Source organism: Atractosteus spatula, chromosome 3 (genome assembly GCF_055471065.1).
Source record: "Atractosteus spatula isolate fAtrSpa1 chromosome 3, fAtrSpa1.hap1, whole genome shotgun sequence".
Taxonomy (NCBI): domain Eukaryota; kingdom Metazoa; phylum Chordata; class Actinopteri; order Semionotiformes; family Lepisosteidae; genus Atractosteus; species Atractosteus spatula.
Genome location: NC_142708.1, coordinates 13557430 through 13629518, shown reverse-complemented (window position 1 = coordinate 13629518; position 72089 = coordinate 13557430). Strand labels below are relative to the sequence as shown.

Genomic DNA, 72089 nt, shown 5'->3' with positions numbered 1-72089 from the left:
ACTAAAGAACGAAACTAAGAGCTGAGGTACAGCGGGCGATATCTAAAAGGTCAGATTGTGTTTATGTTGCTCAAGGAAAGGTGTCAGGAGCATTTCAAACAGACAGAGATGCTTGAGAAGATGTGAGTATCCACGGGTAGAAAAGAGAGGGAGATTTAAACTTCATAAACATAGCAATGATCAGAAGGGATAAGAATATGCAAGAAGGGGGAACAGAAAGAGAACAACAGAGGACCCAGGAAAGACTCCTGTATCACATGAGTGGAGAGAGAGTGAGCCTTGCCGAAGATCTGATACAGTATGTGCCGTCAGTGAGGTAAATAATCAATGTGAGCAGTACCAGAAAATCTAAGGTCAGCTAGTGCTGACTGAAGAATAGTATTTAAGGTGACGCTGAGAAACATTAGGACAGAGGACAGAGAGGTAGCTCAACCAGAATAAAGAGAATTTGTAAAAGAGGAGGAGTGCAGTCTTATTGAGAGCGAGTGTTATGAGAAGAAAATCGACAGTGTAGACTTTATCAATCCTTAGAATACAAACAATTGAATGATTTTATAATGGCATCAAAACTACATACAGTGCATTTGCAAAAAACTACAGGTGGGCAACTGATGCTTTTTTTACTCTCAGAAACTGAAACACACTAGTTTTAGGAAAGCGACTTCTAGAGATGAGTTTTTAATGACAAATGAAGTAGACCCATGTAACTTCTATGTTTTTTTCATAACCAGGAAAAGAGGTCAAGAAGAGTGTTTATTACAATGACTCTTGATGTGTGTTTTTGTGTGTAAATATAGCTACACACATTTATAGTAATTATTAATGATATATGCACACACTGCAAATGTGTTCCTGTATCTTTTTTTTTCTCTTGCATTAGGAGTCACATACTATAGATTACAGCTTGGGTTTCTTTAAATAAGACCTTGGCTTTGAGGCTTTTGACATCTCTGTGCCTATACCACTTTTCAGTTGTGGCTCAATCATCACTCTGCAGGCTGCACTGACCAGATCAAGTTTGACATTTTCTGGAATAATGGATGATAGAAATGAAAATAAAAGGGAGATCATGGTACATCAAGTGCTTTCAGGAAATGTTCATTGCGAGCTCAGACTAAATTCCAGCGAGACTAGTGTGGCACTCCACCAATTTAATTTGCACTAGCAAGCGAGCTCGGCACAGGCCCACAGCACTTGAGAAGCTGAGAGCCAGTGCCAATTAGCTAAGCCCAGTCCTGTCAATCTGCATAAAGCATGAAATAGCATCTTCACTTTGCAGCACTGCAACTGTTGAAATTCAACCAAATAATGCTATCACTGTTTCCCCCTCCCCTTTGTATTTAATGTCATCAAAAACATACACAGGTCAGATTTATACCAAGGGCACAAATGTGCTGTGACAGAAACTGCATAGTTCCACTATGATTGAGATTCCTAATTGAGTCTGTCCAGATGCCTTTCATACATGGGCACAAGTAAAAATGTAAATAATATAAATAATATTTAATTGTCATGAGATACATCACTGTGACCCACAATGGATGAAGGCAAGAAAAAAATTAAGACGCCAAATCAGCTTCTAAATGATGACTTCTCTGTTTCCCAAGACTACTGCTTGTACGCAATGGCAGCTTGTCATCATATACAGTACAGGGTTTAATCTGCTGTGTTCAGGTGGGTCAATATTACAGTATGTTCAGTGCTGGGAAGTAATCATTAATGATACATTTTGTTTTATAATATAGTTACAGTGGTCCAAAAAAGTGTCCTGTGTTTGTATAACTGTTTTCCAGTAGCTTTTAATATAACTGTTAAAGTGCTTATGAGCCTGCATTTTGCATTATAATTGTTATGATGAAATTATTCTGTTGTCAGGTCTTAAGATGAGTCAGTGTTTTAATATGTAAAACTGTGAAGAACAGCTCTTCATACAAACGCATGAAAATACTGGATAGTTCAAAAGTTATCTGACCTGCATTTTTAAACAGTTCATAGAAGTGATCTACTCTGAAACACACAGATTTTTTACTGGCACAATATTTTATTATACTGTATATTAACTTTTGGTAAATAAATACTAAAATGATATTTTTATGTGACCAAACCCTAGTTATCATGTAAAAGGCTAAAAGCCTCCTCAGTGATGGACCTGGCCATAACAAGCTGGCCAGGTGGGTTGGAGCCAACAGGAATTTACTGTATAAGTATTGTTATAGTACTAGAGCAATAATTTATCAAATGTGTGATCACGTTTAAAAATATGTCTAAGTAAAAAAAAATCATTAATGAAATTTAAAAGATTAAAATTTATATCTACACATCTGTCTGCTATCTGGATTATGAAATCATCATCTAAAATCATCTTGATCATCAATCATCACATCAGAGATACACTGCATAACAATATACTACTGCCACTATGGACCATAATAATAACTTAATTTCCTGTGGAAAATAAGGAGAACCAACAGAAACATTAAGTCTCAGCAGACAGAGACAGTACTAAAGATCAAGCCTAAGATTAAGATAAATTTACGGCACTAGGCATTTACAGGGATTTTTTAAGATACAGACAATTTAGAGTTAAAATCTAATGTCTGGCACTTTTTTTCAGACACAGTTACAGAATTCTATACATGCACTCTAAATCCATCCACCCATTCTCTAACCACTTCATCCAAATCAGGATCGTTGGGGGGGATGCATGGGGCAGCGCCTATCCCAGCAAGCAACAGGCACAAGGTAGGATACACCCTGGACAGGACACCAGTCCTTAACAGGGTAGACACATGCATATATTTCATATCTGAGCCAATTTGTCCAGAAGCCAATTAATCTACCAGTATATTTCTGGGCTGTGGGAGGTAACCAGAGCACCCAGAGGAAACCTACCCAAACACAGGGAGCAAAAACAAACTCCACACACCTCTGTGAGGTACTGTAGCTAACCAAAGCACCATCATATCACTCATACATCTTATCAATCCTTTAATATATAGAGTTGAGGGATCTGGCTCCCTGTGACCTGTATTAGATAATAGTTACAGCAAAAAATGGATGGATGGAACAATATGTATTGCTCATCCTATTTTCATATTATTATGTACTTTACATTAATATACTGTAAGGAAAGTGTACTGTGCTGGACTAATGTGTCAATTTACATTACACATTTCACAGTCACTATCTAGAGGATATATAGTTGTTTTTTTTTACAAAATACAACATTGTTTTTATGTGATGGAAGCTATTGATGGTTTTAATAAATTGAATAATACAGAATGCTCTGATAACTCCCCATTTATTAATGTATGTTGGGTGCATAAATGCAATAAGAATGCAGGAAATTTTAGGAAAAAAGAAAACTTGGCATAAGTGTAATATGCAGCTGCACTTGTTGTACCCCATTAGTTCACAGATTACAATGCTTTAATTTAGTATTTGGAATCAGTGGCAGTCCTGCCTCAGCTTAGCTTTCTCTTCAATTAATCATCAATGTTGTGCTGTCTTTTTCACGAGCCTTGTAACCAACGTCTGATACTGGAGTAAAAGCTTACCTCCGGCTAGCAAATGTGTGCAACAATGTTCTTACAGCACATTAATCATTTTGGAACAGCATACTGAGACAAAACACCATGTAGTATTACAAAACAATAGCTGAGATGTAGAGACATATACCCTTTGTTGGAAAGGTTACCAGAAACACTTCATTGATGGGATACACTTTCTGTCTCCATCCTACACTGGTCAAGCATATACCTTTGTTTTCTCCAATCCATTATTTATTAAATCCTCACTTTTCTGAAGATCACAAGTGTAACTTCCAGAACAGAACAGCACCTGATGTAGCACTGGAGGGTAAATGATTAAGTGCCAGTGGGATTCATCTTTCCAAGCTCTGCTGCCATGGACCTCTCAAGTGTGACAGGCTGTTGTAAATTGTTGGGGTCTGTCATCTCACGGTGCACCGAGCACTCAATGATACAAATCCATCAGTTATTATACAGAGTATCCACACTTTCACAATAGGACATTTTTTATTAAAAAGGGTTGTTCATTAGGCCTTGTTATAGAACATTTGCTTCCATGTTAGTAACTCTGACCAGAATCCATTTTCCAGAATCCAGTCACAAGTGTACATTGTTGCATACCTTCATAACTTCATTGTAAACTTTACATCATGTTATAGTGAAGATATTGTTTGATTTTAATATCACTGAAAAATGGCAAACTGGGAGTTGCTGATGTGGTTTATAAATTGGATTATTCTATCATAAAATGCCAATTCTACCATGACATACAGATTTTCCAATGCACAATTATATTAAAAAAGCTTTAGAAATTAATCATATTTGTTTTAAATACATGCCAAGGAATTTTTAACAGATTAACATGTATGCCATTGTAGGTCATTTATTCTTGTTTAAATGACCTAGGGTGTCCTACATTTTATATTCCCTATATGTCCTACAGATTCCATTAAATGTTACAATTGAATAAAAAAGAATAACATGTCACATTAAAGGTGGGGGTGCATTTGCAATTTGGATCCTGAGATTACATGATTTTCTGTAGAAACTCTAATAATGATTTTGCCTTTGCCTATTAAATGATTTTTAATAAGGTCTGTTGAATTCTACCATCAGTTAAACAGACTTACAGTGCTGAACATCTTTATTTTGAAAGATCAAAAGTATTGGAGCAATTGACTGGTGTCTCTTGTTGATCAGGTGTACTTTCCGGGATAATATATTACATAAAATATTAATCACATAAAACATGAACATCTAATCAACCTGTTTGGCTTTGAGTTTGGTGTTTGGAGTACTCAAAAGTCCAAATGAAAACTAAAGTATTTTCAATTAAAGAAAAGAGGCAATTTTGAAAGAAACTGAAAGAAATGAAAACCTTAATCAGAACAATAACACAGAAAAAAGCATACCAAAAATAAAGAATTTAAGAATATAGTTAAACAATGAAACCAATAAACAAATCTTTAGAAAAGTATTTGGAAAATATTTAAAAAGAACTTTATGCAGTTCTTGCCTCAAAGATATTGTATACTGTATGTAACCAAATGCCAACTTTAACATTATGCAATTTTTCTTTGTGTGAATGAGTCCCAATACTTATGGCCACCTGAAATCACCACTGGAAATCACTAATATAATGAAATTTACGTACAGAATTATACATATTATTTACACTGTAATCGTCATTCATACTCATCTGATTATCAAAAATACAAATTGCTTGACTGTAAATAGAAAATAAAGAGTTTTGAAGCTGCTGTTTCAATACTTTTGGAGGGTACTGTATTTATTATGGGTTACTAATATATACCAAGACAAACAGAAATCTATAGAAATCTATATATCTCATTTACAACCACATTAGACAATCTTGAAAATACAGAAGAGGCACATATTAACGGTGCTAACTGAAAGCAGATGACCAAAGTAAATATTTGGAAAAGGGGGAATTAATTCAACCATAGTATAGTTAGGAATTCAACTTCATTGTTGTTATATTCCCTTTAACAGCAAGATAATTCATCAAGATTTTTAATGTTAAAGTCACGACTTGCAGCAATTATATTAATGTATCTCATTAACAGATAACAGCTGCTGTAGCTTAAGGCTCACCTTCATGCTACACAAGATCAAGTTCCAATGCCGTTTGTTGTTAAATTCCAGTTCCTAGTACATCTGTTTCAATAATGTTAGAACATAATATGATTTGCACTACAAATTATCTGAGAAATGATGTGGAAATCACATGTCAAATTAAAACCAGACATCATGATTTCTGTGACAGTCCACATTTCCTCAAGTTACTTTTTTGCCAATGGCGAGACAGACATATTTACCCATTCAATTAAAATTCTAAGTTTTGGATTTTTTAAAACACAAAGACATTTATGACACTGCTATAATTTCTAATATTTCTAATATTTTCTTAGATGTTATTTCTCATGCTCAAGATTAAACTAAATCAATGTGTCAGCATCCTGCAATCCATGTTACAGTAATGATTTCCTAGATATAAATACATTACATGTTCTACTTGCTTGCTGAGCTGTAATAAATCTTTATTACTTTTAAGAGGGGTCAGGGCTGAAGCAAGTTAATAGCATGGGTACCTGTTCCTGAAAATCTTCCTGAGGGAATTGTTTTTTTTACTTCCATGATTATTAATGGATACTTATAAATTAGATCATCACAGATGATATACTGTATTTTCACAAACGTATGAAACTATACAGATATATTATTTTCAAATATGTATAATTTTTCATTAACATTGTCTTTCACCACAAATTTGAATTCACATAAAGTACTGTATATACTGTACCTGTGAGGTTAAAAGTATCACAGTTACACAAAGGAATCAACACAGCATGGTGCACATATTTTCTAGAACTTAATTTTCTGGTAATACTTCAGTAGCAATTATTTAATTTACTTATATGTTAATATTTTATTTAATCTTGATTGGATCCTGAGTCAATGGAATTATCTCATGACCAAGACTATTCAAAACCTCTATATTTTCTGCAGTATGTTATTAAATTTAATCATTTGTTAGGGAAATATAAAATTAAGCAGAAATAAGTATTTTAAAGTCAGTTGTGCCTTTTCATGGTTGCTAGATTTCTCATCAAAATTATTGAGCAGGTGTAAGGTGAAGTCTGTTCAGTTTTCTTCTGCTCAAAGGCCATGTCTGGTACAAAGCCATCATTGAAATTTATTTTTTTTACATCTGGCAAGCAAATATATTCAAAATTATACAGTAATTAAAAAAAGGATTGTAGTGATAATGACAATTTAGAAGACTGGCTTCATTTTATGTGCTCTGAGTGGAATAAAAGTATCATTTAAAGACACAATCACTGCTTTTTAAAAACATTTCATATTGAAAAACAGCCAGGAAAAAAGAGTGAGGCATGAAAATATTTCCAAAGCTGACAATGCATTGCAGGTTTTATATCACTGGCCACCTGAACAATTTTAAAAGGTTATCATTATATCAATTATATCACATTACATAGTGTAAATACCTTTGTACAGTACAGTATGGACTACATACTGTACAGAACGATTTAGAATCCTTTATACTGCATTGGAAGTACAGTACATTAACTCAAAACACTGGATCAGGAGAATGGTGAGAATTGCAACACATTCAAATGACTTGCCTTTCTACAGTAGATGTTATTCGGTGCGTGGACATCAAGAAGCCATAATTAGTCATGTTCAAGCTGCACCATACCTCTTTTATAAGTACATTATGACTTTTTTTGTGTGTTAGTGTGTTGCCATACCCAAAAAGGTAGATTCAGTTTTCACTACATACACGCATATGTACACTAATAAAGTAGTTTTTGCAGCCATCCATTTTTAAAAAGTGTCTAATTCCAATACATTCCAACCCACCTTACAATGGGAACAAAGTACAATTCAAAGTTGCCAACCAACCAAGACGTCTTTTGCCTGTGGAAGGAAATGAGGTACCCTGGCAAAAACCCACACGACCACATAGAAAATATGCAAAATCCAAACAGAAAGCACCCCATGCCAAAAACAAACCCAGAATCCAAAAGATGCGGAGCAGCAATGCTTCTGTCACATCACTTTGCAGCCTGTAGAGGTTGTTAAATAGATAGTCTAATTATTATCTTTCTTGCCTGAAATTAAAAATTTAAATTTGCAAAGGAGAATAGAAAGCAAAATAATTTCCATCAATATCAGTTTAAAGCGAGTTGTGTGATTAATAGCCAGTGGGCAAATTTTGGCATGTACAGTAACTTGGACACCAAATGCATCAGTGATTTAGAAATAAATGTGTAAAAGACAAAGATAGAAAGCACATAACAGGCAGCTATGAGGCTCTGATTAATGTAATAGAGAGAATAGTGCTTGATGTTTCTCAGCCTCTCTGTTTACCATCTGTCTAAAATGGCAAGTCAAATTTATATGATGGATCTGCCAAGGGGCCTACTCTGAATTCTTTCCCACTAACTGGATTCTCTGGTTAAGAAGACGAATTTGATCATTAAGCCAATATTATGTTAACAAAATCACAAGAAGGATAAAAAATTCAACAGCAACACATCCAGGGTAAACACTATCAGGATTTCTGAATTATATATAGACAATAATATAAAATAATATTATCATGAATAAATTTGTTACTGTAATGCAGTGTAGCACTGGATCTGAATTTGTATACTAATGCATATTTTAACTAAAAGAAATATCTGGTAAGTCATCAATTCCACAACACAGTACATTTGTCACATCTGCCTTAATCAGATGGTCTTTAAATAACAATTCACTGTCCAAATATTATGTCATCAGAAACTTTTCAATAATAATTAACCAAAAAAACATAATAACACCAAGAGTTTTCTTTTACATGGCCTGCTACTAGTATTTATATATGGAGAGACACACAAAATGTTTGAAAATAAAAATAAATTATATTTTATTTTTGATTGTTTATTTTTTAAAAATAAACATAGATAGGAAAACATGAGAACATCTGTACATGCAAACGAACTTTGACACTTTGAAATGTTTTTTTTTAAAGGCAGCGTATAAAATTTTATTGCTGACAAAAAAACGTTCTTCCCCATTCCAGATCTCAAATCCTTTTTTTCCCTTTTCACGGTCAATGAAAGGCTTTCAGCCGTGAGCCTGTTAGTGTGCGTGTGGGCCCTTGATAGATTGACCTGGGATCTGTCTGCCAGCATTACAACTGTCTGTCTCAGCTGGTTGCTGGAAACTGCTCCTGTCACAACACCAGGACCAATTCCAAATGTTGTGACATTTTATTAGTTTGCGCTTCACTGGATATCAAAAGGAAGGCTGTTCGGTTTTAGCAAAAGAAAAAAACAGCCAGAGAATTAACAATCTAGTGAAGCCAACATATTTTGACATTTCTCAACTAAACTTGAACTCTCAGAACCAACATGTATCAAAGCTAATGCCCTGGTGTCATGAGGACATGAATTAGATGGGAGGACTTTTTTGTTCTCACTTTCCTCTCCAGACATACATACAAAACACCGAGAAGCGTTTTGTATCAAACTTGCCAGGGCTCAGAGTTTTTTAAATTGCAAGACAGTATTTTCTAAACAGACACTCAGCGTCTTTGAGAAACATCCACTCATATAATTGCAAACAGCAAAGAAAAGGATTTCTTATGAAATGAAAAGCTGTAAGGTTTTAATGTCCAAGTAAGGTTGTCAGGTACTTGTGCTTCACACCATCTTTTTATTTATATTGTCTTAAGCGACTATTGTGGGAGGTTAGCAAAAGCATACAAGATAATCAAAAATGAAACCCATAATCAACTACAATGGATAGGAATATGGTGCATAGAATTATAACATTAAGGTGGTCCTTGGAAGGTTTCTATGACGGGTAATAAAAATTGCCTTGGGTAAAGCTGTTATTTTGGATTCCTTGTCTTTTTATTATTCTTGGAAATATTGTATAAAGAAGTATTTTGGAGATTGACCCACATGATTCAATTGGTTTTAAATTCAGCTCATGTTATTGTAGAATGTTATTGAGAAATGCAGGTCATAAATATTGCAATGAAATGCAAGAATACAGAAAAAAGTAAATGAAATGCTTTACGTAATTTTGATCATATTTTCTTTTCTTTTTCCTCATTCATTGTTTTCCAATATGCTATTAATCATTTTACCAATTATGCCATTATTCTATGTCAAATAATAAGATTCAACATAACTGGAAGATCTTAAGCTCAAAGCTCCCAATATTTCTTATTTCTAGTATAGAAATTAACTTTCAATTGTCTTAATAAGTGGTCTAAATCAGGGACTCAGAACTAAGCTCAAAAGCACTAATATGCTTTGAGAGTGGCCAGATAATATCTTTATCTAAAACATCTTCTTAACTTAAATGTAAGCTGCATCTGTATTTGATGCATTTGTATTTGATGATCATCCTCGCACTTTTTCCACAGAATGAAGAAGAACAGCAATTTTCACACAAGAGATCTAATCAAGTCTACTGAAAACAGGCTAGTCTGACCATCAGACGGAGATAATTCCTGTATTCCTTCAGAAGAAAACAAAACACACATCAATCAGAATAATGAAGTATCATTTAAAAGTGTGCAGCCGTGAAGAAAGAAGTGCTTCTGAAACAATACTGAAATTAAGCTTAGGCATTTAAGTATGGGTCGCTGACTGGTTATTTCATATACTGTATGAATGTTCCAGTGACAAACACACGGATACAATTATAGTATGTTTGCATTTCCTTTTTCACTTTCATTCAGAAGTGAAAAAATTGTTATGAAGTGACATACTGTAAGTAACATCTTACATGATGAGTAAGATGTAAGTAACATCTTACATGATGACATCTTCATCTCTATATTGAATTTTCAGGCTCCCATCCTGAATGTAATGCAGCAAAAGCTATTATTCTGTGCCTAAAACATAGGTAAACAGAGTACATACTCCTCCTATATTAAAAGAAGGATTCCAGTGTAACACTAATTTCACATGTTTTAGAACAGAAGAACATAAGAAATGTCACAAATGAGAGGAGACCATCCGGCCCATCTGCCCCATTTGGTAGTTATTAGCTTTTTGCTATTATTATTATCCTGCATTATGCACCAGAGCAATCTAATAGATATGACAGCGTTTGCCTATGTTCCATTATGTGCTTTGTTTTTTTCACAGTTGTGATGGTTTTTGGACTTAAAATATTTTTACCACCAAAATTGATTATTCAACCAAAGCTTGAATTAACTGTGGTGCTAAGACCTTGAGAAAAGTTTGCCCTGCAGACAAACGTAACAAAAGATAACTGTGTGTCCACAAATAGAAACTGTTGTCCACACATGAAAGAACAAAACCTTAGTGTAATATATTTTCATTTCAGCCATACTCTACTGACATACTGCTGAACCAGTATCAACCTTTCAAACTCATCTCTCAGAGGAAACACTCTGTCACTCTTCATACTGTATGCCTTGCAAATTTATACTGAGGAAAATATTTAAATCCAGACCATAATGAAAATGTAAGCTACAAAGCTGCTTTTCTACTAAAAAAGGCTAGGATAAGTGGAAGATACAGAAAAGGCCTAATAAAAAGCTCCTCAAAGGCTTCCGACAGACCAAACTGTAAGATTTCCTGTCATTGAGGTCAAAGTTGCCAGCATGACAAACACATCTGAACTGTGATTTCAATTAGTCCTTCTTTCCTTAAAAGCTACGGGAAAATGCCATCCTTCAGTACAATCAAACTATAAAAACACCAGGCTGTTGCTATGTTCTTTTATGTTCACTTTATGCAACTGTGGTTTGATTTTGATTACAATGTCTAGATTCCTGCATGACTCATCCTCAGAACAGCAGAGTGTCAGACTCATTACTCGAATGAAAGTTCTTGGGTGTGGGAGAGAGAAGATACTCAATGCAGTGAGATCATACATGGAGTAAGGTTAAACAAAATATGTTTCGACAGATAGTAAAGTCATCGAAGGACAGGGTAGTGAATCTAAATGTATCTCTGAAAATACAAGGGGGATACACAAGGAATATAGTTAAAAGGAGATTCTAAGAAAAAAGAAATTATCAAAGGACTACATAATTGTGTATTTCTAAAACCCAGGAGTATCAGGAACAAAATGTAAGAGACTGAAGCTGCTACTTTAGTGTGTGATTATGATGTAATTACAATCACTGGAACATGCCAAACAGAAAGCAATAGTAACAAAAATGAGATTATTGTTTTTGAGAACTGGAAACATGGATGATGAGCACTACAATACATCAAAAATTGCAGAATCAGGCACTGGAACAAAATTTGGATGTCAATTATAATACAGACTTAGGTTATACAGTACTGTATATACTGTGAATCTAACAGAGGCAGTAGTAGCTAAAACTGAAATTGTACAAATTGCTAATGATTATTTGTCATATCACCTACCATACGAAAACCCTTACCTTATGTTTAAAGTGCTTTATAGTTAAATACAAGTTAAATACAAATAGTAAGACTACAAGACGTATATAAGACTATAAGACTTAAGACTTATTTCAGAAGAGAAGACTATAAAGTATCAGAGTATCAGTAGATAACAGATGGCAATAATTTAAAAATATTTAGCATGAAACTCAGAATTGATCAATTTAAAAAATTGGTAAATCAAAGTCAAACAAGTAGTAGCACAAATTGATTAACATATCATTTATGAAAAATGTAAGGAGAAAGAAAGTACTCAAAAAATGACTGAAAAACAGGATTCAGTTGTAACAGGAAAAGTTACAGAATGAATTGTTAGTACATGCAATAAGACATTGTACAAAGGCCAAGAGAGACAAATTGAATAATATTGCAAAGGAAGCAAAATAAATAGTAATATTTCTATGTATAAAGTAATTAGCAAAGTAAATGAAGTATTATCAAATATTGTCCTTTAATAAAGAATTTGTGTAGTAATACATCAGCAAAAATCTACCAATGGGAAGAAGAAAATCTCAAAGATAAAAACAGGAAATATTTAGATGATAATACGATAAGGCTGATGTATTAAATGAATATTGCATTCAGGCGTTTATTAGGTAAAAAACAACAACATACCTCAGGTTTAGAAAAGGCAAAATCATTTCTTTACTGGCATTTGCATAGAAGATGAAGAAGTGCTGTACTTATTAGAATATTTTAACAAATCTCAAGGGCTTGATGGTATTCTACCAACTATACTTAAGAAAACAAGAGATCTTATTCATAAACTGTTAAAAAACTACTCCAGCCATTTCTTAAGACAGGGGTAATATTCAGTACAATTAATTTGCAATGTATAGCATTGCAGATTTACTAGTGTAGCACCCAAAGGACAAAAAAGCTGGACAATGTAATTATAGCAGTCTTACTTCTATTACTTGTACGGAACCAATAATTAAAACCAAGCTAGAGAACCTACAGTGTATGGCAATAGAATTAAAGGAGCATGAGATTATAAAATGTAGGTCTTTCTTAAATTTCATAAAGATTTTTCAACATACATCAAAGAAATTGATACATTATGTATAAAGAAGACAACATGGCACATTTAGACTTTCAGAGGGTATTTAAAGAGGCCCAATTGTCTCATAAAAAGTTACTTCAATGTAATGAACATCTTTGAATTGTGTATTCGTTAACCAATAGCAGACATAAGATGACATAGAAAAGGTGAATATTCAAACTGGAGTAGTGAAATTATCAAAACTCAAAAGAGATACTGTATGTAAGACAATTGGTCTTTCTAATTTAAATTCTGGTTTAGTTAGTCAAGTTCACATGTGAAAGCAAAAAAATAGGATTAACAAACACATAGAACAGCAATTTAAAATTAAGTAAAATAAACAAATTAAGCTGTCTACTTTGACACATCATTTGCATTTTCTAAACAATGTGTAGATAAAGGAATACAAAAGGTAAACAGAATGTTAGGTTTGACAGCTACTAATAAATTAAGGGATGTTATGCTAGAATTATACAATAAATTAGTAACATCTCATAAAAATATTGTTTATAATTTTGGTTACCAAATTGCAAAAATATTGCTGCTCTGAAATCAGCCCAGAAAAAAAAAACAACCAGACAAACAAATATCCTACTTTGATAGGCTAAAAGAAATAGTTTTTGGCTTGAAAACAGAGGTCTATATTGCCACCAGCTTCAAGTATTCAGAATGCACAAAATCAACTGAATAGACCTCTTCAGAAAAAACAGTGAAACATACAAGTGAAAGAGCACTGAAAACTGTGACCACTGGGCATTTTTTTTACACAAAGGCTTGTGGGAGGCTGGAACAAGCTGCCCAGCCATATTGTCAAAATAGATAATCTGGCTGCTTTCAAGGCTGGATGAAATCCTTCCATCAATAAGCTACTAGCAAACAAACAACTCAAGAGATACAAGTGGAAGCTACATAGAACAGCATTTAAAACCGTGAACAGAAGGCACATTTTTACACAAAGATATGTGGGAGTTTGGGACAAGCTGCCAAAGCAAGTATTTGAAACTGATACTCTGGCTTCCTTCCAGAAATGACTTTATGAGATAATTCCCAAACAGACCAAATGGTTTGAATAGTCTCCTCTCATTTGCAACATTTCATACGCTCTATTTATGTTCTTAAGCAAGCTAAATGGGCTGAACGGCCTTCACTTGTATTTAACCTGTATCATACACTTTTGTTTAAAATTAAAGACTTTATACAGTATATAGTATGCCATAATCAGAGTTTTCAAAAGGACAATGATAATAGTATGAGGCTAATTACATCTGTAGGTGTATCTGGATAGTAATCTATCTTTCAGGAGAATTTGTCTGACAAATGATGGACAATGGTTACATTATGCATGTCTCATTTCAATATAGTAAGATATACTAGATTAAACAGGTTAAAATTATAACAACTTCCTTTTATCTGATTTTAGGGATGTTTAGACTTAAAGAAAAACAAAGGTATGTACATTAGCAAATCCTCTGGTCAGGTGACATATTTCGGAAGACCTATACAAAGTACATTTTGGAGTGTAGGTCAGACTAATTTGTTACTATTTACCCTATTCAGGCATTCTACATTTGGTTATTTCTCTTTCTCTATTTCAATCTAATTCGTAGTAAATTCCCAGCAGATTCTGTTTGGCTGAAGATCTAGATTTAACCTTTGTTTATACACTCTTGGACATTGCAGTCATTTGGGTTGTATAATTTTCCTGTCTGCGTTTACCAGACTCTATGGAAAAAAAATTGTATAACTTGCCTGAGATTTTTCTTGTCGTATTAATCATTGCAAATATCAGAAAATCCAGTTTGGCCCAGGGCTGGAACTAAATTGAGTCTCTAGACAGATCAGACACAGCAACTGCTGGTGTATTTTAGTTCCCAAGTTCTTATAGCAAACGAGTCATTTTTTTTGCAATAGATGCTATTGTATCTCATCCAGGACTTTAACGTTCTAATTTCCTGGGAGCTGACTCCTTAAGAAAGAGCTCTCTTTCTCTTTCGGTTCTCTTTTATATTGAGAGAAATCAGTTCACTGCACGTGGCAGTGAATTCTCAAACTACCTTCATTGGTATGAGTTCCAGATATCTCTTCTGCATCAGTACCGATAGAGAATAAGGACTGGCTTTAGTGATTTACAAGAAAATAAAGAGAGAATTAAGCTATGAAGCTAATTGGCTTCATAACATGTGAAAGAACCTTAAAAATGAATAACTTCACTTAACTTATGTATTGCACAAAAAGTGATCCTATTTACAACGGCAAAACAATCATAAATAAAACAAAGCTGTATTTAGTTGAGCATAACTGAAATGACTCAATGGAACAGACTCCACTGCCTTCAGTTTCATATTGTGACAGTGCCCTAACTCTAGGTCACTGACAGGACTGCTGTATGTTACAATATAGTACTTGCCCTAAGCACTAGAAAGAAAAACTATTCAAATACAGTGAATGTAAGAATGAGACTCAGACTTGTAACTTTGTAACTCCTGTGCCCGAGTTTGCTAACTTAAGTAAATGTTTGTTTTGTCCTAAAAATTATTAACTACAGTATAGCACTGTGCTGGACACATAAAACAAAGGTTCTGAGGTACTGTAGTTATTGAAGAATTACAGTATACTTATAGGATTATGTTTTGCATTATATTTCTAAACAGGTTTTCTGAAGAAGGAATGCTTTTGCTATTTCCACTACTGCAGTATATCAAACCTTATTTTGTCTCTTTCATTTCTTTCTTAATAAAAATTATTTTAATGTCACATTATGAGTGATGTTTGTGATGTGGAAGTAGCTGCTATATTTTTAAACAGGGTTCAGAGGGATAATTGTCTAGACGAGTGATGCACACTTAGGGTGCAAGTAGCTGTCTGAGACACTCCTAAACAGTAAAGCTGCTAACACTAGCAAGACTGCAGATCAGCAGACAATTTGATCCCAGTATCTACCTATTTGGGCCTAAAATATTATAACAAAAATACAGTACTTATATTTAACAAGTGAAGTGCAGAAAGTTACAGTATATTAAGCACTGAAGCAAAAACAACAGTATCTCAACAACAACTCTTACAGTCATGACCAGTACCGAAAAAAAACGTTTTAGACTGACCTTGACAGGTGCCATTCAATTCTTCATATCCTGCTTGACATATGCACTTTCCAATGGGCACCAGCCATTCCCCTTCAGCACTGCAATGCATCCTGGGAAGCTCTTCAGCTACAGAGTTGTTGACACAGGTTCCTGCAACCTCCAATAGTTGGGAAGAGTCAGCCCCAGTAATGGTATCCGGGAAGACAGCCAGGTTTTTGATAACAGTGGGGCACTTTTTGTAATAAACACGCACTGACACCAGGGCAATGCATGCACCTACATCCTGAAAAGCCAGGAAAAAGCCCTTCTTAGATAAAGGCCCAACATCTCTCACCTCCGTGTTTAGCTTCATCACCCTGTCTCCCAGGTCAAGTTCTGTGAAGCTCTCATCAGCAGCAATAGTATCAATCTTGTTATACTGGCTTTCTCGGACATTCCTGCCTTCTTCATCATCTGATTCAAAATAATACATGTTGAAAGTCTCCTTACAGGTTCCAAGCCCTCCTGGCAAACTGTTACAGTCCCGCAATGTGAACTTGAGCTCAATAAAAACCCTCTGGGCACCTTCACTGAAGATCCAGTTAGTTTGGAGCCAATTATTCTGGTTGTGTTCCATTACCTTGCAGACTTGGTAAGTATGGATTGGAGCATAGTTTTCATCAACTTCCCCTATCTCTTCCCACTGTGGAAAAGTAAAAAAAAACAACAACATAAGAAACATGAATCTGTACTATGCATCCTATAAATTCCCTTATTTAAATTGTGGTTACCACAGGGTATTTTTTTCTAAATCTCTTAGATATTGATACAATTTCTATTTTGTAGTATTAAAATAAATAAAACAAACTCATCTTATTATCATAAACATTTTTAAGGCAAACCTAAATCAATTTAGGTGCACAAATTACCTTAACGAGTCACACATTTGTTGAATGGCCTCTGTATGTGTGCAATAATATTAGTTCTAATAGTATAAATGCACCTGTCTCTGTAAGGTCTCTCAGCAAGGTGGTGCATAAAAAAAAATGACACTTGAAGACAAAAGGCTTTCAGAGCAAATCAGGAATAAAACTGTATAAACACACAGAGCAGAAGGGTATAGAAACATTTCAAAGACCCTTATTATCTCTTACATCATGGTGAAATTGATCATTAAGAAACTGAAAACACCTAGACATTACCTACATAAAGCCTAGATCAGATGCAAACTGAATAGCTGGTCAGAGGGGAAACTGGGAAACCACCCATGGGAAAATATTCATAGAACAACAACGTCCTGAACACTCCACATGGAGATTGCATGGAACTTAAAAAATATTGCGTAAGGTGGCAAAAGATTTTGTGATCAAATTTTTGTCTAAATGCAAAGTGTTACATCAGTCTCAAACCCGACAGAGTGCGTCACTCAGTCAGCATAATCCCAACTGTCATAATGCTGTTGGTGGTGGAAGCATTAGGATATAGTTCTACTTCTCATCAGCACGTCTTGGAAAGCTTGTCAAGACTGCTGGGAATATAGATGGAACAAAGTACTGGAATATCTTCGACAAAAATCTGCTTTAGACCTAAAACTGGGACAAAAACCTGTCTTTCAGCTGAACAATGATCCAAAGCAATAGGAAAAGAAAACACTGGAGAGGCTTAAGATGAAGAGGATGAGCGTCCTTGAGTGGCCCAGTTAAAGACCTGACTTTATGTATATCCTATTGAGAATAACATACTGTATTATGTTTTTAAAAATGTGTATGCATTATTTTGAAATTTCACACAATGTGACACCCTAGAATGTGTCTGAATATTTTTGCATGGTCTTTGTATATTCTAACATATATAATTCTAATGTGGTGGATCATGACCAAGGGTGTTATAAAGCTAAAAAAGTGAGTAATAAATATATGCAGATATATTTAGATATAAACACTGAGGATAAGAAAGCAAAAGAAAAGATTTCACATTCAGAATATTCTGGACGAATACTTACAGTATGCATTATTTATTATTTTAATTAGGAAATTAGAATTAGGAAACTTTCAGTTCATTTTATTAAACCTTCGGCTTTAAATCCTTTAAAAATATAACATTCACAATAATTGATATTTTAATATATAGGTAATTAAAGGAATAATTATTTATTAAATACCGTTTTCATAAAGACATGTTTTTTTACTAAAGTAGGTTCCTAAAATATGTTTATGAAAACAATAATTTTATCACTGATTGTATGACATTTACTACAAGAATTATGGTTTCAAACACCATAATTAATTTTAAACTACTGGTCTATGCTTTAAGATTTATAATAAACATAAATTAAATATAGTGAGATAACTTCTTGACTGTCTTTCTTAAACTGTTTTTACAATAGCTACTTTGATATATAATTTAAAATATCGGTTCATTATAGTCTCTCACAGTTTTGTCGACAGTACATACTACTGTTGGCTGTATAAGAACAGCATAATAAATGAGCCATGGTTTATTCTGTCTTTGTATACAGGTACTGCACAGTTAAACATACTTTTAACTTTTTAACTATAACTTTTAACTTTTAACTATGTTAAAAAATGTGCAGAAATATGGTTTAACTTACATTGCAAAGTTACACAATTTTCTCCTAACATGATAATTACTGCATAAGAAATAGTTGATATTTATTGTTTAAATACAATATTGTTCTCAGGTTTGAAATACATACTGTACTGTATACAAGTATATAGAAATGTATGTGATTCCATACTTTTAAATAATGTTTCCAGACAAATATTATCTATTAACCTAGTGTGAGATCTGTACTTTGGTTTTTGATATTCAAATGAAGAAACTTTAAAAACATCAGCAGTAGCTCATGGAAGTTAAATTGAAGTTAAAAAACGGTGCAGTTCAAGACACACTGTTTTTAAATCCTCTGAAAGATTCAGTGTCATTATTTTTAATGATGAGATAGAAGACAGGAACTTGTTAAAGACACAAAAACACTGCCTGAGAAAACATGGAGAGTATCCATTTGGGGAACTGAGGGCTGCATCTCTGCTGTTTGCAGATAATATTGTCCTCTTTGCCTCATCTGACTGCGATTTCTGGTGCGCACAGGAAACGTTTGCAGCCGCGTGTGATGCAGTCTGGATGGGGGTCAGCACCTTCAAGTCTAAGGTCATGGTTCTCTCTAGGAAAACAATTACTTGCTTTCTTCAGGTGAGGTGGTCACAGCTTCCCCAGGAGGAGGAGTTTAAGCACCTTGGGGTCTTGCTCACGAGTAAGGGTAGAGGGGATTGAACAATGGATTGATGATTTGTATGCAGTACTGTATCAAACCATGGTGGTGAAGAGGGAGCTGAGTTTTTCAGACAAAGTTCTCGGTTTTCCAGTCAATCTATGTCTTCATCTTCACCTATAGTCAGAAGCTTTGGGCAGCGATTGGAAGAATAAGATGGTACTGTAGGTGCAAGCAGTGGAAATCAGGTTTCTCTACAGGGCTGCTGGGTTTGCTCTCCATAACAGAGTGAGGACCTCGGAAATCTGGGAGGACCTCCTCCTCTGGATCAAGTGCTGCTCATGTCAAATTAACACTCCTTTTACTACAGCAAATACTGTAAGCTTCACTTCAGGTTATTTCAAATGAATTGCCTATTGGATTTACTAAATGTTTAAAGATGAACAAGCTTAACCTTAAAAACAAATATAATTTTAGAACATATATAACCTAAAGTTTTGTCATTAAGAGATGTTTTTGTTTTCCAAAAATGGTACACACTGTATGCTTGCAAACAAAATATACTTGCTCTTAGAATTTAAAAAGACTACTTATAGTATGCTTCAAGAACTGATGTTAAACTGCAACAAAGAAAATGTTCACTTTTAGCTAAGCATGTACATGGTCAATATTCAAGGGAAGAAAAGCAACAGGGATCCTATAGAAGTCTATATATAATCTGTTTTGTTTGCCTAACCACATACAGTACAAACCCTAGATAAAACTCTGTAGACATTACCTTTAAGAAAAGAAATTCCCTAAGATACTGACTGGAAGAGCAAAACATTCTCTAGGGATGGGGCCTCTGTGCCTCTCTGGCTTTCTGACAGCTCAGAGACCAGTTGTAACTAGTCACGTTAGCAACCAGGAATTATACAGAATAACTCAGAGAGTCTAAAAACTTCTCAGTGACCTCCATCACACTGAAGACCTCTCAGGAGTGGAACTCTCCAGAGGAAGGAGTATAGATTTATAGCTATAAAAATATCTGGACTGATAGCTTCTATATTATGCTGTCTTATACACTGCAAAATAGCAATATAAACAAAAGCAGGGTCAAGTAGTTTGCTCAAGAAAAGTTTCAGCATTGGTCCTGTCTTTTTCTATCATTCTACATATTTAACCTAAAAAGTATCTTGTTTAAATTGAAAAGTACTTCAGTGTACAAGAAGGGATATACCCCTTCATTTAAATTAACATTAATTAGCAGTAAGATTATGCTTATTCTTGGTAGTTATTTAATACTAACATACCGCCTCTACTAACTAAAAGCCCCTATATAGTGTTTCCTTATTGTTATATTACATGAGGATCAGTTCTGAAAAATGCACTACCTACAATATATGTGGCATATGGGATGAATAACTTAAGTAGTAAGTTACAAAGTAGGAAACAAGTCCAAATCTTTCTCGAAGCACAATAATATTTACAAAATGTCCACATTAAAACAAGCAGAACAGAGTTATTGTACCATTTTCTTTTTCATTGTACTGTATGTGAATTTTGAGGTTAAAATGATGTGATTCAGGTTTATGTTAAAACTAAACAAAAGACCACATTTATCAAAGGTACAGTACTTGCCAGAATGCAGTACACTCTGTAAAATATTCTGAATACTAATTCTACTAATAAAAATGTACTATTGCAAAAAGTAAGATTTAGTTTAATTTCTTCTGTTTTAAGTGTTTTGAAAAACTACTGTAAGCATTCGGTGTTACAGAATGAAATTTATAATAAATAGAATACCTGCCATACAGCTTTTATCAGAACTTGAAGATGTCATAAAAACCTGAATTGCAAAACCCACTTCAAAAGTCAAAGAAGGAAAATTTAATTATTATAATTAAGAGCCACAAATAACTGTTTGATAAATCTGTTTTTAAGCATTAATATTTTTTAAAAGGGTGGTTACATGCCATGAGAGCAGTAAAACCAAACAGATTTTGTGTTATTTAAGATTCAACAATCAGATTAAGCTCAATTTTACAAACTACAGTGAACAGCTAACAAAATGAATACAAATCAGAATATATGCGTATTCTGACTGTGAAGAGTTGTTTATCCCTTCTGTTTCACAAAGATTGTATTATTGATGTTTTTACATGTCAGCCTTTGAAAAATGTGTTATGGCCCCCATACAGTAAGTGTCAAGAAGAAAGAAATTATTCTCCTTTTTCTATATGCATGCTGAGCACGGATTTCATTGTCAGTTTTGTGGTCTAAAGAGTGATGGATTTATCTTTTTACTTAATGATTGATCATTTCTTAGAAAAAGATTTACATTAATCATGTGTTCCTATTCTTAATTAAACTATTTGGACATCAGAAGCAGCACAAAAACAAATCAGTTAACAAATGTACAATATATGAAACATCCAAACTGTGGAGATGATGGAATTGTGTCTAACCATCTCCAAACTGGATTTTAAAGTATAATCCAAATTATGAAGAATTTAAAATGTCCATTAAATGTATATAAACATTTTAAGAGCAACAACAGAAACAATGCAACAACAGAGCCTTGATAAGCAGCACACTTCCACACTACCACGATTTATTATCAGAGAATCCAAAAATGTGTTGTTCCATAGCAATTTTGCTTAATTGCACTTATTAATATTGCTAGTATCAACTTCCATTTAGCCTTCAAAAAAGATAACATCTAGTACAAATGTACAGTACTCTAACCCTTCCTTTCCAAACAATAATTTCAGTGAGAAGATATTATTACAGTCACAGCTTTACTACTGACAATTGGGCCCATAAATCAATTTCAGATCTAACATTAATCATCTTTTCTGTAATCAGCAGCTATTCACTGCAAATTTACATCTTATTTCTGCTAGCCAAATGGTCACATTAGGGCTTTGAAGCTTATTCAGGCTTAAATGATTATATTCCCCCTAATAAACACTGAAGTCCTTTCAGTCAGATGGCGTGAGCTGCATTAATGGCTCAAGATAGAGAAGAAAGAACTTAATCTGAATTTCTTCATATTGCAGCAAATGGGATATTTTTTAATTTTTACAATGTATCCAAGACGTCCGTGATCTTGGAAATTCTGTGGACATGACAAGTGACTACAGTACATCACTGGCAAAAACAGATTCTCCTGTTACTTTAGAAAATCTAGGGTCACAACTATTGTGTTTGAGTGTAAAAATACAGTATATAAAGCATAAATTGAAGGCTTATCCCCCAAAGAAATAATTGCTGAACCTGTTCAACATTTATGAAGTAGAACTATTTGTGTTTTCTTCTTCTTGTTTTGGTGTTGCATTGGTGTTTAATACTTAACATAGCCTTTGCTGATTTTGTAAAATGGTGCAAAGTGATACTGAACAAACAAAAGCAGACAACATTTGTTATATGATATGTTATGTTATATGAAGCAGCTAAAAATAGAGATGTACAATTCTCCTAATACAACTTTTCGGTTTCTTTTTTGTGTACCTCTAAAAGGATCTACTGTAGTTGTGTGCTAAAAACAATATTGAAAAGGTTTAAATTATGATTAAAAAATAAAGCTTTATAGGCTGACACGTTTTATTTTAGAATGATTCATGGAATGGAATATATTGCTTCAATTATATTTTCATTTGAGTACTCTAATTTATGGTATATCCTCTCCCCTCTAGACTAAACTGCTTAAAATCTTTTATTTATGTGAATACCAATTCCATCACACAAAACTAGTTGAAATGGTGCTCAGAGATAATTGTGTGTAGGTCTTCAGGTTTATTATATTATTATTTTTATTATTATTATCAGTGCCTGCTTGTGCTGGCTGCAAAGAAACAAGTACAGCTTAATTCTACACTAAAAAGTAAGCTGGTAAGCATTCTTGTGTATTTAGTATTATTATTGTATTATTAATAATGAGTAGAAGTGGAACTATTTTATTGTTAGAATATTATGTAGTTATATATTAAACCTTTCTATTTCTATTTATAATTATATTAAATCTTCTGTTTAAGATAATAAATACATTTTAAAAATAACCTTAAAATTTTGTTTTTGGTATGCTGTTGCTTTATTATATTTTTATACAGGGAAGTGTGGTGATATGATACTTCCCTTCAAAAGAAGTTTAAAGGAAACTATGTCACAGATGTCACTGTTGTAAGACTGGTGTATGACACTGTTGTAAGCATTGTACAGCAACAGCAGGTGAACAGGACTTAAGTCTTACAATGTTTATGGTTGTTGTCATTTAAAGATCATTTGCCATATATATACATAATTAGGAACATCCAAATAAAGACATTGCCCAAAGGTACTATAGGATCTTGTACAGATGACCTGTACCATTACACAGAGGACTTAATGTTTATCAGGTAATTAGCTTTGCCATTATCTGCATGACCACTTTCTAATCCTTGTGACAGAAAAACAAATCCCATGAAATCAAATCTCATCTTTGCAGCCTGTTTTAAACCAACTGCTTTAAATTAGTTTAGTATCAAAAAGAAACATCTATACTATAATCTCTCTATTCATCCTTGAAGGAAATTTATTATAAAAAACAGAAAGCTTATTAAGGTAAAAAAGAAATATATAATACAGAATTGGGGAGGAACAGTGCCACAGTGGTTAGTATTGCTACCTCAGAATGCTGGGGCCCAGGGTTCAGCTCCCAGGCTGCTATCTACATAGAGTTTGTATATTCTCCCCATGCTTGTGTGAGTTTCCTCCAGAAGCTCCAGTTTACTCCACTATTTCAAAGACATAATGGTAGGTTAACTGGTTACTAGTAAAATTGTCCCTGATGTGAATCTGTGTCTGCGCGTGCCCTGCAATGAACAGGCGTCCCATCCAGGGTGTACCCTAATTTGCAGCCTGTTGTTTGCTGGGATAAGCCCCTGTGTCCCTATATTGGAACAGAATATGGAAAAGATTATATAAAGGTTAGAAAATAGATGGATAATACAGAACTGCAAGAACACAAGAAACATTTATTTTAAAAATGCCGTAAATGCAGTATTTTAAGAATACAATAAAGGCAGAAAATGATGCCATCTGGTCCATCTTTCCCATTTGGTAGTTTAGTGGAAAAGTGAAACTAAAATTTCATCCAGCAGTTTCTTAAAAGTGCCCTAAGTTTGGCACACCTATCTGAGGCCAGATCCAGATACCCACAACTCCTCATATAAAGAAATGTATTTTACTTTTGTGTGTAGCTATGTGCAATTCTGCATCACCCGTGTGATATGTATAGTGTATTACCTTACTACTAGTAATATGACACATTGTGGACTTATTTCACTTGCCATGTGTCTGCCCTGTCCCTGATTTTGTCTAAATTTGTCTACAGTTCCCCTGCAGCTCTCTTCTACAGTACGTACTGTATGCCATTTCCCCCATTTTGCATAATCTGCAAATTTGCACTAGTTTGCTAACTATACCAGAATCTAAATTAGTGATATAGATCAGAAAGAGCAACTGGCCTACTTTTATTATTATAACATTGTATCAAAGACACACTACTTAAAATAATGTATAGTAAATATATCCCCACTATGATGTCTTCATCTTGTTCAATACAAAAATAGATAACTACATTTTACACAAAAGCTCCTTGTCCAAAACTGTGTTGTGCTGAAATGTCCTACTAGCATTAGAGAAAACTAGAGATGGATTAAGAAAATTTAATAAAATCATGCTTAAGTCACATTTAAAACAGAAAAAACACAGAGACATCTAAGACAGAATGATGCCAAATAGCTGTAAAATAATGAATATGTAACAGCATGGCCTACAGTCCTGCCAACCAAAGAACATGGTTAATTAAGAGAAATGAATTAACTTAGTATTAACACATGACAACTACAGATCCCAGTGCATTTTTCTAAATGTTCAGAGGTTTATTTTAGTTTTCCTTTATTCAAGGTATCCTGTCACAAGAATCCGATTTTAATTACAGCTTGCTGATGCAACTGAATCAAATGTGCTTAAGAAAATCCACACAGATATTGACAAGGTAGGCTAGTTTTAAGAGCAGTGTCTGAAAAAAAAAGTTTTTCAAGGTGTTTTGTGTCAGAAGAGTACATCTGAATCGTTCATTAGCTTATGGTCTGTGTAGATGAAGGACAATACACAAGAAAAATAAACATACTTTAGTGTAGTGTGGAATTCAGCAAACTATATTGTATATTGTATTTGGGAGCTAATCTTTGTTATACAAAGTGTTCTTCCTGAATTAAAGTGCCTTTTTCCTTCCTTCATTTTTTCAGCACAGGTGAAAATAGTTATTTCTTAGTGTTTCTTAGTGCCCATTGAAACTTGGCAACCATAAGTGAAATGTTAGTCAACATTTGGATTTTTTAAAATAAAATATAAAAAACTCATTGTTTCCATCTATGCTTTTGACAGAGTTTAAGAAGAAGGGAGTCAAAACAAAAACCTGTTACACCTTTAAAACCTCACAGGCTGTTGTAGGCTTTAAAACAGCTTAAATGTAATGTAACAGAGAAGTACTTTAGTAGATTAGTCTCTGTCTTAACAGTACAGGATTCTTGAAACCTTAACCACTCTCCATATATACTATTTAACATGGATGTTAGCAAAATATACCCCCATACTTGTGTGATGTTGAATGATAAAGTTAATTAAAATAAAACATTGTCTTGCTTAATCTCTCCTGTGATCGTAGCCAACATTATGTTTTTTTTGTACTGTACATTATCTCCTGAGAACAGACTTTTACTGGTGCCTACATAGTGCAGTCCTTTCATTTTGTAACTGGAAATGTAACAACTCAAGGAAAACAAAATGTCAAATACCGTATTTAGCACGCAGAAAATAAAACGTTTTACTCCATAATATTTCCTCATATCAGACCATATTTTCTTCCTAAACGCAGACAATGCAGAGATAACTAGTCCTGCAATTAAATGACTGGACACAGTTTTATAAAGTATGTATAAGTATATGACAATTATCTTAGTGAAACAATCAATGTAAATTTACAAATAATGTACAAGCTAAGGTGCATCAATACAATATTGTTAGTACAGTTAAAAACAAATAATGTACAAAATGAGTATTTCATTTAGGTGCTCACTAAAAGAAGTTAACAGCATGCCTCAAACTGTGGAAGATAAACGTTCTGTGTTAAACAGGACTGGCACAGAAGTAAGAGTGTTTCAGATCATAGAAGCACTCAAGATTAGTTCATCTCCAGGGCATGTTGGTATCCTACAATTTGTATTTAAAACAAATGAGATGTTATCCATAATCCAGTGATGCACATTTTTCTGTCTTGTTAGATTTTTTTGTTTTAAAAGGACAACAATATACAACAAACCACATGGTATAAGACTAAAGATTTCCTAACATAATGATTCAGTAAGAATTAGCAGGCCTTTTATTTTCATATTTATTCTTCCAATTATATTTTTTCAGTTCTCTGTTTTATTTGGGTCAGCCATATTTCTGCCTTGGTCCAAATATGCACTCGCATCAGAAGTTATCCAAAAAAGTCACCGACTTGTAGGATCTGACCTGAGTGCATTCAACATTTACGGACACATGTTGTACGTGACTTTTCAGGAATAACTTAAAAGGTGGGGATAAGCTTACCAGAAATAGCCAATGTCCCCTTTCAGGAAATATATATATTTATAGACATTAATCCATTCATGGTAGTAATAGAAATGCAATATAAAAAAATAAAAGTTGCACTCAGGCTATAAAACCTTCCTGAAAAACTGTTTGGATTCAAAGTACTATGGTGGATACACTTTATTTTATGTCACTTTCTCAGGAAAATGGCCTTTCTTGTAACAAATTAAAGTTCAATTCCAAACTTTTCTGAACTGTGCCGTGACGTCTTGCATCTCCAACAGACTCCTTTCACATTGAGGTAATTGAAAAAAATAGGCTTAAAAGCTCAGATACAGGTCAGCCATGCAGGCAGTTTGTTTCAGCCTATTCACCTGTACAGTACTTCTGTACTGTATATACTATGACACGCGCTGACCTGCGGAGAGCCGCGGCTGTGAAACAGGTGAGGAAACCAACCGTAGGGTTCCAATGAAAAGAAGCAGACAGGCGGCACAGAGGATGCACAGAGCAAGCAGGCAGAGCCACAGCAGGACAGCGGAGAGGATGTGCTTTCCACATAGTCAGTGGCTGTGCAATCGGTATGCGACTGTGCCAATAGTCATGGTGATCGGACACTGTGAGCTCGTGATCTGCCGGGTGGTACATTTCAGTCAGATCCATTTGCAGTTTCATGTTTATATATCATTCCTAATTTCCTGTATTTCTAAAACTTTAGATTTCTCTTACCTTTTGTTTTAGAACATTATGAAAGAGCACGTTTCTGTGTATTTCATAAAATTTGCTAATTTTCAATAAATCTCTTCTTTTTAGTTTCACTCTCCTTATTTTCTTTACTGTGACTCAGGCAACTAAAACGCCATGCTTCTATTTCCTTCGACTGTCACCCTGTCTCCTGCATTCATTCCATTGCGATTTGTTTACAAATATTTCTCCCATCAGCATTCCCAGAAACACATGCACCTCTCCGTCATCCTCTCAGTAATGAGTCTGTTTCAAACAGTGCACACAAGGGTCTCAGTCAGCATCCCAGCTGTACAGAGCAACCCACTGGTTTTAAATGAATAACATGTCATTATTTCCCATTTTTCAATGTGCATAAAAAGGGAACCTCTCTAACCCTGTCATCAAAACTAGAGGTCAGGCTCAAGAGATGGTGTATCTGCCTGAAGAAACATGCCTCCTGCAGTGGCTGACCAAGTAACAAACGCTTTATGAAGGCACTAGTTTACTTAATGACATTTGTACCAGTCTGTGTGTTGGCAGGAAAAAGGTTTGAGGGTAAGGGTCAGGGACAGCTCGGGCCTTTACTCACAGAGAAAAAGTCACTGGGGCCTTGTGCCAGCAAAAAGCAGGGATTTAGCTTAGCTCTTCTAAATCGCATGGATGGTTTTGGACAAGTAGGGCTCAATCCAGAGCTTTCACAGCCAGCTCAGGAATCCTTAGCAGACGAGGACAAACAAATAACTTCAATGAGGCTCAAAACCACAAGGCAATCTTTCACACTCTGCATGGCAAATGTTACTGGAATATAACAGAAGGGGTGTGATGTGTTTGCAACTCATTGGAATATATAAAATTATTGTTTGAATGTATATTCAAGGTTAATATTAAAAGTTAACATATCCCAGTTAAAAGAACGACTTAGAAAAATCAATTTTGAAAAAATTTAAGACACTTAAAAACGTTCATTGAAAAAACACAATTTACAAGTACTGTAATGAATTATTTATTTACAGTTAAACTATGTATTTAATATATTCCAGATGTTACAGTCGTAAAGTACTACTGTATATACTGTATTCAGTATGGTACTGTAGGTCATGTTTGCATGAAAAGCCATTCCACGATGTCAATTACATACTGTATTGATTTCATTTTTTTTTAACTACAGTGATTCTGAGAAAGTCGAGAATGATCTCAACCATAATAACTTTAACCTAGAAGATATTGTGTCTAAATTGATTGGACATGTAATTCAATTGACTGAAGTCAGTCTTTCTGAAGTCATCAAAACCTATCTAAACCAGAACTGTCATGACATACAGTATCTGTCCGAATCTGTCATGTCAAGGCAAACAGTTACATATCCTTTGCAATTTCAAAAGAAAATGTTTGCAATTTTCAAGAAAAAACTAATCATAATTTGGTAAACTGAGATGTTTAAATCAACCGTTTCTAGTTAATACTCTGTAGTTATTTATTGTCTTTGAATCAGAACAATTATTTTAACAATTAACATTTTATATCATACTTCACAATATGTCTTCATATCAAACAGATCTTTGCACTCATAGGGAATACAAACACAAAATAAACTAATATAAAATGCAATGTTGAAAAAAAGGTTGAGCCAATCACATACATTTTAAAGCATCTTCTCACGCTTATTTTCTATTTTAACTTCACTTGGTGTGTATTGAATAACAAGTCGCAGTCGGTGATTTAACTGGACCCATTCTTCACTGTAAGGGGATCGATCCCAGCAGAAACATGAGAAACTAATCACAAACACAAATCCTGAGCAGGGTCGATTCACTAAGGCCATACACGCATTATTGTGTAGGCCATCTAAAAAATGCAATGAAAAATGGAACCGAGTTCTCAGAAAGCCAGCTACCAGATAAATTCATATCACCTGTAAATGAATGCATTACAAAAAGAAAATCAGGGGTCAATGACAGTGAAGAAACAGAAAAGAAAGGAATGTGGGATTTTATTGTGCAGTAAATGAATATCAGATGGAGTAAGAACAATATAAATAAAGAATCAAAAATAACTGCACTCTACTACTAACTTTTGTGTTGAATGTATTTAAAATTTGTTTTTACAATTTAAACTGTGCATACTGGTACTAAATAAAATCTAATTTCCAACTCCAGAAAAGTCAAGGAAGTCATCTATTAAAGATATCTATCCTGAAAGTGTTAGTGCTGTAAAAAATGAAATACAATGTTTAATACAAGTTACATTGAAAAGCCTCTGGGGCCTATAATCAAACCACTTATGCACTTAAATCGCCATAGGAAAAAAGGAGAAACTTAAGCAACTTAAGTATTTTGAGTATTAAATCTTTGTGATTTAATGTGTTCAGTTTATTTTATCTCATGCATGCATCACTGATGCGATTATAGTTTAATATTATGGTTCATCTGCTGCAAGAGACTTAGTTTTCAGCATTAGCAAAATGGTCTTCAAAACTTTGTGTGGATTTTCTCTTACTTTGTTGAAAGGTTTTGTTTCCAGTAAAGCTGGAGAAAACATAGATGTGGACAACAGAAATAAAAATATATGTTTATCACTTAAATTTTGGAATTTAAAATGTGCTTTGTTATAAGAAAAAAAGAGTAAATCTCTGAACATATTTTTGAAAGTGTTTTAAACCTGTTGAGAATGAGTGTAACTTCGTTTTAAAAGCTATTAATTATAAACAAATCACACGTACAGTACCTATTTTTTCATACAAACAACACATCTTTCTGTATGCTCCAACACAACAGCACAATGTATGAGGGTATGTAGGTGCTAAGAATGACAAACTGTAATTACTTAAATTAATATAATGATGCTATTGTATGTCACTAGCACTATCTCACAGGATTAAACTTGTTTTTTTATGACTCAACATAAGCACCTACAAGGGATTTGCTAACTATCAGTTGTAATCCTGTATTACTGCCAATTATGTACAAACACAGCAGTGACTGGATGATTAACTGCCGTATTACTAATAGGAAGTTCTACTCTGGGAAAAGTTAAAGTCAAAGTTTCTGCTCAAAATTAAACAAAATCAAACACCCTTCCAAGTTACACATTCATTTTAGTTCACCTCAAATCTTAGAAGTTAGGTCTTAAACAGGGTAATGGGAAGAGGATCCAGGTTTAGGAGGAGAGATATGTATACATTAGATGACAGAATACAGTGGAACCAAGACAGAATATTTATACATGTCCACCAGGATTTATGTTAATGCACTGATAATGTTCTCTTAAAGTAACAGAAAACATGCACAGTCTACTAACTACAAAAATGGTATTATTCCATACAACACTTTAAACTCTAGAGATATAAAAGGGGGTAATGTAAGACAAAGACAAAGAGCTTCCCTGAATCTTTAAAACAACCTACAGGATCTGCGTATGCAAAAGTTATCCTTCTCCTATAAAAAACACATTTGTGACCAAGCTCTATAAATCAGTGTGGAACTTTAAATCGCCACAATTTATAATTCAGAACTTCACTCAAATTCCAATAATGACAACAATATTTGGGGTTTAACTCACCTGGCTGAGGAAGTGACAGTAATAGCTGAAGATCAGCTGTGACAAACACCCTCACTTAAGAGGAATGAGCCAGGGAGAAAATTCTGTAACAGTGAAGTTGGGGTGAAAATAGGGGTGCTAGAAAAGATGGGTGTAGAATTGTGAGCAGTCAAAGAGTATTTACTGTATACATGGGGGACTGGAAGTGCAACAATAGAATTTGACCTCCCAATCTCCTATTAAATAAAAACCATGTCAGAAGTTTGGTTAAAATCTATGACAAAACAAATCAACAAATGGAAATGGGTAGCATACATAATGTTTTGGCATTAACCCACCCCGCTGAGGAAATGACAGTGCTGGCTAAAGATCAGTTTTGGCACGACACCACATAAGGATCACTAAAAATTAAAGCAGATCTTGAACAGAGAGCTAAGAGTAAGTTGGTTCAAGTAAGAAGTTTCACAGAAATTGAATAGGACATTCATGTAGCATGGAATGAATGAAAAGCACATATGATTCAGTAGCTAGCTTGTTTGATTGAGTAGATTCAGACATGTAATATTTCTAAGAAATGAAGATGAAAAGAAGTGAAGTGAAGAAGAAAATAAGTGAAGATGAATGAGGTGAATGAGAAGCAGGTATGATGTGGGTTACAGAATCCAAGTAACAGATGGAAGCACTAGTAGCACTAGGAGACGTTGCTAGCTTGAGACTGGAAATCTGTGGTAGGCAGTGGAAGACAATGTGCTGACTCAGAAGAGTAACCTGACATGGAAGTAGGTAGAGAGCTACCGCGTCCTTAAATATTCTAGAACAGAATGGATGAGGAGATATGCCAATCAAAGCGCAGAATAGTAAAATATCAGTTACATTCGCAGAAGGAAGCACTGGGAAAAGGAAGAGTCGAGGGCCAACAGCACACCAGTCAGACACCAACTGATGAAAGGGGTAAAGGATGGGGGAAAACCCACTGCCACAGCCAAGGATGGTGAGGGCTGGGAACAAGGAGGTCTGGACCCAGTTCAGACAAACGCAAGGCAAAGTTCGGTGTCAGTGACTCGGTAGCCTCTTATTAGGACAGCTAAAAGAAAGACTGGGACATATTTTAAAATGCATAAATATTCCATTTTCATGTTAATGAAGAATTCGCAATTGGCTTTGGTGAATTTCAGAACGTTACTTGCCATATTCTAACCTTTCTCATTATTTACAAGCTGTAAATTTAAAAACATTTGTCCATGTTTGTATACCACACATTTTAGTAATGCACATTTTCCACACTAATTCAAATTGTAATCCAGAACATGGACAATATTCAGTCTGTTAAAAATACCTCCACTGCTGTTAGGAAACAAAAAAAAACATTCTGACATCAGAATAGGCCACAAGCTGTGCTTTCCCTGGAATAAAAGCTCTATTAGGTGAGATGCATTTCAGTAGACAACAGAAACATCTGGGTCAATGGCCTTGAACATACTAATATTATACATATTTAGCTAATAAGAAATAAGGAATAGTTATTAAAAGGAGGTAAGGAATAATACTGTATATCATGCATTGACATTCATTTTCTTCTTGTATATAGCAACATTTTAATATGTAAAGGACCAAACAAAACAGTATCTAGCTTCTAATCCTTTGGCAATTGTTGTTGCTCTTATTGTTAATGTTTTGGTATTGTTGTTGTTGTTTTTATTCAGTCTGAGTTATTTACAGCCACACAGATAAGAACTTCTAAGAACTTTGTATTTTAAGCTGTATTTTGAGCAGCCCCTGACAGATGACATGTTCAATGATTTTGTCTGCTCTACTTTTTCAGAAGTTTAGTGTTTTTTTTTCCATGTCTGTTTCACAGCATTATGATGATCAAACAACTGTATACATTTTCTGGTGTATGTATTTCTTAGGGAAAATTATTTCACTCTCACTGTTAAGGAAAGTAGTCACATTACAGACTGCATTTTTTCATGTTGTTTAGTAAGTACATTTCTTGGTAAACATAGAAAACATAAATGTAAAACCAGCAGGTAAAAAGAGTGAGGTTTAATTATATGGTCAGATTAAAATTAACTCTTTAAAATTGCATGTGGTGATGCAAAGTAATGATCCTGTCAGAGCAAAAATTAGTAACTATACAGATGCAGCCATTCAAAATGCGTGAGGTATTTCGCGGCATACCCCGGTGGGCGTGTCACAGTATCACGCGGTATGACGCAGTTAACGTGGTGTCACGTGGTTAACTATCCGGCGTCGCCTTGTAAAACCGCCAGGGGGAGCTTAACCTCTCATGTACAGCATTTGAGCCTTTAATTTTGAACTGTGTATTACAGCATGTTAATCATCAGTCATTAAAATGTTGGTTTATTTTAATGAAAGCAAGATTGCTCAGTTGGACAAAAGTACACAGCCTACCTTTATCATAAATATTTATGCATCAAAGCCTTTACTGAAGATATTACTAATAGTATTAATAATGGATGACTTTAGACAAGCTGTATACTCAAAGTATAATTTCTTTAGCACATTTGTACAAGCACTTGGAATCTGTCCAAGCCATACTTTGTCAGGCATTTTGTTTTACTTCAACGGGCATAAAAACTTCCTAGCTTTTAACAGGGCGTTTCATAATTTCTAACTACGAAAATGATTTAAAATGCGACACTTATCATTCAACTAGAGCTTAAAATATCACAAGGATCCTCAAGAGCACAGCAAAGAGTGTATTAAAAGACACTTGTATTTATCAACGCTTTCTTTTCCGTATACCAGATTTTATGGAACCACTTCAGAGGGGTGTCAGCCAGTCAGATTCCAGGATTCGGCACTTTAAAGGAAAAATACACACCGGTATTCCATTTCTCCCTAACGATTTTAAGCATCGAAGTATTTAACTAGCATGTGAAATAGCGTGTGAAAAAGTGGTAGTTTTAAGCTTTTCTGCTAATATAATATGGAATCGATATTGATTTAAATCGTGTTCTGATTTAAATCGCAAACGCGTGTTTAATTATATGTGTTTTTTAATCATAATCAGGCTAATGCAACATAAATTGATACAGTATCTTTGTCTTCTAAGCATCTTAATAAACTTTCAGCATAGCTTTCTACCCGTCAAGATTTATATTTCTTGGGATTTTGGGATCAAACGTGGAAGGATTAGATTATAATCGTTTTTATTTGTCAAATACGTGATTGTATTTCTGAATGTTATGTGACACCTACAGTAGTTCACTGCTTTAAATACATCGAATTAAGAAAGTTATGTGTAGCACTTTAGATCTTTTTTCTGAACCAGGGAAAATCTGATCATGTTTCTCTATAACAATAATAAAAAAAACTTTATTTTACATATCGCCTTTAAAAGTGGCATCTCAAAGCAATACAGTAGATCGAAAAACAGTTAAAAGGGACCAGATTAAATACCAGACAATCGCAAACGCATTTTCAATAAAATTATTTTATTCATTCAGCAGTTTGTGAGAGGAACATCCAGCAGGGAGAGACACACACACCGGTTTTCATTGACAAAATTGTTTTTTTTCAATTCCTTTTGTCTAACAGGAATGTTTTGTTTGTGGACAAACTGTTAGACAAGAGGAAAAGACCGCCTCCTCCTACGAAGCATTAATCGCGTATCTAAGGAAAATTGCAGTATACCTTTGTTCATGCACATCATTATACAGTACAGTATCTCAATTTGTATTTCGATAAAAAAAATCGTTTGCCCAGCCACTACTGTTGTTATTGTTTTTATCCTGTAAAGCGTTTTCTTTTTCTGCGTTTTCCATTTCCTTTTTCTGATCACTCGCTTTCTGGATACACATCTCACCTGTCCTGTTCTTTGTTTTCCTGGTTTGCTGATTATGCCTGCTGCGGTCCACTCCTACCCTCACACCTAAAGAATACTATTTTAAATTTCTTGGCGCAGTTCATTAACCCTTGTATGTGCTGTCCGCGCCCAAAATGCAATTAAAAAAAAGTAAAAAACCGCGCTCAAAATGCAATTTAGAGCTTAATAAGATACACTCCACAGGCAAAATTAAAGACAAAATTAAAGACGATTAAAATCTGTAATCTTTCCACTTGTACTGTGAGTCATCGGACAGTTTCTGCTTTGTGTAAGGATGGTGAGAAAGCTGTGTTCAATGTATTTAAGGGACTCAGAAGTAAAAGAAGATGCTTCATATTGCGTGACTAATTTTAAAAACCAAGTTATAAATGCAGACGCTCCCTCGGTGCCGCGCCGGGTGTAAATATCAAAGTATACATTCCCAACAAGAATTGTACCCATCTGTCAAACAAATAAAACACCTTGAATTGAATTGAGGGAGAGATGGGGGTAGTGGGACAGAGATACTGTAGACAGACTCAAGGCAAATAAGATACTTATGGGTACGCAGGCATTCACGACAGCAACATACGAAACGTTTGCACGTACTGTATAGTTAAGTTATTACTTGGTTTTCAAAGTGCAACGAAATACAATATTGTTGTTGCTGCTGTTCTGGTTGTTTTTATCCCGTAAAGCGTTTTGAGAAGCCACCTTTAAAGGCGATATATACTGTAAAACCACTGATTCTTATGGAATGTGCTCCGCAGGAGATTCAAATTTTTATTTATTTATTTTTTAATCGCGTATCTTAGGAAATCTCAGTATAACTTTGTTCATGAACAGTGGCATGTTACATTATCATTCGTTTTTTTAACAAGGCTCGCCAGCTAATGTGAATCGAAACCTGTCTTGCTAGCTTTTAAAGTCGTGCATGTGTAAACTGTACTAGAGGGCATGCAAGTTACTCTGCCCCTTTCAGCGGCAGGGAGTCCCTCTGCTGCAACACACAGCAGACAGAACGGGAGACTATTGCCTTTCATATCTGACACCAGTGAAGTAAAAGGGGTGTCTAAAGGGGTGATTTTAGACCACATTTTAGTTACTTTATTTTGTTTACTTTTAACATTTCTGTAATTTACAGTAGATGTCACAATAGAAGCCCGAAGCCTATTATACTCAGTCTAGCCTTGGATCCTCTGAGTCCCTTGACTCAGTTATTGCATATTAATTTCTTGAGATACGCGATTCCATATTATATTCCCTTTTAATCAAATTCTAAAAGTATGCTTGTTGACTCCGGTATCGCGTTACTTAAAGACTTCGATGCTTAAAATGTTTAGGGAGAAATGGAATACTGGTGTGTATGTTTTCTTTAAAGTACCGAGACCAGCCATATACTGAACGTTTAAGTTCCAAAATTAATATCGTTTATGGACTTCACACGCGTTGCAGTATGCTCCTATTCTTTTTATGCTCAGGCACTAAAATCTCCCTTCTGCTTTGTGTAAGGATGGTATCAAGAGCAATCTTAAGTGGTGAGAAAGCTGTGTTCAATGTATTTAAGGGACTCAAAAGTAAATGAAGATGCTTCATATTGCTTGACTAATTTTAAAAACCAAGTTATAAATGCAGACGCTCCCTCGGTGCCGCGCCGGGTGTAAATATCAAAGTATACATTCCCAACAAGAATTGTACCCATCTGTCATGCAAATAAAACACCTTGAATTGAATTGAGGGAGAGATGGGGGTAGTGGGACAGAGATACTGTAGACAGACTCAAGGCAAATAAGATACTTATGGGTACGCAGACATTCACGACAGCAACATACGAAACGTTTGCACGTACTGTATAGTTAAGTTATTACTTGGTTTTCAAAGTGCAACGAAATACAATATTGTTGTTGCTGCTGTTCTGGTTGTTTTTATCCCGTAAAGCGTTTTGAGAAGCCACCTTTAAAGGCGATATATACTGTAAAACCACTGATTCTTATGGAATGTGTTCCGCGGGAGATTCAAATTTTTATTTATTTATTTTTTAATCGCGTATCTTAGGAAATCTCAGTATAACTTTGTTCATGAACAGTGGCATGTTACATTATCATTCGTTTTTTTAACAAGGCTCGCCAGCTAATGTGAATCGAAACCTGTCTTGCTAGCTTTTAAAGTCGTGCATGTGTAAACTGTACTAGAGGGCATGCAAGTTACTCTGCCCCTTTCAGCGGCAGGGAGTCCCTCTGCTGCAACACACAGCAGACAGAACGGGAGACTATTGCCTTTCATATCTGACACCAGTGAAGTAAAAGGGGTGTCTAAAGGGGTGATTTTAGACCACATTTTAGTTACTTTATTTTGGTTACTTTTAACATTTCTGTAATTTACAGTAGATGTCACAATAGAAGCCCGAAGCCTATTATACTCAGTCTAGCCTTGGATCCTCTGAGTCCCTTGACTCAGTTATTGCATATTAATTTCTTGAGATACGCGATTCCATATTATATTCCCTTTTAATCAAATTCTAAAAGTATGCTTGTTGACTCCGGTATCGCGTTACTTAAAGACTTCGATGCTTAAAATGTTTAGGGAGAAATGGAATACTGGTGTGTATGTTTTCTTTAAAGTACCGAGACCAGCCATATACTGAACGTTTAAGTTCCAAAATTAATATCGTTTATGGACTTCACACGCGTTGCAGTATGCTCCTATTCTTTTTATGCTCAGGCACTAAAATCTCCCTTCTGCTTTGTGTAAGGATGGTATCAAGAGCAATCTTAAGTGGTGAGAAAGCTGTGTTCAATGTATTTAAGGGACTCAAAAGTAAAAGAAGATGCTTCATATTGCTTGACTAATTTTAAAAACCAAGTTATAAATGCAGACGCTCCCTCGGTGCGCTGCTCTGGTGCGCCGGCTGTTACACAGTGCCTGTCTGCCGTAAGCGTTACAATATACATACCCAACACTGCTTGTACCCATCTGTCATGCAAATAAAACACCTTGAATTGAATTGAATTGAGGGGAGAGGGGGGGAATACTAAAGCCAATACTGGCTCAATACCCTCAATGGGCTTTGACGTGCTAATGCGTTGGTTTAACAGTCCGGGTGTGGCAGGCTTCCAATGTCAACTCGACTCGATTGGAAGACAATGAACGTATTTTAGCCCTAAATGAATTAATAGCAAACATGGTTTACATAAAATACATTTTTCCAAGAAAGTTTATAATAATACGATCTATAGTTGAAATCTGAGCCTACTTTAAAAATAAAGGAAAAGCATTTTCAGAGAGTAATCATGCTGTGTTTATGTAGAAAAAGCGATTAGGTTTACGAGCAATCTAATTACCTATTCGCTTAAAACGCTATTAAAAATTTACTCTGTTGCACACACACACACAATAGAAGCAGGCACCGCTGTCAGAAGGGAAGATATGTTCAAAATATCGCAAATATCGATCATGTTGCGATATTTTGAAATATAAAAGTCAATTGATTGTCCATAATATCGCTATTCTATTTTTTCGAAGAAATGTTTGTTAAAAGAAAAGACCAGCACCAGCTGGATTCGAAAACACAACCTGTCAGCTGGTAGTCACGTCTACAAGACAGCTCACATGAACAGGCAGGCGAAACAGCCCTACACAGCCCTGTCGCAGCACACGAATACCATTATTAAATTCTTTAGATACGCGATTCCATATTATATTCCCTTTTAATCAAATTCTAAAAGTATGCTTGTTGACTCCGGTATCGCGTTAGTTAAAGACTTCGAAGCTTAAAATGTTTAGGGAGAAATGGAATACTGGTGTGTATTTTTTTCTTTAAAGTACCAAGACCAGCTATACACTGTATGTTTATGTTCCAAAATTAATATCGTTTATGACCTTCACACGCGTTACAGTATGCTCCTATTCTTTTTATGCTCAGCTACTAAGATTTCCCTTCAGTGGTAAAATTCAATACCTACAACGGGCACAGCAAAGACGTTTACTGTCTTTCTACGACAGACCAACGGACCACGAGTGCCCCTGTCGGTCAACCAATCACGTACTGCGGTGCCCCGCGTCATCTTGCGTCATACTGAGCGACGTCACCTGCGGTACGTGTCTGTAACGCGCACTTTGAATGGCTGCATCTGTAGTCTTTTTTTCCATTGCATCATACTGAAGTCAGGCTTAATGTTATTTGAGTTCTTACCCTTTTTTTCTTTCAAAGAGCTGCTCAAGATGCATATAACAGAAAGTAGTTTTGGCCTAAGTAAAAATCACATGTGCCAACATAAGATAAGTGCACTATAAGGTTTAATAGGCACGTGTTATGTAGGTGTCTTAAGAATACCTACTGTACTAAGTACACAAACTGCAAGTTGAATGTACAATGTATATCAATATCACTGTTTTTGTCTTTTACTGTGACAATACCATAATGTTTTCTTCTGTTTGACTAACTTATAGTTTTAGTTTGGGTTAATAGGATTATTTCTTCTTATTTTAATTGTATTAGTTCCATCACCTATTATTTAGCACAATAAATAGAATTTATTCTACAAACAGAATGTTTTGTTTTACAGCACTTCAGAGAAGTTTTGGGCACAATAGGGAGCAGCGATGAGGGCTTTGGACTCTTGCTTAAGAGTTCAAATTCCAGGGACCAAGCAAGATCCTTAAGCAAGGTACTTCAGTTAGACAGCTCCAGTAAATTCACTGCTGTATACATGAGGACTCCATGCTGAAAAGAGAAGAAAAGAAACACAACGTTTGGGCTGTGGAGCCTGCTTCGGGTGTGAAACGTTGTGTTTATTTTCTTCTCTTTTCAGCATGGAATAAACCTTTAATTGTTCCTTTGCAGCCTATGCATGCTGATGCAGTTACCTACTTGAACTAAATGGGTACTCTCTCAGGTCATTACTGAAAATCAGAATTACTTCTCAATTGACCTGAATCTGGGTTAAATAAAGGATTAAATAGTTTTGTTTTTAATTGACTTAAAATTCTTACCTTTTTGTTACTTAAAAGTTTGCAAAAAGTCTTAACCTCTATACTGCTCAAGTCCTATACTGAGAAATATAATTAAATAGTTTGAGCACATTTACATTGTAATTAGATCACAGAACAGTTGTTCCCTTGAGGAATCTCTTGCAAATACACACAAAAAATACTGGCTCCTAGCGCTGGTACTTCCTCCTCATTTTTTGTCTTAAAACCTTTCTATTCATCACTCTAGGGAATTTCAGACCTTGAAATGTACTCTTAGTATGGAGACTGTTAATGCAGTTTGCGGCTTTTGTTTGAACGGAAAGACTTACCCCATTCTTTGGATAAGCTATCCATCCCAGGTCACCCATTACAGTTCGAGAGTCCAATAAATTCACTGCAAAAGTATAGAGGTAAAACAATCTGTCAGCAATTACATCAAAGTACCTGTTTAAGAAATGTCTTAGTGTCACTGAAAAAGGCAGTAGCTGCTCCTGACTTTTCTTGTAATCATAAGGTCTATCAAAAATATGTAAATAAACTGGTAACTACATAAAAGTCAGAATACACTTATAGTTTCTATTTTATTCATTATAATTCAGAAATGCACAATACAAATATTATGTTATCACTTGTATACAATAAATTGCTGTTCAAATCTTGTAATACCCAGTTTTTCAATTCAGCATTTTGTAACTTTGTAAGGAAACTATATTATTGAAGTACTTAACAATTCAGGAATATAAATAAATGTGTTATTATTGTTTTGCACAGCTAGCAAAAAATCTATTAAGGATTCTGTAATGATATCAAGAATAAAAGCAAGTCCCCGTTTTTAACAGTTTTATTAGGAAATCCCACTAGTATATTAAGTGCAAAAAAAAATCTACAGTACATGAATATCATTCTTGAGATTTTCTATAACTCTGCAATCTCTTTTGTTTCTAAGCTTAAATGTATTTGAAAATTTTATACTTTAGAGAAAACACATTAGAATGTCAGAATACTGTACTATGTAGAATGCATGGATTTCATTTAAAAATAAATAATATCTCTGGAGGCAACATATTACCAAGTAATTATCAGTTTCATTAACAAAAACAGTAACAGTTACATATTGTAAATAAAATGATACATTTCATATAAAGAATATACAGTATTAATACATATAGTATATACTGTATAATGAAATATACTGCTTTGCTCCTGCCATTATTTTGCTTACTCAGCAAAGTTTGGAAAAGAAAAATTCCCCTTTGGGGCTCACACTTGAAAATGACAATCTTTAGATGACAATACTCGAGAAAAGAATTATTCTACTTAAGACTGTTCCCAATTGGAATTGGAATTGAGCACTTGCCCACATAAAATTCCCTACAATTTTTAGTATTATGTTCTTTAAAAAAAAGTATTATGTTCTTTAAAAATCCCCTGAAATGTTTTGTTTTCAGTAGAAATTATTACAAATCTCAGATGACCTCCATACCCCTTTGAATAAAGATGGTTTGATTATACCAATATTAATTCATTAATGTGAAAATGTTTTTGGTGTAAGAAAAAAGAAGTTTCATTTCTACAGTAATCCTGTCTCCCCAGTGTTCTGACTTTTTTTTGTTGGAAAGGTTTGCATTCAAACATAAGCCTCACAATGTTGCATATTGTATGCTGTACTGTATATAACACCTTTTGAGACAGATGGTTCACTTACCATACGAGGCTAACCACAAAAAGGAACAAGCAATAGGTTTATTCCATGCTGAAAAAAAGAAGAAAGAAAACAAAACGTTTTGGCTGTGGAGCCTTCTTCATGAAGGCTCCATGGCCGAAACGTTGTGTTTCCATGCTTTTTTTCAGCATGGAATAAACCTATTACTTGTTCCTTTGCAGCCTACGCATGCTGACACAGCTACCCACCTGAGCTACTATAACCCAAAAAAGTGTGAACATGGCTATTTGTTAAAGCTCCACTATCTAAAATGTTAAATGTCTGGCCTTCTTTGTTGTTTTAATTGTAAAATCATGCTCACCATGTTTAAGTCTACTCTTAGACCACTTTATATTGATTACAGTTAATTCTCATCATCTACAGATAAACTTTCTAAACTGTTTCTGGTAATTACAGACTTCTGGGTGCACTGTATTTAAGAGGGCAAAGAAAAAAATAACAAAAACTAAAAACTACATAGAGTATGCCATCAGTAGCACAATATAAGCCTTATACAGAAGTTAAATTCAACATAATTTCCTCTAATTAACTCCAATCAAAATTACTTAATTTTTACAAAATATAAATTAGTACAAAATGGACAATAAAATTTATCAGCTGGGAGTCTAGTTACCCTAATAAGCCTAATAATGGATAACTATTACCCTTTACTCTTTCTGAAAAATACTTGATTAATCTTTCAGCAGACAGAAACAGAAAAACTACAAAAACAAAAATATACTGTATGTTGCACTATTTTTCTCATTGGCCGCTAATTAGAATATTGCAGTAAACCTGAATGCACGACATTCAGAAAAAATAAGAATTCATAAATGTCTAATGTCACATTATTTTATAGTTGTTATATTTAAAATTATCCTTGGTGTGTGTCATTCAAAATATATTTGTTTGTGTAATAATTTGTGCTGACTGTACATCTACGTGCAACTATACATAGTGAAACAGAAAATGTACTGGAAGCCCTTTCAAGAGTAATTTCCCAGACTATCATGTCAAATTACACAATTCTTTTTTTAAGTCATATGCTATTTCACCCTTGCATGTTTAAACCAAATGCAGTGGAAGGATTAAGTCTCGCTTGACTCACAATTATAAAATAAGTGCTTGAGGGGATAAATTAAATAAAAGTGTAATATGGTGTACTCCATGTACAGTACTTATTTTAGTAAAGTGTTATGAGTCATTTCAAAGAGTATATCCTTGTCAAACAGTTCAATTGCTACAAACTCCTCGCTGTGGCAATTACACTAATTAAAATATTTCAGATTAGGGGCACTTGTGTAAGTGCATCAAGGTTCACTACAATAATTAGACAGAAATAAGACTAATGAAGGGAAAAATATGGAATCACGGGGATAAACTTTAGAATTCTGTAAAGATTAAGTCCTTTCAATCTAACAAAAGACAACAAGAGTTTCCTCATATCTAGGATACAGCCAACAAATGCTAAACCAACATTATCCAACGCTTGTCATGCACAGCCTCATTTCAGCAGATTTTGTAGGTCACCACTTCATCACCCAATATCTAAAGGCTTGGAACATGTTAATTGTGACCAATTAAGAAGGCAATTTGTTAAACTACGTAATTCAGAGATCATGTGGGACCAAACTCTGAGTACTTCACCCTTTAAAGACGAAACGTCTGTGAATTAAACAGATCACCGGTTTAACTGATCAATAATTTACAGGTGTCGCTAATCTTTAGAAACTGAAGATGTGTATGACTAACTGGATTGGGGCTCTCCAAGACCAAGGTTGAAAAACCCTACAGTAAATTATTGCTGACTATTAATCAATGTTTTTTTTTGTTCATCTGGAAAACACTTTACAGCGTTGTCATAAAAATATTCCAGTTGTGTCTTCTTTTGACACAGGACAACTTCTTTTATGTGATGCAAATAAAGGCAATAAATAAACATACAGTCCATGGCTGCTCATGAGAATTCTGAAAGCAACAAAAGGATTTGAGAAAAGTTATGCCAAATAAACAAAAATGGACAATGGTATTGTGATACTTCTTTTGGTATGGAGTGATGGTTAAAATGCTGCTTTGTCGGTAGTCAGTAACACAGGGGTAGCTACTCAACATTGTCTGGTGCGATTTTTATTGCTGGTGATTGAAAATATATTGGTGCTTAAGTCTCATGATCCTATAGCATACTGTAGCTCTTTCAGTTGTTGCCAGGCAAAAATCTGTGAGTTGTAGTGACGTTGCACATAATTTAAGTGTAAGAAAAAGATATACACCATCCTTTTTGATGTACCAATGTGGTTCCTGTGCCATCAGCAATACACATGAATTATTCATACCTCGTCACAATTTCACAACAGCTGCATGTACACCCAGTTAATATATATTACGACAGGAGCTGGCAGTTATTCAGCTGAAGCTGTGTTACAATGCTTTTATTTCCCTGCCTATGCATTAATTAAACATTTGTATAAAATATTGCCGGCACTATGTAAGTTAGGACTTCAGAATAGACATTTTTAATAACAATGATAAATAAACACCTTTCTTTGATTAAATATCAAGACTGACAAAGACATTATGCACATAAATTATGACAGAACTAACATAGGATGATTCTACAATACATTACACTGTGTTCTTCTCTGTCCTCAATTCCAGTAAAAATTGAAATTGTTTTGGTTTATCTTACTTTTATCTTTTACTACTGTACTTTCAGATATACTGTACAAGTACATGTAAATTACATTTGGGATCTGTGTAATCAGTGTAACTTTTTATGGTTAGTAAAAGGAAGTTATTTAATTAAAACAGTGCGGTACAAATAAGCCAAACTCAATTAAGATAGAGCAGACAGGGGATACTATAAAACTGTGCTTTGGTGATATCATTATCACATAACCTGCATGTAATCAATCAAGTTATTGAAAATCTGCCTTGAGTAATTCAGCGGTTACAGAAATGACTTCTTCATCCACTGGCAACTCTAATAGTTCCATTTATTTTTGAAAAAGCGCTTTATCTCAAACTCAAACTAATGCCAGAATAATACCTTTATTTATTATCAGCGCACTACTTTTTATCAGATAAATCAATAACTATGTGAAAACCTTCAGGCTAAAATAGAAAGAGTTAAAGATCATTTTAAGTTGTTTTTTTTCCCTTCCTCTAACATTATCAGAAATAAGGGACATTCAAATTTATGTTAGGGTATACGTTTAAAAAAAATGTACAAAGCTAGTATGCAATGTCCTTTCTTAATGGTGAGACCCCTTTCAGGATTCTCCCAGACAAGCAGCCCAGTGGAGAACAGAGCTCTGTTGTGTGTTTGTGTGCAGTAAAGCGACTGTGTTTTTTGCTTCTTTTGGTATTTTATAACTAAAATAACTACAAAATGCATGCAAGTTTGAAACACTGCCCTGTCATTACCTATACCCTGACACAGATACAGTATAGTGAAATTGTCCAGTTTTCCAGTTGTCCAGAAATTGTCCAGTTTTCCCAAAACACCTCCATGCACTAAGATACAAAGCCACTACCCGCTTCATCTTGTGATGCTGTGTCCTATACAGTATGTGGCATGCACAGCTCTTGAACAAATTGGGTTCAATGATTGTTTCTCAAGTATTTTTCCAGAATCATTTCCATTACTGACATCACAGGACAATTTAACATTATGGGCTGCCCTTGGGGTTATCCATCACTTTAACAGACCAAATAAGTCTGTTTATACATACAGTACCTTGTCAGGGCTACTAATTTTAATGTGACAGGGTTCACTAGTTGTGGTTAAATTGTCTCACTCTTAACTCAAGATTTTGCTGCACTAGGATCATAATTTAAAACAGGCTTATTCATGTCAAATTAACAAGCCACACTTTGTAGGTACAGGGTTTACTATAAGGCTTTTTCAACTGTCCAGAAAACTATCTATTCACTGAGGTTTCCAATTCACTATAAAGGCCGATTTGCTGACTCCAAAATGCATCCGTGTAGAAAAAAGTAACTGACATTTCATTTGGCAGACACTATAGCGGTTGGCATGATTACTTTGGTATCAAAGCTCTTTTTTGTGATTTTGTGACTGACAGTGTGAACCTTTTTTTTAAGTCAGAGTGTGTAAAGATGCAGTAGTTTGTAAAACACCCCGTTGTTAGAGAGGACAAGTTCACAGAGCTATTCCAACACTAATATATTTGTTCCGAAAAGTATTTCAGACAAATTTCACAAAAAAAGACTTCAAACTTTCTCCATACTTCAGTGAACACCAACAAAACATGGTCTTGTTAAAAAGCTACAGTAGCTGAATCTAACAAAAAAGTCTTACTTTTCTTCTGTTTTTAAACACAGCTGTTAAACTTGCTGTTCATGTGAAAGTTTCCTCCCACACATTGTTAAACAATACAGCACTGAATATCACTCACTGTGTGTATATTTAAATGTAAAACCAATTTAGCTGACATAAACACAGCAATAATTGGCTACCTTTTGTTCAATTGCTTTTTGTATAGCTATTGATCTGTAAATACGGATTACAACTTAAATACACTGAACAATTTTGCAGCTCAACTTTAAATGTCTCTGTTGTGATATTTCATGGTTAAATATCCCAGTGGGTATATACATGACAGGAAAAAGGACGCTGTTTATCTTTTTCAATCTCCAGTGGCAATTATATTTCAAAACACTGCCAAAAAATGCCAACTGAGAAAGAGAAAATGTCTAGTTAAAGAGTAACAGTTCCCTCTTTAGATAATGAAAACCGAAGTCCTTGAGAATGTATTTTGTCAGAAACAATTTTCTTTTTATGGAAATGAAACAGGTTAGAATCATCTTCTATTTGCCAATCAATTGTGGTACAATCATTTTTCAGATAAAAGCTATCAATTATATTCAGATTGCATAATTTGAAATGTTTTCTAAAAAAGCACAAACATCCAGTTATACAAGCAGTTCTGGCATAACCTGAGGGATATGTTTAGAAATATCTTCAAAATCTTGGAGACAGTATTAACATTTCTGTAAGGAATCACTAAAGAAATATATGTGTACAGATTGTGCTTTGAAAAAAAAAACTAATTGTATCTGTAAAAATGCATACTTAAGTGCAATGATATTCAAAAAAGAAAAAAAAATGAAAAAACTTAGCTATGCAACAATTTAGCTACAGCACTTAGATTAAATTTAATCTTAGAAATTATTCATTTAGATTTCAAAAATAACCTTACTGGAATGGCCGCACAAATCTTAGTTGCATATTTAATAAATTAACAAACAATGTATCCTGCAGTTTTTATATAGCTCTTTCTCCTCAGCTTTTTTAAAACCTTTATATTGCATTCATTATAATGATTTAAAATTATTCTGGAATTTCACTGCTATTGAAAATTTATTATTATTCTGGATCAATAGGCAAATTAGTTGGCTTTGAAATATGCATATTTACTCTAATTCTTTCTATATCATAATTCCATATTCTATGCACATATTCCAAACTGTCTGATCAGCCTGAATTTGTCATAAAGACTTTTTGAAAGTTATTATTAAAGTTTTCTATTGCTCATAAACAGTAGGCATGGCAGAATATTAATTTCCTAGAACCCTATTTGTTTTTGTTGCTTGATTTTAAGGATTTAGCCCTTTACAACAGTGTTTATACTTATTTCTAAACAGTGCCCAAAAATGATTCCCATACAGTAAATAGACAGTCACACTAAAAATGTTTATTTTTGCAGAACAAAGGGCAAAAAGTCAGTGGTTTCAGACAGAAAATTGTCTTTGATATTTCAAATGTTGCAAATGGAAATGAGGTATTTTACTGTAAATCTTTGAAAACATGGGTAATATATTTCAAATAGCCTGCTGGGAGACATATTTACAGTAGAATACAGGACAGTCACTGATTTACGGTTGATTTTTCAATTGATTCAATCAACTTGAATCAATTCCCATGCATAAATATCACTACAGCAAAATCAGAACAATTACCCCCAAAATAAACCAACAGAAGTCCATGGTAAACTCTTGAGATGTTATTAACATTAATACAATTTTTGTCACTATTTTAAGGCTACTACAGTACAGTATATACCCATACACGATTTTAAGAATAATGCTGTTATTTTGCATAGTAATGTACGTACTGTACGAGTATATTATAGTTTTATCTTACTTTAATAAAAACCTCCCATCATATTAAATACTTATCACGTGTGAACGAAGTAATCGAGCTTTTATGGTGCCTGTTACCATATTACCTCCCACATCAAAAAGAAGCTTTCAATAACAAGTAGATAAGAAACAATGAAAAGCATCCATTCAAAATACATTAGAAACATTAAACTTCCTGTAAACATGTTATTTGATGTGACGATTTAACGTAAAACACTTTTATGTTTAAGTTATTTTGTCTTTATGTATGAGATAATAACTTTTGTACAAATTAATCGCTATCAAATTATAAACAAACCGTTGAGAAATAAAACTGACAATTCAAGACTTTTATAGAGATTGTGGCAAGCGTTCTATTCAACTGTAACAAAACTGTGGTGAAGACAGTATTAACCTGAGTTTACGAACATCAGATGTATTGATAGTATTCTGTAACTGTCTTAATAGATCCGCATTTGAGAAAAACTCATTGGCCTAGAAATTCGGTCAGCGAAAAAAACATGAAAGTGTTAATCATGTATTAATATACATTCGGAATGAGAGAAGGTGTTGTTTAAACAAATTCATGCAACCTATACTTCATACGTTTGCCACTTTAATTATTCTATTCAAATAACGCAGTCCCGCGAATATTAGCAGCGTGTTAAAACCAAAACTTTAATTGTTGACATAATTCGTACATTCTGGGTTATTTCACACTTATATATCGAGCAAGGAAAAATCAGTTCCTGAAGATCAGAAAGATACTTTCCATTCACAGTCAATTTTTTGTACTGAAAATGCAAAACTAGAATATACCGTCCGTTGACAGCTGGTATGAAATCAGGACACCTGTGCTGACGCTTTGCAAGAGTGAACAGCCTTCTTATTTTAATCATTTCATTTTTTATATGTATGTTATGCAGGATAGATTCAACATAAATGTACATTGTAATGACGTAAAAATATTTTACATTAGAACGGGTAAATTTGGGCGAAATATATGATCCAAATCAAATGACTGTGCTGAGGTTTCAATTGTAAAATAAAATACCGATAGGTATAATCTGATTTTTGAAACAACGCATTAACTAATGTTACACAGGAACTTTTTTCGAAATACAGATTTTAACGCGTTGGCTATGTACATGTACAGTACTGTATACACCATCATTAAGCTATTTGCTACATATAAATACAAGAAAAAGTTGTAACCCCTCATGAGAGAACATTCGTATTGTGGTGTAATAACTTGTTACTGTTTTAGTTTAGATTTTAAAATGTTATACTCCAGCTATGAACAAGTATGATGGCATCTTTATACATTTGTGACATATAGATTCATCAGTACTCCAAAATAGATGGATGTCTACAAAGTGCAGACTTCATCGTATATGTCCTTTATATGTGTCACTTTTATTACATGTATTATTATGATTATTTAAGAATGAAATTACCTCGAAGATTCTAATTACATTCTTGAATTTGGCAATAATAAACTCAGGCAAACTACTGTACAGATGATCTTAGCACAGCTGTATCACCGTACTGAAGAGTATTGCTGCTTGTTTGTTACGAATAAAAAAATATCGCATGCGTCGTTTCTTAAAACAGTTCAAAGAAGGTATTCTGAAAAGATCACAGACTCAGGTTTTCATGAGTTCCTTACCTTCATTACTCGGAATAGCAAGTGTCCTGAGTGCGGCTGAGATAAACGAGGTCCAAACTAGAGTGCAAAGGGTACACCGTCTGATATAACTCCACTGAGAAAACATCTTCAGTGCAAATATATAAAAGAATCAGTTCGTTGAGCGGGGGAGACAGATGAAATCTATTATTACCAAACTGCGTAACTCGCTGCTGATGTGCTCCCGGTTAAATAGACGAAGACATTGGTATCTGTACTCGCTTTCGTGGTCAAAGAGACGCACATTGAAGTACCGAGGCAGTACGGAGCTGCTGTGAGGCGAAGTGTGATAGTTGACTATGGGAAGCAGTGCAGTCACCACCAACCTAAGCGGATAACTAAAGGCGGAGCAATACTACCCTGTCAATCACTGAGAGGGCACACTTTAACGGCCGTGCGTTATACACAGCAGCGCCGAAATGGCAACTGTCTTTCAAACAGTCCCAGCTGTGCTGTTATATCCTAAGAAGTACGAATAAACAGACAGCAGCCTTTTAAGTTAGTTGCCACGACCGGGAGGACAAATGCCAAACAAATTCTCCCACCTGAAAAATCTTCATTGATTTGTTCATGATGTGTGTGTGTATTTACATTGTTAGAAAGGAGGATGAGAAAGCTATAAAGGGCTGTGTTGTACCTAAGGATTACATGATTAAATATAGAATTTTAAAATTATTTAAACCTGGTACACAATACAAAAGCGACATTTTCTCTTCTACACAATTATTTTGTAGACTGGAATAAAAATGTTTTTAAAAACTTGCAGTAGATACTGTACAGTACTGTACATACAGTAGAAATACTGATCTATCTTTCACCTCAAAATGTCCTATAGATCACAGTGGTGTCATATATTTTATGTAAAGCTGTAGTGTTAATATGATACTAACCCCCCCCCATTAAAATAATGATATAGAGTATTTAACAACAGTAAAGGAAAAATTGATAAATGTCCACATCCAGTGAAAATAGAAACCTAAGGAAAATTAATGGGTAGTCCTTTGGTGTGTTAAAGATTCAAAACAGTTGTGTCACGGCCTTGTGGCCTACCTACAGTAGTAATACCGTAGGATTTTACCATATTAGATCACCTTAGAAAAATCATCACCTCAGTACTAATTATGAAACTCATTGTTCTTTCTGAAAAAAATTCAGTGGATTGACTTACTAAGTGCCTTTGAGGATTATGAATACTACACTGAATACTGAATACTGATTCTGTATCGGCTCCCCTCATAGTTTTCTCTCTTCAAGATTAAAAAAAGGTTCAGTTTCTTCAGTCTGTCAGTGCAGGACATTCCTTTAACCCCCATAAAGTATACGCTTGCTCCTCTCTGGCCCATACTACTACTACTACTACTACTACTAATAATAATAATAATAATAATAATTTCTTACCCTTATATAGCACTTTTTTAGGACACTCCAAGTCAAAGCGCTTTATGGGTAATGGGGACTCCCCTCCACCAATGCGCAGCCCCACCTAGATGATTCGACAGCAGCTCACCACACACCAGCCATCAGTGGGGAGGAGAACAGAGTAATGAAGCCAATTCATAGATGGGGATGATCAGGAGGCCAAGATTGGTAAAAGCCAATGGGAAATTTGGCCAGGACACCAGGGTAACACCCCTATTCATTCTGAAAAATGCCCTGGGATTTTTAATAACCACAGAGAGTCAGGACCTCAGTTTTACAGTACATCTCATCTGAAGGACAGCACCTTTTTACAGTATAGTGTCCCCATCGCTATAATGGGGCATTAGGACCCACATAGACCTCAGGGTGAGTGCCCCCTGCTGGCTTCACTAACACCTCTTCCAGCTGTAACCTTAGTTTTTCCCAGGAGGTCTCTCATCCAGGTACTGACCAGGCTCACACCTGCTTAACTTCAGTGGGTTGCAGGGTGATATGCACAGGTTGCACAGGTGGCTTAAGAACACAGAGTGACTAAGAAGCGTGAGCACATCTGTTGAATGGGAGTCATAGAAGAGATGATTGAACAGAGATCTTGGAAGCATTGGGTACATTGGGTGCAAGAATTGCACAGTAAGGACTATAGTGTGTGAGAGATACATGCAAACATTTGGGCAGAAGCACATCGTCAGTTGATCATCAGTTTTGAGGCAACGTGTGTGGAAGGAGCATAGGAGTATGATTGAAAACTATAAGGACACTAGACTTCCGGGCAGACTAGCTGCACATGGTCAAGTACTACTTTCCTGAAATCGAGGATGTAAAGAAGACTGTCAGGTGAGTGAAAGCATGCTCACTGCAGTATCAGCTTTGTTTTGTTTTAGATGGAGTCTTATACTGAAAAGAAGAAAAAATCCATTACAGAAGGGTAATCACCTACTTTGACTTTTATGATTATTTTAGGAGCATTTTAGTGTGATGCACACACCCTTTAACAAAATGTATTTCTTACCTGCAGATATAAGAAAGCAAAAGATGCTGATTTGTCTGAAATTGCAATATTATATTTTCAGAGTATTATCAGAAGAGGTAGGGTATATTACAAACTTTGTGCTATCCTATTTTTTACTAAAAGCTTTTGGCAGCTCGAATATACATTTCAGTTTACCTGCATCCTAGCTAAAGTGATGAAAATTGATGATGGCCACCTCCAAAATGAAAAGGGATTATAGTGTTTGCCAATAGCATACAACAATATACAGTATATTGTATATTTAAAATATAATTTGGGCTGTGCAGGAATACCTGTAACCTAATAAAACTCACTTCAAGAGTATAGAATGCCAGCATTCAATAAGAACATCTGCTCCTACGACACTTCATTTACTAAATGACATATGATCCTGCAAAGAGCTGAAAACAGGAGTTTGTCACTGTGAAGAAAATACAATCTGTAGGCAAAACATCCTAATCCCATTTTAACATACAGTATTATAGGTCTGGAAGGGAGAATTACAATTACAGTGGTAACTTGGATAAAAGCACCAATACAAACATTTGTTTGGGAAGTAGCAACATTTTTGTTAGCTATACTGATTAGTGGGGTATAACACCTAGTAACAATGGTCCCTTGCACTCTGACCACTGCTTGCAGAGAAACCAACTTTTTGCAAATTGTACTTGATTCTGAAACTGGTAACAATGATGTTAGAATGGAACGATTTTTTTGCAGATTTATAAGCAAAGTGCAATGAGAGCTGCACAATAGAAGTCTTGTTATTATCGTGTTGTGCAGTTTCCATTTTGGAATAGTATATCAATTTATTGCATTATTTATTGTATTATGCACACCTTCATGCAAAATGTATATATTTCAAATTAATCAATTTGCTGGACATTTAGAGCAATTGTTAAATCCCTGGCACCCAGTTAGTTGGAAAAATTAATAATAATTCCTTGAATATACAATATATCTATAACCCATTTCCTCCCAAAAGATCACAAAGCACTTTATATTAGAGATCCAATTAGTTAACCATTGAAATGCATCACCCACCTGAGTGGAGGGTGGCAGTCATCATGCTCACAATACAGCAGATAAGATGGAGAAGTGAGATATTGCTTCACAAGTTCAATCAAAGGGGGATTTTAGGAAGACCAAACAGTGCCATGAAAGTTTTAATAATCAAGCAGTCAGGATCACTTTTTAACATCTTATGGGAACAACTTTCATAGTACAGTGTCCAGGGTCACCATTTTGGGTCAATAGTCCAGAAGGAAGAGTGTGACATGTTGCTCCATCAACACCACAACTTGCATTGCTTGGTATTTGAGATCTGATGAGGTAAGTCAACAAAGTGGTTATGGTGCTATCAAGAGTTACTGCTGTATGGTAGTTTCACTCTGAGAAAAACCAGAGTGAAGTTCCCTCATAATAAATAGTTATTATGAGGGAACTTCACTCTGGTTTTTCTCAGAGTGCAGAGGGGGTATTAAGGAAGAGGGTACATGGGTCCAATGTATTATTTTATGTAGAACAAAAAAAGTGATAAATTAAAAGTGATGACACTCAGATGTGACTGAACACACTTATTAAGATTTGCATCCTGTTAACTTATCTGCATTTGCCGATTTACAATTTGCTTCCCTCCCCAGAATATTAAAATCAGTGTATATCTCAGAACTATCTATCACAGACTACATCCTCTATGTGCATCAGTAGATTAAATACTGATGATACTGTACCTGTACCTTCCTTCAGAAGTCTTTTCTGCAGTAGTTTCCATTTTGTATTTATAGTTTCAGTTTTCACTACCTGCTTTCAAAACCCTATACTTGTCTACATTAAACACAATCTGTCAGGCATTTGTCTTGAATTATATCTAAATCATTTTGAATTTTATTTGCTGCTTCTACAGTGTTAGCTGATTTGGCATAATCTGTAACCATGACTAACTTTACTAACCATACCAGAAGAATTAAAATAAATGAGGAAGAGCAGTGGTCTTAGTACAGATCCCTGTGGTACTCCACAAATTCCAACACCCCACTTTGAGTCTTCTTTGCTTATCTGTACTCTGCTTCTTATTCGGTAACTAAATCTCAAATGCACACATTTTCCTGATTTCCAAACTACTGTAATTTCAGACTTATTCTTTTGTAGGGAACTGAAGCTTTAAAATCCTTCTAAAAATCTAAATACACCTTATCATATATTCTATGCTGCCAGTTCATTATTGATTATGCACAACCTACCATTTTCAGTAGAAGTTGTCCAGTGTTAGAAGTGTAAATTTCCCCCAGAATACAAGATAATACCAAGGTGGGGGATATCCCTTTTGCTGTCTCCATTTAAGCTAATTTAAGCTCACTGGTACCTGCTGCTTGTTGGAACTTGGACATTAAGTAAATAGTCATCAGCCTCTGTTATGGGTCTCATAGTAAGGGGTCAATTTGAATTACAGAGAAACATGTTTATATATCAAGGATTTGACACAAATACTGTAACATTTATTTTTTTATTTTTAAGTTGTGCAATACATTATGTGCCAAAATTAGAATTTAAACATATATATATACTGTACAAAGCATGTACATTAGCATTTCTAAATGTATGTCAAAATCTAAATCATAATTTACAACAATAAATGATGTACATGGTTTCCAGTGCATCTGCTGCTTTGTCTTCCACATTTAAAACCAGTTGCTTCTACCAGATTTTGGGAGACCAAACAGGGAAAGCTATCACTAAATATTTTTTAAGGCATGCAGTCACTATTGATATGCTTCTACAGGTACAATGGCTACAAGTCCTCCACTACCTCCCTTGTTATTTTTATACCTTGAAGACCCATCTCCTTTACTGGAGGTAGGTGATGGAAGGGAGTTGCTACAGTATCTACAATAATGTTTGATTTTGTACATTATTTTGAAGCCAAAATCGTCTTTAGTCTTGGCTAATTCTAATTCTAGTCTAAGTTCATTCATCAAATTAGTCTCGGCTTTCCTAAACAATTCAAGAGCCACCTTTCAAACTGAACAAAATATCTTTCCATCTACTGTATAGAAGGCCCCAGATACAGTATATTCAATCCACAGCTGAAATGTACTGATGTTAATTTGCTTCTGTTTTAGGAACATGCATCAGTCTCTATACTTTCAACCTGACTAATACTTTCACCTGTTTCTATGGCTTTGTAGATGAAATAACAGGTAGCTGGAGACTTTTAATTAATAGTCCATTGGTAGACATAACATTTGTTAAGTGATCTGAAAGAAACAAGTGAATTTGTTCAACTGTTTTAGGTTGTTTCCACTGATGATTGTTTATTTCATGATTTCCAAAACATGTAATATTAAACTTCAGTGGCTTCCCCGGATTGGGGATCTGTGTTGTTTAGTAGGCAGATTAAAACCCAGACAAGAAAGAGCAGCACACACCACACCTCTGAAAGACATATTGCAGTGAACCTGTCTCCACTCGTTTGTGCTGTATGGCTCATTACATGCTAGAGCATATCCAGGATTACATATGGATTATCATGCTGAAGCCATTAGTTCAAATCTCATTGGTACTATGACTTTGATCATTAAACTCACTTTTATGTTGTCCAGACCTCTTGCTCAGACTTGAATTCTGCTTGAGCAAGGATGTGTTTCTAAAGTACAGTAACAGGTGTCAGTCCTTGTTGTTGCTTTTAAAGTTAGAGGGGGAATGTGTAATATGTATTACAAGGCAAGATGAGGTGTTATGGTGTTTACACTCCTAAAGACTCCTCTAGGCAAGTAAACAGTATGGTGATCCTTCAGTGTAGCAGGTCTGATAACAGACTGGGATGTGTGGATACAGTTGAGACAGTGGATTAAATATCAGGTACTGTTACATATCCTAAATGTTGTACCATATCGAGTCTTTAAGCATCAGAATGAAGCAATTGAAATTTCAGATTAATTGAAAAGTGTCATTATTTCAGCTGTGGTAATTTTTTAAAAATAAAATAATGGTGGTAGACATTTTATATTTATAACATCATTGACTACTATATATAGCAATTTATATTCTTTATTGCATTTTATTTACTGATAAGCCACATTTCAAATTTTGGTCAGGGCGGAGAGCTTCCAGGAATTCATTATATTTCATTAAAAAAATATCAAACAAAAGTATCCTTACACTTCAGTAAGAGAATGAAAAATATCACAGTTGACCAAATCAGTAACTCATTACTTTATATTTTTATTTTGTGTAAGAAAGTATAGTAGAACCTTGCAGACAATTCACAGTTTTCTAAGGAGGTATCTAAATACTAAAGGGAGGGAGTTAAATACTAAAAATATCATCCTCAAGCGTCCTTGGATCATTTAGACAATGAGATGCAAACAGAATGTCAAGTACCGTAAGATTTGTGTCATCCATATCATAATAAAATCCATAAGGAGTCACAGCAGGAGTCTGATTACCCTTATTAGTATTTCTTGCACAGGATCCATGCTGTTTCCAGCGTCATGTCAGTCAGATTGCACCACATATTGCTGTTCAAGGGTCATTCACTACATTTTCAACTGCTTTTCATTATCACAGTAAGTCATGTGAAAACTAGATAATCTCCATGATCATTTTTTTATTTTCCTTTTTCAATGTATTCCATTTGAATAATATATTACATTTGTTATGAAATACAGTAGACATACAGTACTGACATACCGTAGGAAACAATTGGGAGGAATTTTGAAAAAAAAGTTTTAAATGAATGCAATCCTGGCAGTCAAGGCTCAATGGTTACCACTGACAATTGTGTTGCAAAGAAACATCTCAAATGCTTTTCAAAATGTATCTAATTGGTAAGAGCCATTCACTGCTTTTTGAGAATTTAAAACGAGATGAAAGAGAGGACTGGTTTTAAATGCATAAACATTGAACATTACATTTAAATGGTGTGGCAAGAAGGGCAATCAGAGCATGAGTGGATGCTGCTGATGATGCCAGAAATATTTATTTTAAATATTTGATTTAAGACACTGGAGGCACATACTGTAGATGGCACATTACCACATGCTTTACAAATGCTACAACTTTGACGTTATTGCTAAATTCTGGATTAAGTCATTAAAATACACAAAATTTCAATTTACAGGACTACCTAAACTTGCTGGATATCAAATATATATTTTCCAGTCTATCATGCAAGAACAAAAGAACATTACATAAAATAAAGGAAGCCAGTCAAACCTTCTTTCTCATGTGCTTATAGTACATTGATCTAAAAACCTCATTAAATATTATTTTAAAAGCATGTAGAAAATCAGAATCCCAAACAATCTAAAATGTAATCATTGCTTTTGATCACCCATCATCTAAAACCAGAGATTTTGCCCAACAAAACGTTAATGAGGATTGAATCTTTCCTTCTGATGTCCTAAGAAGCATATCAAAACAGAAATTAAATATTCTTAATAGAAGATTATTAGCATATCCTGAACTGCAAAAGGAAACACTAATTGCATGTCTATAAAACATTCTGAAGCAACATTGCCAGCTATTTTAGCTATTTATTTGGTCACACATCAAAATTTGTGCATATCAATTGGGAATGTCACAAAAGATGAAACCTGCTAAACCTATTTGACTCTTCAGATCTCTGTTGTCTGATTGATTCTGACAGGACACTGGGCACACAAACAACAACCACAAATTTCTGAATTTCTTCACAGGGTCCTGGCATACACAATTCAGGAAACAGATTAAATGAAACATTGCAAGGTGCCCTTCAGTCTATTTGAGGAATATCTGCAGCCTCCCCTTAAACTGTTCAAAGTCCCGTCCAAGCCCTAAGATGTAATTTTACTGTAGTTGGAGTCATATGTGGCATGATAAGATCCCCAAACCTTAAAATATTATCGGGTTTAATTTTCACGGCCCTGTCACTATGAGCTCTACATGAGACTATATCACAAAGTCTCCATTCCCTAGTATCGTGCACTTTGCAGGACTGGACACCCAACTTCCCCTACTCTTAGGGAAGCTAACTTATTAGAGACAAAAACCTGCCGGACATTATACTTTCTTTCAGGAGTATTTGTTGTTATCCTGTCCCCTCCTTGGGCATCTCTGGGCTACTGCTGAGTCTAGGACTCAGAGTGACTGATGTTCCACCAGTGAAGCCTTCTTATGTATTGCTCTTTCTCCACCTCAGTGATAAATCATCTAAAGATCTCTAAGGGCCTTTACTAGTGGGTTCCCAGGTTCAGCAACCAATATGTCAAGTTATGCTACCCTGGAAAACTACCAAGTTCCTTGCCATTATTCCCTTTTCTACCTCAGTCCTAGTTCCCATAAACTTCTCCAAGGTTATGCTCGAAGTTCCATTGTCCATGCTGGTCAGTTCCTCTGCAGGTGACTCTGCAGGCTTTTCTCATAAGTAAATGAGTCTTGAAGTGTTCCCTTTCAAACTACCTCTCACTCTTGAGGGGCTTATCCGCTGCCACATCCCTAACCCTTTGCTCACAGACTCAGAAAATTGGTAAATGGGCAGTCACCTCTCACTTATAGTGGAATGAGGACAGTGGTACCTACTGCCTACCTCAGTTTACAGATGAGCTTACCCTGTCTCCACATTCTCTGCCATGTAGGAACCTCATGATAACTAACTGCCCCCTTGCCAGAATTAGAAAGAAAAGTTCTGATCTCTAATTCCTAACTGGAAAAGATGGTATCCTTCTATTTCTGTCTTGAAGTATTAAATATTCTTACCCATGGCACTATGGCAAGAACCTAGTTGAGAGTTGCTTCTTTTTTTGACCTTGTTAGACTGGGGCACCAACCTTCAGTGCTACATCAGAGATAGCAACCTTATGCTCATTCCCTTCTAGTTCTGCCATCGCTCGAAGACACCCAGGTTCTCTAATGTGCCATAATGGGTTACCTATCCAGTCTGTCTGTTAATCCTTATAACAAGACCCATTACTTTTGCTCACCTTGAACATATACTGTACATGAGACCTGAACACTTTTCTTTTCTCTTTCACAAACTCAATCTGGAATCTATCCGGAATCTGTAATCCACATTCTGTAGTGTTTCCCTCCCTAGCATGATTTTTTACATGATATTCCTAAACTTTGCAGGGTATCTGAGAGAGAACCATACTAATATGGTGTCTAGCAGCCCTCTCTCTGTTGTTCTCATTTGTCTCATTTCTCTCATTGGTCGGAATTGCACTATCACTTAAAAATATTTGGGAATGAAATGAACAGAAAAAATTTAAATATCTTAACAAATACTTTGAGCAATGTTATAGTGATCTTCATGAGCTTAGTAGAACACAGGGGTCACTGTCCTTATCATTATGCTTTTGAGCAATATGCACTAGAGACACAAGGATGATGAAAAGAAATGCATCCATTTAGTTTAAAGATATAAATGTAACAAATGCAACCAATAATCCAATGTAGTAGACTACTAGTAACTCATAGCCATTTACAATAGCTGTTCACAAAGCACTTCAGTGTTCTGCCAGGCTTTTGTGGTGAAATAGAATATACTGAATATGAGTCATACCCCTGTACTTCCAAAGCGATTAATTTATCCAAAGTTTATGGATACAGTTGAACATTACACATAACAATTCACACAGCTTGCTGAGTAGGGATTTTGCCTACTCAGAATTTCTTGACACTTCAGCAAGAAGATTAGGTCACAACCAAGGATGTGCCTGTGTCTTTTTTCAGGCCACAACATGTAACATTGAACAAAAGTCTTCAGTCTTCAATTTCTCTAGTATACTGTATGTCCGGTGGTTAAATTTTGGAGGAACTTTCATTGAAATAAAATAATCTCAATACTCTACATCAGAAAGCTAATTTCTCCAAATGCAGAAGACTGATGTGTCCTTTAATGTGAAAACATTTGTTTTGTACTGTACCCATCTTCAAAATAAAATCTCATACTTCTGACAAAAATGATAAGCAGTTACAGTAGCTTTATACTGTACCTTGTATTGTCTGCAGCAGCAATTTCAGTGAACCATCTGCAGCCATATCATATCTCATGCTTCATGCATGATACACACATTTGCATGTTACCTCAAACTCACATGCTCAACTATTTAAATATCTCATATATTCATCCAGGCTTTCTCCTGCTCAAAGGAAAAAAAAGTTGTGACAGATAACTAAAAGCAACAAACCCTTGCAAGGTTATGAAACACTTTATAATTTTAAAGTACACAATCTCTAAAGTTCCCTTGAACTTCACAATAGCCTATAGTCATTACAGAGTGTGGAATGGTCCTGGTGCTGCCCTGATATGATACTGAGCATACCTATCAAACAGAATTACCAACTGTCTGCCTGGTTTTTGTGCACTTGCTAATTTTCAATAAATAAATGTATAAAGCTATTGTTTATAGATATGAAAGAACAAGTGTAGGTTTTAATGATATACGTGTATGTGAGATTTTTTACATGCTGTACACAATCCTTTGCCAGTAATTCATAACAAATTATTGTTATAGTTCTGTCACTTGCCAAACAAAAGTGAAAGCTGAAAAAGATGTCTGGCACCTGTGTGAAGTACTTACAGTATGAGTGTAGTACAATGTCTGAGGTAGGCAAGAATGACTCAGCTATGGTGTTACCAAATTATGGAATTTGTTTTGTTCTTAAAGCACCTCTTTCATAAAGATATGTTGCAGATGAAGAGCTCTTCCTTGTTCAGAAAGACAAGAGCGGTGAACTATGAGCTCTACTTGCCACTTACAGTACCAACAGTACCAGCTAACTTTAGTAGTGACATTTTCATGGATCTCTTTAACAATAAAATTTACAACATCAGACTTCAGACACAATTAAACAGGCCTCAAATAAGTCTAGTACAAAAACAACGTGTGTGCATTTTCAGTGTTTTTCAATTAGTTAATGAACATGAACTAAAGAAACTAATTATTAAGACAAAAAATCAACCACCTATCCGCTAGATCCCATCCCCACCCAACTAGTTAAAGATTCCCTCAAAGTACTGGCAGGAACTATAATTAGTATGATGAACACGTCCCTTGCAGCAGGCGTTGTACCTGACCAATTTAAGGTAGCGGTTGTTAGACTGCTGCTTAAGAAACCAAATTTGGATCCACAAGTTCTCAACAATTGCAGACCTATCTCAAATGTTCCATTTTTATCTATAATTCTTGAGAGAATAGTTGCAGCTAGTCTTATCTGGATTCAAATAATATACTTGAGAAATTCCCGTCTAAAGGATGTGGATGTGTGAAAAATTTTTGTCACTCAACTCTGATAAAACTGAGGTTCTGTTGTTTGGAGGCAACAGTGTGGATAGGACTGCTATAACCTCAGCACTCAACTCCGATGGTTTAAAGTTTTGCCTCAAAGCACGTAACTTAGGCGTTATCTTAGACACAAGGCTTTCATTTACCTCTCATTTTAATGCTAATGCAGTATCAAAGGCATGCTTCCTACAGTTAAAACATATTGTAAAACTATGGTATTTTCTCCACTCAAGACACAGAGAAACTAATACATGCTTTTGTATACAGCACATTAGATAACTGTAATGCCCTACTATCACGGAGCACCTATCGCACTTTCAACACCTTACAGCTAATTCAAAATGCGGCAGCTAGATTTGTTACCAGGAGTAGAGAGTAAGACCATATAACACCTACAGTACACTTAGCTCTCTCCATTGGCTTCCTGTTAGGTACAGGGCAGATCATGTTGGTTTTGACATATACTGGATGCTTCATGTCATCACAGAAAACACCTTTAATATTTTTAAGAAGGTACAGTAGATGCAAACCTAAGTAGATGGAGTCATTCGAGTAGGGAATTGCATCAGCATGTGTAGGCTGCAAAGGAAGTAAAGGTTTATTACAACGTTTCGGCTGTGGAGCCTTCTTCGTGTGTAAGGCTGGAGAATGCTCCATACCCGAAACATTGAGTTTCCTTTCTTCTCTTTTAAGCATGGAATAAACCTTTACTTTAATGGAGTCATAAACCTTAAATGATGTCATATTCCCAATAAGATTTGGTGCTCAGTAACAGGACTTAGAAAATGACAGAAGACATACGTATCATGCTTACCCTTTTTTTATAATCGTAAACTCCTTAAGGCAGTTACATTTTCTCTGTTCTGACATGGAGTTACAGAGAAATTAAAATTCTAATAGAAATTTGTAATGAGGAAACTCATACCAATCACTCATACCAGGATTTGCAATTACAATACAAATACTTTCTGTAGTTACAGTACAGTATGTGTTTATTTTGCAGTTTGAGTCTATGGCATTCCTTTGGGGGTCTATACTCCAAGGCATGACTTGAAGTATATATGAAGTATGACTTCATTTTTTTGAAGTCTTTTATTGCAAACTTCATATAAACCCTTAGCAGTGGTTACTGTCTGAAGAAGGTACTTGAATGGCACAGATTCATTGAAATGATTCCATTTCTTTTGAAAATATTTGGGATAATACATATTCCAGAAATCACAGCCATTGAATTATCCAGAAATTAATTTCTCTCAAGGTATATTTAATCCCTCATGGACGGCATTGTATGAAATGAGTTTGAAGTTCCCTGTTTGCCTCTATTATGAGATGCTGTGGACACTATTTTATATATTTTAGGAGTGTCCATAGGAAGGTATGTTCTAGAAAGAGTGAACTTCTGTTTTGCCATTATTTTTAATAGGGACGTTACATGTTCACACTTGGTACTCCTACAAGAGGAGAGGATAAGATTAATCTATGCTTATCACAGAAACTGAAACACATCTGGTTGGTGAGTCTACTGTGGGTAAAATGTTACTGGTACCGCATGTTGTAAAGCTCAGCATTTTCTCTCTTGGCCTGACTTTTTTAATGTCTGAGTGTTAGAATCCATGTTGTTGCTGGTAAGGGAACGGTAGGTGCTGTGATTGACACAGTCAAAGCCTTGTTGTACAGAGATACCATTGTAGCTGTTTGACAGTATTTTAGATTTCCTTAGTTATAAGCATGGGAGGAAGTACTGCCAAGGGGAGGGGGGGAGAAAGGATTTTTTCTTTGGGTTTTTGAGGTTATTTTTTGTTATATTGTGTTTCAGAAAGCAAGAAAATAAAAATATACTGTATGATAAAAAGAGAAAGAGCTGGAGTAGATTCACAGATCAGTTTGCTACCAGCAATCAAACAAAAAAAAATGGAAAGAATTGTCTCCTCCTGATTGGAACCTTTCTTACTGTCTTATAATTGAATAATATATTTTGTCCTGGTGTGTCAGGCTACCTTTTAATTTCCACTGAGAGAAGGAAGTCACTTCTCGTGCAGCTATTTTATACTTCATTGCACAATATGCTCTAAGTTAGCAAATGAAACATGAACACTTATTGAAATAAATCCAGAATACGATTAACATGAATGTATAAACATCCAAACTATACTTTATCACATTTAATTATTGGGTTAGCTTTTTATTAAGCTAAAATGTTATAAATGTGTGAACATCTGTAAAATGGAAATATTTATATTTTTCTCTTTTCTGTTACCTGCCTGACAGCATTTTGTATGCCATTCTGTATATTACTGGAAAATATTAGTACGGACCCAACCTAAAGAATTCATGGGGGTAATGGGACACAGTACTGCAAGGAGTCTCCTAAAGGGACAGAGCTATTAGTACTTATGTTTTTGAGTCTGGAGAAAGAGTAAAATCTAAACATAAAGGGAATGCATGGAATCGGAAAATATAAATTGCATAGTAAACAAGACTTAACTGGTTTTATTCTAGGAAAGCAGACAAGACTGAGTCATGGGACTCAGAGGATCCAAGGCTAGACTGAGTATAATAGGCCTCAGGCTTCTATTGTGACATCTACCGTAAATTACAGAAATGTTAAAAGTAAACAAAATAAAGTAACTAAAATGTGGTCTGAAATCACCCCTTTAGACACCCCTTTTACTTCACTGTGTCAGATATGAAAGGCAATAGTCTCCTGTTCTGTCTGCTGTGTGTTGCAGCAGAGGGACTCCCTGCAGCTGAAAGGGGCAGAGTAACTTGCATGCCCTCTAGTACAGTTCCAAGATGCACATAAATGTTGATTATTGCCTTGCCAGGAATCCTGCTCCTCTTGGCTATGCAGTAACAAAGTTGTCTGAAGGTCTAGCGATCAGGGTTCCATATGCGGCACAGACTGTTTTCCCTGCTAGCACTTCAGCATCAGCTTAGAAATGGAAAATACTTTTTCCATAAAGATTTTTTAACCATTGTTGTCTCAGTTATCATATCCTATTTTTTTGTTATTTTGCCTGTTTTTAAAAAACACATTTCTTAATGATTTAAGGCTTATAGTATATTATATTTCTAGGAGTGTCAGTTACCATACTGTAGCACATTAAATTAGCAAACCTTAGAAATATTTCTTAAAACAGATCTTCATATTACTGTAATCACTGGTCTATGTAATTTCCACTTACTCCACTGCCATGTACTCTTTGACAAACAGCTGAATTAAGGCATCCCTGAGGTCAATACGTATACAGTACAATGTCCTACAGTAAGGTCAGGGAGTTCTTTTTGTGATCATTCTTGCATTCAGACACACTCATACTGTATGTGAGATCAGAAAACCAAGAGTCCTTGGTCTCACCACCTTTACATATAAAAATTGACCCACACAATCTACCACTAAAGTATACCACCCACCACAGTGATGTGTGGCTGCCATTGTGCACCAACACCACCACTAAACAGAAATTACTTCACCATAAAAAGGAATGTTCGGAAGGTCAGACTGTAGAACCACATTTTTTTGAAGTGGGATATTTACTTACTAAGTGTTTATGACATTCATTTAATGCCTTATCCAAAGAATGGCATCTTCCACAGAAGCAGGTTGCAGTCCTGGTCCTGTGTGGCTAGTGCATCTGTGGGCTTCACCCAGCTTTTTTTGGAGCTACTTTTTTAAAGAGACCTTGAAAAACTACAGACCCATCCTACAGCATAGTGTGCTCAGTCACTATCCTGAAACATTGGTCTTGGAAATTGTGATCAAGGAAGGAAGAGAGACACTTGCAGGTTGACCAACTCTTTTCTTGCTGCAGCAATCTTGTTTTCCTTGCTGGTTTCCTATCCCCATACTAATCTATCCCAGCCTTGCTTAGGTTCTAAGATACAGTATGATGAGATTAGGCTGAAAGGTGGTAATTTATCTGCTACATGAATGTGCATACTTGTTAAATATGACTTTTGTAGTGAATTCCTTTCAATGCTCTATTCATTTTTTTGTGTATTCACATTTTGTTTTCCAAGGAGGATAAAGTAGGTTTTATTAATGTTTAGATGCATGTCTACATTTCCTATAGATATTGTGATATGCACAGCCCGGCAGGGATCACATTCCATAGATTACACTGGGGAATGGACTGCTGCTCGCTTACCTGACCAGTTGCAGAAAGCCAATTGGTCAGGTGACTCTTTAAAAAAGAGGAAGTGGAATCATCTGGAGTCAGTTAGGAGGAGGTGAAGAGTGCATGTCTGCATGTCTGCTGCTGGAGGGACTCAGAAGGGACTCAAAACCCCTCTGTGCATCACAGAAGGAGAAGGACTGATCAAGGACCTTGTGAGTGTTAAAAGCTAGGTTAAGAGACTTGGTGTTACGGTTGACATCCCTCCACTAGAGGGCGCTCCATTTACTCCTGTCAATAGTCCCCTTTGATTGTTGATATGTGTTCCAGGTGTGCCTTGTTGTGTTTGTTGTGTCTCCCCCTATTTAAGCCCAGTGCCTCCAGTGCTCAGGGCTCAGCATAAGGGTATGGATGTTGCGAGGCCCACCTAGCACCGGGATACCCTACGTCCGTCTCCTGTTTTTCCAGGTTTTTCGTGTTTTCCCCCTTCCTAGGGATTTTAACCTTGTCGCGTCCCAGAATGGATCTACTGTTGATGGACTTATGGACTGTGCCCTGACCTGCCTTTGGAACTGCTCGGATTTGGATTTTTTTTTTGTTTCCCTGTTCACATTTTCACAGACTATCACTGTTACTTTACTGCACCATGTGTGTCTTCCTGTACTCTGCCTCATGTCTCCTTCAGCTCTTACCACTTCACATAGGGTCTAACATAACACCCGACACAGACTACAGAGCCTTTTGTAACACTTGGAGTTAGAGACTCTAATGTTGAAAATAGAAAAGAGTCTGAGAGACTGTTTTTGGAAAAATACTTTGTGGTTTGTTTGGTGGCCAGTAAGCAGTGTAGCTCCCTGGCCACTAGAGTAGGGATCTGCACAAAGTTTTAGGAAGGAGCTCAAATAAAAATGTAGGTTTTTTGTTTTATGGACATTGGTATTGGTGTTTTGTATTCCCTGCACATCAAAATAACTGCACTAGGGTGTTTATTGGTGCGTTTTGTTGACCCAGACCTACCTATTTGCTACAATCCTGGTAAGACATGGCCATGGGTATGTCACAATGCATATTCTATTCCTAAACAAAAGAGGAAGCCTATAACAGTAGATTGTCAATTTAACTTAATCTAAAATGTAATCCAATATTACCTATGTTTTTGTTGTAAATACCATCATCTCATCATTATCATCCCATAAATGTGTATAATATAGGCTAGGGAAAACATATAACTTGCAGCAGGAAGCTCGAAACACTTTGTTTTACAAATATTACATGAGATCATCTTAAGAAAACACTGAAGTATTATGATTGCAATCTTTCATAATGAGTAAGAATGTAAGACTATTTTCTATACAACTGATGAAAAAGCTAAACTTAAGGTTTGTGAAGGAACTTGACAATAATCTACTTCTAAGTGTATTTATGTAACTCATTATAATAGCAGCACAAATGGTAAGGTAAAATCATTTAAAAAAAATAGCAAGCATATTCTGTGGAGTGGCAGTACAATCATTGCAGTTACCACTAAACCCACACTACTGTGTCCTGAAACACTGATTAATGTGTTTTGACAATATGATTGCATTTCATATTTAATTAGATTATACATCTGTTAGGAATGGTGAATTTCAAACATCTGGAGTCAAACCCCCAATTTGGGATTTTAATTACTCTGAAGACAAAAATATTAAATATGCTATCCTTTTCCATACATTACAGAAAGTCAAGTAAACCTCTGTAGGGCCTCTCTTTCTTCTTCACTTTTCAATCTTTTTAATATTTTTATTTTTAATATTAATACAATTTTATTCAGATATCCTTTTCTTGTCCTCTGACTACTCTCACACTCTTCAACCTAGTACAAAGCTGTGCTCATTCACCAAATACTATTATGGAAATGCAGGAATGTTTTTAATTCCTTTCAATGTCTTTGAAGTAAGGTATTGTTATATTGCAACAGCACTTGTTTTTCAATTGATATTAGAATAATTAGATTTTAGTTGCTATTCCAGACTAACCATTACTATCAGACCTTCAGACAAGATTTGATTTGACTGGCAACCCACTGAAGCTAAGCAGGTGTGAGCCTGGTCAGGTCCTGGATGGGAAACCTCCTGGGAAAAACTAAGGTTGCTGCTGGAAGAGGTGTTAGGGGGCGCTCACCCTGCGGTCTGTGTGGGTCCTAATGCCCCAGTATAGTGACGGGAACAATATACTGTAAACAGGTGCCGTCCTTCGGATGAGACGTAAAGAAACTGAGGTCCTGACTCTCTGTGGTCATTAAGAATCCCAGGGCATTTCTCGAAAATAGTAGGGGTGTAACCCCGGCGTCCTGGCCAAATTTCCCATTGGTCCTTACCAATCATGGCCTCCTAATAATCCCCCTCTATGAATTGGCTTCATCACTCTGTTCTCCTCCCCACTGATAGCTGATGTGTGGTGAGCGTTCTGGCGCACTATAGCTGCTGTTGCATCATCCAGGTGGATGCTGCACATTGGTGGTGGTGGAGGGGAGTCCCTGTTACCTGTAAAGTGCTTTGAGTGGAGTGTCCAGAAAAGTGCTATATAAGTGTAAGCAATTATTATTAAGATTTCATTTTTGGACATTTGTTAATAATATTTAAGAACACATAAAAAACAAGCCTTTACTAGAGAACCTTTGCTGGAGTAATGAACACTGTAGTTTTAATATAATTTTAAAATAGAGCACATAATCTCTGATTCTAGATCGTATGAGTTTTTAAAGTAATTACAGTGCAAATTAAGCATAAGGATACATTTCTCAGTTTACAATTATGAATGAGAAAATGTTCACCACTGACATATCAGGTAAACTAATGTATTATTAATGACCCTGAAACTCACATCTCATTTAATTTTTGTTACCTCTTAGTCCCTTTAGCCAGTGTCCACCTGGAATTTCCACCCCATACTTGTTACAGTATATCTCTACAGCAGAACATAGCAGGAGCCTGGTTCAGATCTTAAATTGAAGCTAACCCCCTTGGTTTTGAGTGCGAACAGTCACATTTCTTATTTTTAATGTGTCCACTCAGTAGACAAACATATGAAAAAAACAGCAGGCGGAAATGTTGTTTTGGTCTTCAGAGGTCAGAATTTTCAATTCTAGGCCAGGAAAACCTTGAAAACCTTGTTCTAGGTGACTACTAGCTTGGATAAAAATCTGGGACTAACTGATCAATTAGAAAAAAATGTACATCATGTTTTGTGAAGACTGGACCTGGAATGAAATTTCACGCATATAATAAAAAATCTTAAAAATATTGAAAATAATAACAATAAAAACCATTGCAATTGCTATAAAAACCTTTAGACACTGCTAGAGAGCCTTTATCTGCTGTTATGCAATGAAAAAAAACCTCAGAGTTGCCTTCTGGTGTGAAAAAAAAGGAGCACTGAAAACCGATTGATTACCCCTTCTGAGTCAATGATTGACAGCTAAAAGGCAGGTGGGATGCAGCCTGAGGCTTCTAGAGGAAGTCTTACCCCCTAAGGGCTCTGAATGGCTGAAAATACAATGAATGACAGCGCTTTTTACCAATCAGATTGCCTTATTTCTGGCGGTCCTGCTTCAAACATTTACTACAAAGTCAATAACGTTCAATAGCCTCCAGGTCTGGAGATAAGCTAGTCTGGGCTACTATGGATATATACTATGCTTCAGAATAAGGTAAAAACATGGGATATATATATTTTGCGGTCTTGTTTTGCTGGCTTATTGATTATCGATGCATATTGGAAGTTTGGAAGTGCATCATCAGATAAAAAGTGACTTTGTGATCGATTGTCTTGGTTTTAAAACTTTTTTTAAAGCTCCGGTTGTCCTTTTTCAATTGATAACATGGTTTTGTGGTTTGGTTGATAAAAAACGATTAAAATTACGAAGGAATGAAAGGTAGATATTGATTTACACCGCGGACGTGTACGACCACGCTGAGGATAGAACACGTGTGGCCTCATGGACGTTCTAATGCAATTTCTAAAAGTGGTTTTGTGAAGCCCTAGTTTTAGACTTTTTGATTGATAAAAGGTTTTCTATAAAGGTTTTGTGGTTTTGGTGATGTAAAATAATGAAGTGAGGCAAGTTTTTCCGGAAAAAAGTGGCGTATAAGAAGTTTTAAAATCCCACTCTCTTGTCACCAATTTATAAATATAGTAAATTACTTAACTTAATATGTTCCAGGCTATCAGATAAACACACAAGGCATCCTTTGAAATGGTTCAGGTGGGTAGCTGCGTCAGCATGTGTAGGCTGCAAAGGAACAAGTAAAGGTTTATTCCATGCTGAAAAGAGAAGAAAAGAAACAACGTTTTGGCTGTGGGACCTTCTTTGGGTGTGTGTTTAGCATGGAATAAATCTTTACTTGTTCCTTTGCATCCTCTGAGTTGTGCAGTCTTAGGCTTGCTGCTTAGTTTTACACTGATACAAAAATACATTATCAGAGATTAAAATTCAACTAGAGGACAGTTTCACTCATCCACTTGCCTTGGCATAATGGTTATTTTTACATGCAACGGTGAAGCTGGAGTTTCACTGATAGTTTTGCAATATGTGAGGTGTTATGCTTGTCAGTTTTCAGAGTTTACTTTTTATATTTCCCACAGAAAGAGACATTCCAAGTCACCCAAATGTGGTAAATATCTATTTACTGGTTGTGACCAGAGCTTACATGATAATTATGCTAGATGTGTGCTGATGTAGGAAAAGAGTCCTATTACTAGAGATTATTCAGTTCATACAAAATAATGTTACTCACAATTATATAGTTTTATTTTTTTACTTTAGTACTGGCTAACAGTATGTCCTCTTTTTACAAAATTCACAAAATTATACAATTTTTTTACAATTCTGCCACATCAGGATTTGATAGCATTCACTCACAAATTTAGAGCCACACTCTACATTTCCCCCACCAAAAAAAAGATAATTCTGTTTTAAGACAATGTTTGTGACTAATACGGTACATAGATTTAGATAACAACCATTTCTCAAAGTAGTAAATCAATACCTATTTTATAGGAAATAGAACAATTTATAATAAAGAAATGCTATGTTATATAATGAAAACATGTTGAAACAGGCAACTGTATTACAGTATGTGGTAAAATCAATAAATAATGTATTGGCAATGATATATCTGTCTATATAGTTTTCTACTGTGCTCACCCAATAATCATTTCATCCCATTTCAACAAAAGATTGCATACAATTAGGTTAAATGAAAAACAGGAGTTAATTATTAACTATCTTAGCTATGCAAAGGACTTCTAAACAAATAACTTTATCGAGGCATGCATAAGTATAAGGAATGAAGAGAAAGACTGACTCTTCATGCTGCTCATCCTTCATTCTGTTTACTCTTCACTTTTCAAGACTGGTTTTGATCAATTTCATGTAGGAATTTAGTGGCTGAGACTGCAATATAAAGCATCCCTTGTTTTCATGTCAAGACATACACTTAGTCCATTTCTATAAACAGATTTTTGATCCTCAATAAAGAAAAGTTAAATGTGGTCTTTACATCCTCCCTGGTGAGAAGAAGTTGTACTTTTCTTTCGGTAATTGTGGACAGAACTTTCTAGGATCACTAGAGCTGAATTCAGTCTTTCAGTAGAGCAGTAGAACAAGACTTCAGATGCATTTCAGATTAACTACATTTCAATTCAAGCATTTCTCATGCTGTGTTCCGTGCTTGTGATTTGTCCTCATAAATGTCACACTCACACTACAGTGGAGTATAAATCTGAAGTTTGTGACCTCTATATATACAGCTGACAGTCACACCTTGATCTCCTAGTCAAAAACACAAAAGCGTGACCATGCAGTCACAGTTTATTTTTCACAAGCAAAATGAAATCTGGAATTTCTTTTGTATAATAAAAGCTTCTGCATTTCATTCTGGAATGAAACTAAAGGTATCTTCATCTCCGCCTATTCTCGTAAGATATATATTTTTGGCTGCTGCTACAATCGCAATCAAAAGCCATTGTTAATGATTGGTAGTAGCACAGGAATTGTCATTGGGAAGGACCAAATGAGGACTCAGCAGAAGTCATATCTGAAAGCCTATTATTTCCAAAAGTGTTGTATTACATTGCAGTCCCAAAACATTTGTATGTAACTGCCAGTATGGCGATGCGTACATCTGATGTGCAAGTTTGGTCTGCGTATATTCTATGAGCAAGGTCAAAATGAATTAGTAGATGTTCTAAGTTGTTTTCAAAGAAGATAAAGTATTGTCTCAGACTGCTATTTAGCGATCTATACCATAATAACATAATTGTTAGGGGACTGACTTTAGGTGAGAGAGAAAGTGAAACAGAAAAGAAACTACAGTACACCCCTTGTAATGAATGTTGAATCAACTAGGTCGGTACTAGGTGAGAGGGTAAAGCTGTGTTGCGTGGTATAATAATCATTATTATTATAAAAAATGTATAGCAGTTAATGTCATTCTACTTTAGAATTATTGTAGTGTCTCACATTCACTTATCCTTTTAATGTATTCAGTAAACATATAGTACAACTGAGCCTTAAGGCTTTTAATCTTCTTCTTATTTACTGTCAGTACTAGGTACTCACCTAGATTTTCTAAAATACAAAAATAAATTTATTTTGAATAAATTTAATTTTTTCATTGCCCATAATAAGTTTATTTTAGCATTTGCCACTACAATTTCCTGAAACTCATTT

The 72089-nt window shown here is 35.1% G+C and overlaps 1 protein-coding gene across 1 annotated transcript; it reads right to left on the bottom strand.

The window, feature by feature from the left end:
* Positions 1-16112: 16112 nt before the first annotated feature.
* LOC148837441 (ephrin type-A receptor 5-like) lies at positions 16113-58856 on the bottom strand. The gene is made up of 5 exons (XM_088910249.1): positions 58800-58856; positions 50961-51045; positions 49717-49859; positions 49545-49601; positions 16113-16832 (listed from the first exon to the last, which is right to left on the bottom strand). Exons 1-5 carry the CDS (start codon positions 58854-58856, stop codon positions 16113-16115), a joined length of 1062 nt encoding a protein of 353 aa, XP_088766375.1.
* Between the last annotated feature and the right edge of the window lie 13233 nt (positions 58857-72089).

Bases quoted from the DNA above. Each gene is read 5' to 3' on its own strand.
- LOC148837441 (XM_088910249.1), bottom strand. From the start codon at position 58,856: ATGGCAGAACTAGAAGGGAATGAGCATAAGGTTGCTATCTCTGATGTA. The intron at 49,602-49,716 runs GTAATAATAGAT...TTTGCACTCTAG, and splicing joins GCAGCGAGTTACGCAGTTTG to TTTGGACCTCGTTTATCTCA. The intron at 16,833-49,544 runs GTAAGGAACTCA...ACTTTTCCACAG, and splicing joins TGCTATTCCGAGTAATGAAG to TGGGAAGAGATAGGGGAAGT.